The sequence below is a fragment of the Nicotiana tomentosiformis genome, chromosome 3 (assembly GCF_000390325.3).
Source record: "Nicotiana tomentosiformis chromosome 3, ASM39032v3, whole genome shotgun sequence".
In the NCBI taxonomy this organism is placed as follows: Eukaryota; Viridiplantae; Streptophyta; class Magnoliopsida; order Solanales; family Solanaceae; genus Nicotiana; species Nicotiana tomentosiformis.
The window spans coordinates 40,237,152-40,309,240 of NC_090814.1; the positions used below are offsets into that span (position 1 = coordinate 40,237,152).

At 37.4% G+C, this 72,089-nt stretch overlaps 2 protein-coding genes across 2 annotated transcripts; one reads left to right on the forward strand and one right to left on the reverse strand.

The window, feature by feature from the left end:
• The first annotated feature begins 24,333 nt into the window (after positions 1-24,333).
• Positions 24,334-37,036, forward strand: LOC104095392 (dynamin-related protein 3A-like). The gene is made up of 20 exons (XM_009601519.4): positions 24,334-24,851; positions 25,585-25,867; positions 25,951-25,979; positions 26,071-26,172; positions 28,474-28,542; positions 28,628-28,687; positions 29,355-29,468; positions 29,649-29,697; positions 29,863-29,972; positions 30,549-30,641; positions 30,775-30,867; positions 30,954-31,091; positions 31,521-31,634; positions 31,732-31,827; positions 31,977-32,016; positions 32,284-32,426; positions 32,512-32,658; positions 33,604-33,656; positions 33,921-34,020; positions 36,281-37,036. The coding sequence occupies exons 1-20, from the start codon at positions 24,483-24,485 to the stop codon at positions 36,557-36,559; spliced, it is 2,481 nt and encodes an 826-aa protein (XP_009599814.1). The 5' UTR covers positions 24,334-24,482; the 3' UTR covers positions 36,560-37,036.
• Positions 37,037-52,194: 15,158 nt separating this feature from the next.
• LOC138907671 (uncharacterized) lies at positions 52,195-53,238 on the reverse strand. The gene has a single exon (XM_070198276.1). It carries the CDS (start codon positions 53,236-53,238, stop codon positions 52,195-52,197), a length of 1,044 nt encoding a protein of 347 aa, XP_070054377.1.
• Positions 53,239-72,089: the final 18,851 nt, after the last annotated feature.

Below are 72,089 nucleotides of genomic sequence, written 5' to 3' on the forward strand. Positions count from 1 at the left end.
CTATTCTTTAGAGCAGCTGGCTCAGATCTATTTCCGTGAGATTGTTTATCTTCATGGTAAGCCAGTGTCCATTATCTCCGATCGAGGCACATAGTTCATATGGTATTTTTGGAGAGATGTGCAGTGTGAGTTAAGCACACGGGTTGAGTTGAGTACAATATTTCACCCCCAAACGGGCTGGCAGTCCGAGTGCACTATTCAGATCTTGGAGTATATGTTACGTGCATGTGTTATGGGGGGGGTTATGTGATCAGTTTCTACCGCTTGCAGAGTTTGCTTGCAATAACAGCTACCAATCGAGTATTCAGATGGCCCCTTATGAGGCCTTATATGAGAGGCAGTGTCATTCTCCAGTTGGTTGGTTTGAGCCGGGAGAGGCTAAGTTGTTAGGAACTGATTTGGTTTGGGATTCCTTAGAGAAAGTCAAATTGATTCAGGATCGGCTTCGTATGGCATAGTTCAGACATAAGAGTTATGCTGATCGAAGGGCTCGTGATGTGGCATGTATGGTGGGAGAGAAAGTTTTGCTGGTGGGAGAGAGAGTTTTGCTTATAGTTTCACCCATGAAGGGTGTGATGAGATTCGGGAAGAAGGGAAAGTTGAGCCCTAGGTATATTGGTCCTTTTAAGATCCTTGAGAGAGTTGTCGAGGTGGCCTATAGGCTTGCATTGCCACCCAGCTTATCCGCAGTTCACTTGGTGTTCCATGTTTTCAGGCTACGAAAGTATTATGATGATCCATCACATGTATTAGATTTCAGCCCAGTCCAATTGGACAAGGATTTGACTTATGATGAGGAGCCGGTGGCTATCTTGGACAGGCAGGTCCGAAAGTTGAGGTCAAAGAATATTGCTTCAGTGAAGGTTCAATGGAGGGGTCATCCGGTCGAGGATGTGACCTGGGAGACCGAGCATGATATGCAGAGTCATTATCCTCACCTTTTTGGCACTTCAGGTATGTCTTTATACCCATTCGAGGACGAACGTTTGTTTAAGGGGGAGAATGTAGCGACCCTAGCGGCCGTTTTGTGTATTTGAGCCCCGTTTCCCCTTTTGATGCATCACATATGTGTATTTGTAGTTTTATGACTTGCGGGGTTGGTTAGTTTCGTTCTGGGAAGTTTTGGGTTGATTTGGACCCTTTAGTTCTTAGTTTAGAAGCTTAAGTTAGAAATATTGACTGAAGTTTGACTTTTGTGAAAATGACCCCAGAACGGTGTTTGATGGCTCTGATAGATTCGTATCGTGATTTTGGACTTGGACGTATGTCCGAAATTAGATTCGGAGGTTCCTAGGTTGATTTGACATGTTTCGTTGAAAGTTAGCAATTTGAGGTTTAAAAGTTACTCTAAGTTTGACCATAGGTTGACTTTGTGGCTATCAGGTTCAGAATTTGGTTTTGGGACTTGGAATAGGTCCATTTTGCTATTTGGAACTTGTCTGCAAAATTTGGTGTCATTTGGAGTTAGTTGGATAGGATTCAGACACTTGGTTGCAATTCTAGAGGTTCTTGAGTTTTCTTTTGAAATTCATGTGTTTTGATGTCCGATTCGTGGTTCTAGATGATATTTGGGTATTTTTATCATGCGAGTGAGTTCGTATGATATTTTTAGACTTGTGTGGATATTTGGTTTAGAGCCCCGAGAGCTCGGATGAGTTTCGGACGTGTTTTAGAATGGTTTAGACTCATTTTTAGGTTGCTGGTGTGCTCGAGTCTCAGGTGTCGCAATTGCGAACACCAGCATCGCAATTGTGATCATGGAAGAGGGGCCTCAAGTGTCGCATTTATGATGCTTTGAATGCATTTGCGAAGAGTAGGCTAGACTGGGTAGGTTTGCATTTGCGCCATTTTTGTCACATTTGCGAAGGGAGCAGGCTTCGCAATTGGGAAGCCAGTGTCGCATTTGCGACTCCCCTTAGGTTGTCAGGCGCCGCAATTGCGAACCCAGTGTCGCAATTGCGACATCTGCAACTGAACAAAAGGGCTGGAAAGACGAGATTTCATCTCACTTCTCTCATTTTAGAACCCTAGACTCGGTAGGGGACGATTTGGAGAGGGGATTTTCACCTGCAATCATTGGGTAAGTGATTTTGATAAATTTACAACTATATTACATGATTATATATGAGATTTAACATCAAATTTATGAGAATCAAAGAGAAATTTTGGGGATTTTTGTCTATATTTTGAAAAATGAAAAATTGGGATTTGAGAGTCTAATTGGACTCGGATTTGAAAATAAAATACATATATATATACTCGTGGGGTTATGGGTAGTCGGGATCTACCCTTAGACCCAGGTTTGACTTTTGTTGACTTTTGGGGAAAAGTATAAAGATCTTAGCTTTATTAATCGAAATTGATTTCTTTTGCATTGTTTAATGATATTAAATCATTTTTGGTTAGATTTGAGTTGTGCAGAGGCGAATTATAAGGGAAAAGCTATTTTTGAGTGTTGATTTGGCCTAGTTGAGGTAAGTATCTTGTCTAACTTTGTGTGGGAGAAAGTACCCCTTAGGAATTGGGTTGATTGTGCTAATTGAGTTATGTGGAAGACGTGTACATGAGGTGACAAGTGTATACACGGGCTTATATGTGGATTTGACCGCTTTAGACTCTTAGGTTACTTTTAAGCACTTAATTGAAGTTATTATTGTTTGTTCTATCTTTTGTTGTCAAATTTATTCGTACATGCCTTATTTGAAGTTATTATTACACGTGCTAGTTTCCATTGTCGAGGTTTCCCTTATGTGCCTTTATTTGTAGTTGTTGCATGCTATTTTTTCCATTGTTGAGTTATTCTCTTTCATTTAGACTTAGTTGCTATTTCATGCTATCTCTTTCATTGTTAAGCTTATGTTATGCACTTGAATTGGGAGTTGCCATTTCATGGGAATATCTTCATTGTGAGTCATTGAAGTTGTAGTTGTGGAAGCTAATAATACATTGAGGTTTGGTTATTGAAATATCTATCCTTGTTGAGTTGTTTCTCATTCAGTTTGTTATTATTGAGATTCTTGTATACATTGTGGTTGAGCCGTGGGCTATGTGTTGTGGTAACATTGTTATTGATGATTTGGTAATGTTGTGGCATATGGGCACATGTGGTGCGAGTTAATTATTGTGTTGTGATATTGACACGTATGCGGTGGTATAAGGGTGGGTATTGAAATGCATGCAATGAGATAAGGTGAGATTTATACGCGTGTTTCTAGTAACGAAATTACTTAAGCCACGTGGTGAGATAAGGGGGCTAAAGCACGTGTAGTTATTTTGGGAAAAATAATTTTAAAAGAAATGCAAGGCTCACGTGGTGATATAAGGAGATTGTAATTATGACTTGTGAAATGTGAATGAGAATTAGGTTTGGTACCTCAGTCGTGATTGGTGTTGTACATTCTATGTTAAAAGAGCTTATTGATGGAACGATTATTGTTATTCTTCATTTGACTCACTTGTATTTGACTGTATTTGAATATTTGTTGTTCTTATCACATGCTCATTCTTGTTGTCCTTTATTATTTTTATATCCGTTGTTTGCCTTACATCATTATACTGATTTGTTTCCATTTAATTCTTTGTTTTTCGTTATTAGACTATATTATATCCTGTTCAGGTTCTTTTTATCTAGTAGGTATCTTGACCTGACCTCGTCACTACTCTACCGAGGTTAGGCTTGTTACTTATTAGGTATCATTGTGGTGTACTTATGCTACGCTTCTGTATATTTTTTTGTGCAGATCCAGGTACTTCTGTTCGTGTCAGATGCCATTGATTGACCAGTTATTCCGGATACTTCAAGGGATACCCGCTCGACGCTCGCAGGCATCGGATTCACCTTCTTCTATTGCTTTACTACTGTTTATCTTCACTTCAAACAGAGTTGTATTTAGAGATTATTAGTGCATTCTCTGTAGAGCTTATGACTCAGTTCCACCGATTTTGGGAGATATTTGACAGATGTACCGTTTGGATTTATTTATGATAGTTTAACAGTTTAATTTGATATCTTAGTTGTTATTTCTGCTAATTGTCAATGTATATTCGGCTTACCTAGTCTTAGAGACTAAGTACCATCATGACGTCCTAAGGTGAGAATTTGGGATCGTGACAAGAAAATAGAAAGTTCGGGACTCTCTTCAATTGATGTGCAACTTCGGATTGAAAGATTAAGAACTATAACCCTTGAAAGAGACAACGAAGAAATTAAAGTGCAGCTAGATGACTTAAATAAATCAATTTTGAATTGACCGAATTGGTTGAAAGTTTGGTGATTCAAAATCAGCCACCAAATCCACCACAATGCCTACAACCTCTACTAACACCAAGACACAACATACCAGTGCTACCGCGGCATCTTCCACTTTGAGATCTACCAATTCAACTGCGTAGAGCAGAACATATTGAGCAAGCAGAAGAAGCTATAGTTAACCAAGGAATAAGAGTACCGAGGCGCCATTCTCACCATGATAAAGACTCATATTTGGAATAGTCAGATAATCAAGGTAGTGAAGAGTATGATTCTAATGAAGTTCAATATCAATATGATAGGAGGAGATTTCAAAGAAGACCACATATTAATAATCGAGAGAGATATCAACGTGATGATATTGAACTTGAAATTAGAGTATGATGGCAAATCTCAAGGTGATGAGTTCATTGACTGATAATTATTGAGCGTATTTTTTATTATAAAGAATATTCTAATCAGAAGAAGGTCAAGCTTGTTACTATAAAGCTTAGAGGTTACACATCTCTATGGTGGAAAAACCTCAAAAGGGAGCGAGAGCTTGAGGAAAAACATAAATTCGCACTTGGGAGAGAATGAAACGAGAATTGCACAAATAGTTCTTGCAAGAGACATATGAAGAAGATTCTTACTTGAAGTTTCATTCTCTTAAAAAAGGAACTTTATCCATGGATGAGTACATAAGAGAATTTGAATATTTTAGGCTCAAGAGTGACATTAAAGAAAACCCAGCCTGCCTAATTGCTCGATACTTGCCTGGATTAAATAAGAAAATTGCGATTGCGATATGATTGCAGCCCCATTGGACCTTTGGGGATGTTTTCAAACTATCCAAGGTTGTAGAGACATAACATATAGAAGCAAAAGCCACATTTTTATCAACTACAATAAAATGTCCGAATACGTTCAACCATGAGAGTGCTAGTTTGAGCTCTACAAAGACACAACCATCTACAACAAAACCAAGTGTCTAAAAAGTTGAAGGGAATCCCATGACTTCAGAAGCTATTTTTAAAAAAGAGATGCCATAAATGTGGAGGACTTGGGCTTTTACAACCTGATTGTCCTAACAAAAAGGCATTCACCATCCTTGAAGGAGTAACTGATGAAGAAGATTATCATGAAGAGCAGCGTGATGACAACTTGGAAGAAGTAGCTGAATATGGAGATGACAAAGAATACCTTATGATCCAACGAGTTCTTCATTCAGATTCTAGCAAAGTAGAACCATGGTTGCGACACAATATTTTTCATACACGTTGTACATCTAAGGGAAAAGTTTGTACGCTCATCATTGACTCGGGAAGTTGTACAAATATAGTTTCTGAAGAAATGGTTACCAAAATTAGGGTTTGAGACGAAGCCATTGCAGAAGCCATACCGCATGAGGTGGCTAGAGGAAGGAAGGAATGTACATGTTAATAAACGATTTCTTATACCTTTCTCTATTGGTAAGAATTCTCAAGATAAGTTTGGTATGATGTAATGACTATGGATGCTTGCCACTTACTGCTTGGGAGACCATGGGATTATGATAGAAAGGCAATTCATGATGGCTTCAAGAACACTTACTCTTTCGTTAAGGCTGGAAAAAAGATCAAATTGCTCTCAATGAATCCTGAAGATTTAAAGAAGTCAAAATCTAAAGTGAATGAGACATACATCACAAGAGCTAAGGTAGAAGAAAACTTAAAGGAGGGAGAGAAAGTGCTCGCTGTAGAACCTAAGGAAGTGGAATCTATCACCAAGAGAGAGTCAGTAGAAGTCATTGACCCACGACTTCAAGCAATATTGGATGAGTTTCATGATATTGTATCTGGTACTACATCTTCTTTCTTACCACATATGAGGTCAATTCAACATCAAATTGATCTAATTCCAGGCGCACCACCTCCTAATAAAGCAATATATCGAATGAATCCAATAGGGCAAAATGAACTTCAAGGAAAATTCGAGGAACTATTGGACCGTGGACTAATTACAGAAAGTTTAAGTCCTTGTGATGTACCTGTCTTGCTCGTTCCTAAGAAGGATGGATCTTGGCGTATATGTGTTGATAGTTGTGCTATTAACAAGATGACCATCAAGTATAGATTTTCTATTCCTAGGCTTGATGATCTTTTTGATCAATTACATGGGGCCAAGATGTTTTCTAAAATTGAATTGAAGAGTGGCTATCACCAAATTCGAATGAAGGAGGGTGATGAATGTAAGACTGCATACAAGACTGGAAAGGGATTATATGAATGTCTCGTTATGCCATTTGGGCTATCTAATGCTCCTAGCACATTTATGAGACTCATGACCCAAATCTTTCAACCATATATGGGAAAATTTATCGTTTCTTATTTTGACGATATACTTATTTATATCAAGGATGATAAACAATATTTATAGCACTTAGGAAGAATATTTTATTTTTAAGAGAGAAAACCCTCCACGCCAACTTGAAGAACTGCAATTTCGTTTTTGAGCAAGCCTTTATTCTCGGTTATATTGTCTCTATTGAGGGAATTCATGCTGACTCGTGAAAGATTGAAGCTATTTCTAGCTGGCTTATTCCAAAAAGCTTAACAAAGATTCGCAATTTTCATGGTATGGTTTCTTTGGATTGGCATTTTATAAAAAAAATTATCTCTCTTTTTGAAAGATGTGAAACTTGTATATAGGCAAAAATGCACAAAATCAATTTGGATTTTTGCACTCCTCTGCCAATTCCTACTCAACCTTGGGAAGCATTAGCATGAATTTTGTGTTGGGACTTCCAAGGACTCAAAGGGGGTAAGGATTCCATCTTCGTGATTGTTGATCAATTTTTGAGGATGGCTCACTTTATTCCTTGCGATAAGACTTCGGATTCAACAAATATTGTTGATCTCTTCTTTGATCATATTGTGAAATTGCATGGAGTACCCATAACTATTGTTTCAAATATGGATTCGACATTCGAGGTTCCTAAGTCATTTTTGGAGGACTTTATGGGCTAAACTTGGCAATAAGTTAACACATAGCACTCGCGTGGGTGTGAGGAACGAGTGGGTAAGATTGTTTTCATCTTACATTCTTTTTACGACATTAAATAAATAAAGAAGAGTCAACCAAAGGAGAATTTAAGTTTTTGAAGCGAGAGCTTAGAAAAACTAATCACCAATATTTATTTTCAGCATATTGAGCCCTTTAAATAGGCCTTACAATGAGTAAAATTGATAAGGTTAAGGAAAACTAATCCTAATTAAACTAGCATAAGAAAAAGGTTAAGAAAAACCTATCCTAACTAAAATAGAAAAACGAATTCTAGTAGGAATGAAATACCAACTAACAATCCTAGTTTGACTAGAAGTATAAATATAATCCTACTAAAATAAGAATTAAAAAATCCTATTCTTTAAGGAAAAAAATCATAATCTAGAATGGATTCTTGGACTTCTTTAATTTCTTGAGATTCTTGGGCCTCAATTGGACTAAGTCTAATTAGTGTAAGCATTTTAAATTTGTGGCCCAATTTTCTAAATTTATTGGCACATTCGTGAGCCCAATAAGCCTCCATTATTATAGAAAATATGGCCTCCACTTGTGCTTCTCTAGCGTCAGGATTTGAGCTTGTATTTCCATCATTTGGCCCTTTCATCTCTGGAAGCTCAATGAGATTTAGCTTGAGGAGTTCTTCAAAAATTACAAGCACATTAGAATCTAGAAACAAGTTCTCTTTTTCTTGCATTTCCTTTAGAGTCAACTTTCCATGTGGCTTGTCTTGAAAAGAAGTTGTTTTCATACTTTGTTTCTTGCTCATCTTCGTTGTGAACTTCACAGGCGACGTATTGACATTCATAGCTTCTTTGCTTTCAGACTTGGGTACGAACTTGCTCCATTTTTTGACATCTTGCTTGTCATTTCCTTTGCAAGGCTCGCAGACATGCAATCTTTCATTTCCAGTGGAGACCATGCTCAATTACATGTCATAGGTACGAGTTGCAAGTTCTTCAAATGTGCTAGAATTGATACCTTGCAAGATGTAGAGAAGTCCCTAATGCATGCCTTGGATGCATATCTCTATGCCAGAAGCTTTATTAAGCCCATCTTTGCAGTTGATGTTTGCATTCCTCCAACGATTGATAAAGTCAATAACCTATTTATCCTTCTGTTGACGAGTATTTGTAAGTTATACCATGCTCACAACATGTCTCGTGCTATAAAAGAGTTTGAGAAACTCTTGCTTTAGTTAATTCCAGCTATCAATAGATCCAGGCTCGAGGTTTGTATACCAATCAAAAGTATTTCCTTTTAGGAACGAACAAACTACTTGACGAGTTCATCTCCATAAGTCCCAGTATTGTTACATGTCTCAACGAAGTGCACCACATGTTGCTTTGGATGGCCTTTGCCATTAAACTGTTGAAATTTTGGAGGTTGATAGCCAGCAAACATCTTCAACATATCGATCCTTGCAATGTACGACTTTGCATATGTAAGGGAGGACTTGGAATAAATTTAACCCCCTCCCCCAACTTTGTTTTAATCCCAAACTTTTTATAATTACACTTTTTCCCTATTTTCAACTATATATACCCCATCATTCTTTTATTTTTTCTTACAAAATCATCAATCTATCACAATCTCTCTCTAATTTTCTTCTATAATTGCTACTATTGCTTACTTTATTATTACAATTTGTGAAACAATTGTGAAGTTGGTGAATTGAAGTCTTCAACGATAATCAATTTTCAACAAGTTGTTCGTCAATTCGGTAAACTCGTTCCAACTCTTAAGTTTTAATATTATAATTTTGTTTGTGTTTATTTATTTTCTATTACTTTATTAATTAAGATGGCTTCCTTAAAAAAAAATTTTAGTAAAAATAAGGGAAAATCCAAGAGTGACGAATGTAGTGCTCAATCTATTCCTCCCCCACTGCCCCGGGCTCCCCGAACCAAACTCCATATACGTCCTATACCTGCTATTCTTGATAGCGATAATAGTTTATTACAATTTACTGAAAGTCAATTTTGCCATAATATTATATCTGGTGAACAATTAGACCATGAATTAATGAATGCTCTTTATTCTAATCCAACTATTGATGAAAATGATGACGAGGAAATAGATTTTGATGAAACTCAACCGGATGATGATACACCAACTAGTCCTGCTCCTGATGTTAACCCAACTAGTGGTAACCTTGCTAATCCAAATGATGCCTCATTTGATACTTCTGTTACTACCCCTACTTTTTTTAGACAACCTAGCTAACGGACGGAAACATCTCCCGTTCGGCCATTTTTTACTCAACTAATTCCAGAAAATAAGGCTAAATGTAAAACTTGTAGCACGGAGTTAGTTTTTAAATATTTTGAATCGCGGGGGTGGGGACGGGAACTTTGGCTAGACACATAATGAAATACCCTCAAGATAAAGTGAGATATCTTCGTCTGAAAGCTTTGCCCGAGGGGAAAAGTCTACCTACTCCTAGTCAGGTTGACCCTAGTACCGGTTCAAATCAATTTCAACCGGGAATTAATACTGTTACCGGTGGTATTTTATATTATGATCCAAAAAAAAGATCGGGAAGAATTGGCAAAAATGGTAACTGTTATGTGTTTACCCTATAGTTTTCCTTCTGATCCTAACTTTGTGCATTATATTAGAAATTTTTTTAATCCTACTTATAAAGGTTTTCCTTGCACAACCGTAAAGAGCGATATTTATAAATATAAACAATATTTACGCTATTTATTTACTCATATAAATTGTCGTGTTGCTATTATAACTGATATTGGTAGAAGTGGTAACGACTGTGATTACCTTACTGTTACCAGTCATTGGATTGATGAGGATTGGATAATGCAAAAGCGTATTATTTCTTATAGAATAATTAATTCACGTCACACATGGCAGTTTATTGCTAACACAGTTACAGATATTTGTAGATATTTTTGTATTATGGATAAAATAATATCAATTTCAATGGATAATGCTACTAGTAACACAAATGCTATAGCCTTGCTTACCACTACGCTAAATCCTACATTTAGTGATATTTTTCATGTTAGATGTATTTGTCATATTTACCATTTAATTGTGGGTGATGGTATGAGAATTTTAAATATTGAAATTGAAAAGGTTAAAATGGCTCTTAACTGGCTTTTTTATTCAAACCGTAGAAGTAGACTTAGAGAATATTTTAAAAGATGCGATGAATTTGGCCTAAGAGAAAGAAAGGTTCCTAAACCTTGTCCAACTAGATGGAATTACATGTATGAAAGTTTGGTTGTTGCATATGAATATAGAAACCCCATAAACTCAACATTTAATGCACATGTAAGTGATGATGATGAGCACCTTACAAATGGGGATTGGGCTAATGTTAAAATACTTGTAGAATTTTTAAAAAAAATTCATATTGCTACAAATGAATTTTCTGGGCAATATTATCCTACTATTTCTAACTGTTTAGTTTATATTGCAGAACTTGCAAATTTGTTTGCTCATTTTTCAAAGGGTGGGGAAATTTATAAACTTGCTATTGATTCTATGAGAAAAAAGTTTAAAAAATATTTTTTCCCTATTCCCTCTATTTATGGTGTTTCTGCTTTGTTAAATCCTTGTATGAAATTAGGAGGTCCTCATTTTTGGTATGAAACTGTTTATAATGATTTAGCACTTAAAGATGAGGAATTGTCTCAACTTCCGAAAACAATAGCCTCGATTAGAATAAATGCTCAAACTATTTTTAATACTTATCAAGTTGCATTAAATCATGCTAGACCAAATATTCCAACTCATTCTTCTTCTGATTCTCAATCATCTAAAAAAACTGCGGGAGTAAGAGCACTTAATGCTTGGGCGGGGTTCTCAAGGTTCTAGTAGTAGTGATTTTTCACAATTAAATGAGGTTGGAGTTTATTTATCGCAGGGAATTGAGGAAGTGAATCCCGACGGTTCCTTTAATCTTTTGGAATGGTGGAAGGACAAAGAAAAATACTTTCCGGTTCTTTCAAGGATGGCCCGAGACATTTTAACTATTCAAGCTTCAACAGTGGCATTAGAGAGCACTTTCAGTCAAGCAAGACTTTAATTCAGTGATTATAGAGCGTCTATGAGGGAGAGTTTGGAAAAATCAGTACTTTTCAGAGATTGGATCCGGTCGGAAAGAAGAAATTTTGGACTTGCTGAATCACAACCAGATGAAGCGAAGCTTACAAAAAAATGCTAGCTGAACTTGCGGAGGATGTCGCTTCGCTCGGAAGTGGCGATGACCAAGAAACTTTTCCGCCACCACCAACGGAAATTCCTCCGGACCTTGATAGATTTATAAAGTTTGTAAGAGATACCATGTAACTTATATGAACAAAAATTAGTATGTATTATGTAACTTATATTTTGGCACATCTTGATTAGTTTCTTTTTCTTCTCAATGGTGGTATTAGCACCTTGTTGTGCTCATTCCATAGGGGGATGAAGACTAAGAAAGATATTGCCATATTTTTTAATGCTATAATAAAATTACAAGGCATATCTCTTTACAATATTTTTTTGTCTCGAATATAGCTTTTATATATATATATATATATATATATATATATATATATATATATATATATATATATATATATATATATATATATATATATATATACATCTTATATCGATATACTATATATACATCTTATATACTATACTATATATATATATTATATATACATCTTATATATATACTATACCACAAGGTACATATTTTCTGTCTTTCTTAGTTAGCTTTTCTTCTAGTCTCTCCTCTCTGGCCGCCACTTGATCCTATTAAAATGGTATTAGAGCCTAGGTACTTTCATGGTATATATAAGATAGATATAAAATATTCGACATAGATATGTTTCTGAAATATGGATTTAGGAGAAACTAGTATGAAAAATACTAGGTTGGAAGAGGTAGATATACCTCAAAACCTTGATTTGTTAAACAAATGGACTATTCCTAAAGTCCCTATTAGAACAATCTATGATTATGGATGGTTTGATAAACTCTCTTCTAAATAACTTGTTAAAACAACTGAGCAATCTTTAGCTTTGAATTCGTCTGAACAGACTATTCGTTTGTTAAACAAGCATGATGTAGATGTTTATAAACACTAGTATAATTATTTGCATATTGGTATGGTATAAATTGCTTTTAAGCCATTAACCCTTAAAGGGTTACCAGAGACGTTTTTAGCCGCTCTTAGAGATGCTAGAAATCTGAATTTCAGACAGTCTCTAATGGGTTCTATTGAATCTACTGTTGCCTACGGCCCAGTATATTTTAATACTCAATCCAATCTGCAATTATCTTTATCTGATGTTAATATACTTGATGCATTAACATTAAATGTGAAAACGCATGGTTATAATTATGCGCCTGGTTCTGAACTTATATGTTTATCGTATAGGATTTATTTGAAATTGCTATCTACGTTAAACCCCAGATGTAAATTATATGATATATCTGATCAGACTATTTTAGTGGAAACGAATTTTGTAAAGTCTAAGGTCACCACGAGGAGACCTATTAAGTGGGAAGAAATTAATTTTTCAACCACATGGACTTTGGATTCGGTTATATCCCCCAGTCAGATAACTGATACTGTCAGTAATACTGAGTATTCTCATATTACTCAAAATCCGGATGGTAGGATTTGCATTCAGTTTGACAATAATAGTTCCATTTATAGTAGACAGTCATTTTCTAATAATAGACTGTTGCCTACTATTAGTTCTAATTATAATAGACATTCATTTACTAGTCGTAGACTGTTGCCTGATATTCAACACATTTCTCTTGTTGAACCAGTCTATGGACCAGCTAGAAATCGTGCTGCATCTTTACACATAATTTCTACTAAAGTAGGTGATAAGCCAGTTGAAAGGGTTAAGATTAACCCCAAGACAAATATTGTTCAGGATAATGATAATATTTCTGATAAGGATATTCCTTCTGCGTCTGGGATGGATTTTGACCCCAATGATACTTAATGATTCCACACCAAATTGATTTTAGTTCAGGGTCACAAGCTAGAGGTTATATTCAAAAAGAATTTTTCACTGATAAATGGAACCAGTTTAAAATTTGGTTTTTTGATACTTATAGTAAGGAGGATTTAAACAATATTTCTCAAGAGTTTTATGAAACTTGTGCTTTACATAATCAAATTATGTATTTTGTTCCTTGGTTTATAACCACCTATTTACCACTTTTTATAAAAGTTTTGGAAAGATCTTATAAAGACGGAAATTGCAATATTACTAAAGTCATTTACCCTCCTCAAGTGCCTTTTGTTTTACCTAATAATACAGGTATTACTTTTACTGCATTTCAAAAATTTATTGATGAAGATGTTGCTGCAGTCAGCATCACAGAAATTAATAAACAAATTTCTCAAAATAATTATTTGAGTTTATATGTTAAAGTTTTGGGTGAAAACATTAGTTTTTTTAATAAAAAACTTGATGATTTAACAGTCTTGATTAAGGATATGAGTACTAGAAAGACTTTGACTGATATTGCCTCTTCTTCAGGAAGCAAATCAGAACCTCAAATTGTTCTCACTCATATTCAAAGACCCCCTGATATTCAGGATTTTAAATTTAAATCTTTTGGTGACTTAGAAGAACTTCTTGATAAAAAATTATCCGGTTTGAATATCAAACCCATTGATTTATCAAATGATTTTGCTGATAAATTAGATTCTACTTTTGACTATAAAAAGGATGTTTTGTCAGAGTTTAATAAACTCAGAAGTTACCCCAAAAAGAATAGTAAGTTTGCAGATAGCAGATATGCTGATAAACCTAGAATGCAGACTTATTATTACAATCGTCCTACTCCTCAAGATGTTTTAATAGAGGAACGTGATTGGAATCAGACTAATACGTCTTACAGTGGTTCCGAAATTTACGAATGGAATCTTGATGGTTTGACTGATAGGCAGTTAACTATTCTAGTACATAGAATGCTTATGTATGCAACTATCTGTAAAAGTGTAAAAAATACAGATAGGAATATTTGCAGAATGATTGTTGCAGGTTTTACTGGCCAACTTCGTGGCTGGTGGGACAATTATTTGTCTGTCGACGAAAGGGCAATGGTTATTAACGCTAAAGCCGTTGACGAAGGACTTGATAACTTAGGCATGGCTCTAGTAGCAAATAGAGAAAATATTGTTTACACTCTTATTCTTACTATATTAGAACACTTCAATGGTAGATTTACCAACCAGAATGAGACTGTTCGTACTCTCCTTAATAGCCTTAGATGTAAAACTTTAAGTGAGTTTAGGTGGTATAAAGACACCTTTATGAGTAGAGTGATGGAACTACCTGAAAATAAGCTTGAACATTGGAAAGCTAAGTTCATAGATGGCCTTCCCTCTTTATTTGCCGAAAGAGTTAGAAAGGTTTTAAGAGGTAGTTATGGGGAAATTCCATACACAGACTATACCTATGGTAAGTTAATAGGAATTTGTACACAGGAAGGATTAAACCTGTGCAATGAATTAAGATTGTCCAGACAGCTTAAGATGGATAAGCTTAAGGAAAGAAACCAATTAGGAGACTTTTGCACCCAGTTCGGTTTATCCGAGACTTCTACTCATAAAAAGAAGAAACATAATTATCATAGATACCCAAACCAAGACAGTCCTTATAGGAGAAAGAGATCTAAATATAGATCCAAAGAAGAACGAGAAGCTAAGAAAGCCCATCGCAAGGCTATTAGATTTACCAAAAATAGGTCTAAGAGAGATCTAGCTGACATTAAGTGTTATAAGTGTGGTAAATTTGGCCATATAGCTCCGAATTGTAAACTTCAAAAGCTGAAAACCTTAGGACTAGACGATGAGTTACGTGATAAGGTTTATGGTTTGTTATACACTTCTGGATCAGAATCGGATTATTATTCTGAGCCAGAATCAGAAGCTGAAATAGATTTACTTGATTTATCTGATAGTGATAAAAATATTGATAATACTTGTACAACTTGTAAAGGTGATACATGTGCTTGTGATGATGAATTTTATAAATTACAATCACAATTTAAAAATTTGAACATGAAAACTATTACATCTGATAATGTAATAGAACTTTTAAAAGAAGTTACTGATGAAAAACTTCGTGAAAAAATTATTAATTTGGCTGCTAGTTCAAGTTCTAATTCAAGTTCTAGTTTTTCAAAACCTTTTGAAAAAGAATTTGAATATTCTCCGCCTTATTCTTTACTAGAGGTTAATAATCGTCTTTTAAACAAAAATGCAACTGCAGCAAGAGATTCTTCTTTCGATGATTTAAAAATTGAAATTGATAACCTGAAACGAGAGATCAAATCTCTTAAAAAAATCAAATGATTTGTGATCATAGGATTACTCAGATTGAGAAAATCAATTTTCCAGCTGAGAAATCTAATGATAAAAATAAAGGTATTTTTGAAAATGATATTGAAGAAAAACCTATTAGTTTTAATCCTAAACATGATATGTTTCTAGGAATGATGCAAATTATTACTGCTCATAAATGGTATATCAAATGTACTATTCTCATTGATAATAGTTTTTCAATTATAAACATTGCCATGATTGATAGTGGAGCAGATGTTAGCTGCATTCAAGAAGGTTTAGTACCTACGAAATATTTTCAAAAGACTACTCATATGGTTAGATCTGCATCCGGACATGCTTTAGATATAAAGTATAAACTTCCTAATACGGGTATTTGTCAAAATAAAGTCTGTATTCCTCACTTCTTTTTCTTGGTAAAAAACCAGTTATACCCTCCTATTATACTTGGAACACCGTTTATCAACGCTGTTTATCCTTTTACTAGCATAGACTCGAAAGGTTTTACTGCTACCTATAAGTATAAAGAGATAAGTTATACTTTTGTTACAGATCCAGTAACCAGAGATATTAATACTTTAATTGATATGAAGCAAAAACATGTTGATTCTTTACAATTAGAATTGTTTAGTATGAATATATTTGACACTTTAAATTCTACTAAAGTACAAGAAAAAATCAAATTGATTTCTGAGCAAATTGCTATTGATATTTGTGCTGAGCATCCTAGTGCTTTTTGGAATCGAAAAAAGCATATTGTCACTCTTCCATATGAAGACAATTTCTCTGAGGATGATATTCCTACTAAATCTCGACCTTGTCAGATGAACGCAGAATTAGTAGAATTTTTCAAAAAAGAGATTGATAGTTTGCTATCAAAGGGTTTGATAAAACCCTCAAAATCTCCTTGGTCATGTACAGCCTTTTATGTTAATAACGCAGCTGAAAAGGAACGTGGTGTTCCTAGACTAGTCATAAATTATAAGCCCTTGAATAAATATTTGAAGTGGGTTAGGTATCCTATTCCTAATAAAAGAGATTTATTGTCTAGATTATATGACGCCAATATATTTTCAAAATTTGATTTAAAATCTGGATATTGGCAGATTCAAATATTTAAAGAGCATACTTATAGAACTGCTTTTAATGTTCCATTTGGGCAATATGAATGGAATGTTATGCCTTTTGGTTTGAAAAATGCACCTTCAGAATTCCAAAAAATTATGAATGATATTTTCAACCCCTATCTAGACTTCGTCATTGTTTATATCGATGACATTTTGGTATTTTCCAAAACACTTGAAATGCATATTAAGCATTTAGATATTTTCAAAAGAATTGTTATACAAAATGGTTTGGTAATCTCAAAACAAAAAATGAGTTTATTCCAAACTAACATTCGATTCTTAGGACATTATATTTGTCAAGGAAAGATTACTCCTATTCAAAGATCGATTGATTTTGCCTCAAAATTTCCCGATGTTATTACTGATAGAACTCAGTTACAAAGATTTTTGGGAAGTTTAAATTATATTTCGCATTTTTATAAAGATCTGTCACGTGATTTAGCCCCCTTATATGATAGGCTAAAAAAGAATTATAAAAATCCTTGGACTGATAGTCACACTATTTTGGTCAAAAATATTAAGCAACGTGTTAAATCTTTACCTTGCTTAACCCTTGCTAATCCTGCATGGCAAAAGATTATAGAGACTGCTACGTCTAATATTGGTTACGGAGGGATTTTGAAACAGATAAATCCCAATGATAAACATGAATATCTGATTAGATTCTACTCTGGTAAATGGTCTGAAGCCCAGAGAAAATACGCTACTGTGGCACATAAAATGTTAACCATAGTAAAATGTGTTTTAAAATTTCAAGACGACTTATACAATCAAAAGTTTTGGATAAAAATTGACGCACAATCTGTTAAATATATGTTTAACAAAGATTTTAAACATGATGCTTCGAAAATGATATTTGCAAGATGACAGACTCAATTAGCCCCTTTTGATTTTGAAATACAATATAAAAAGGGAATTGATAATTCTCTGCCAGATTTCTTATCTCGTGAATATTTACAGGATGGAACCCCCTGGGGTAGGGGAAGAGGTAGAGGTTGGGGAAGATCATCCCCACAACCCAGAGGAAGGTCATCACCTTCAGGATCGTCATACGGATCCTCATCAAACTCCCCAGTTATACAAATGGGAAGAAGAAGTTTAGTTAATGAGAGGATATCTCTCCGAGAAGAAGCATCGATCGGACCATCCGTCCATCTGGAAGATATTCCAGAAGACAATCCGTTATACGCACATTTGCAGGCATATTTAACTGCTCAAAAACAGAAAGATACTTCTGTTAAGCAAAGTGATACTTTTGCTTCCATTACTAAAGATGACAATGATGATATCAAGTCATACGAGAAAGTGTCAAAAAGAGAAATGATATTTCTCTTAGAAAACTCTGACATTCAGAGAAAAGAAGAACCGTGGAAGATATTCCAAATGTATTTAATAAATGGGTTATATTATCCCGGTGAGTCATACAAAACCCGTTCCTACTATGAAACAATACTAACCAGTACTGGTAGTGCAGAATTTCAGCACTTTTCTGGGTATAGCACAGACGAGAACGTTTATAACTTCTCGAAGATTATAATTAAACAGATTATATCTGTTGAAGACTGGGGTATATCCACAATGAAGGAAAGGCAGATAAGCCTTAACAAAAATAAAATAAATTTTACTTATTGGGATTATATCCAAGCATTTGATAAAGTATTATACTACAACAATGACAGACACAAACATACTTGGTTTATTAAAGTATGTGCAAAGATATTTGCAGAGCCAATTCCTAATTGGTTTCTAAATTGGTGGTCATACCACGGTCCAACAATAAAATTTTTACCTAATCCATTTCTCATGTTATACAAAGAATGGATAAAAATTTCTCCTTTTATAAATAATTTATATCACGCAGATCATATCTGCTACCCTGATAAAATCAACCAGATTTATTTCTTTCTGGAATTCTCTATTCCCTGGATACACAAATGGAATCCAGAAGTCGGATTCACCGAAGAACAAGTCTCATGCTTATACAGGACTTTTTACAACAACTTTTGGGACAAGTTAATGAAGAAGGATCCCAAAACAAAGACATTATATGGTCAAGAACTCTTGGATTCAATAGAAATAAAAATCCAGGAATATTCCAACAAACCTCAGAAAGAGGTAATTGATGACAGTTCAGTTAGACATATTGCCAGAAGAATCTCCTTTCAAGAAGGAGATAAAGCAGAGATGATTAACGCTTACTTGGAAGAGGTCAAAAGAAATTTACTTCATTCCATTAATCAATACGAAAAATCAGATACGTCAATGCAGAGTGAAACAAGCAACGATGATATCGCTGAAGATTCTCAGCCCATTGAAGCAAAAAAAATATTATCTGAAGAAGACTTAAATGATGCAGAAGAATTCATCCGCAAAATGAAAGAAGCGGAAAAAAGACCAGCACAGTGAAACAGCTGGACCCCACAGCAACAGTGAAGCCGCCGGACCCCACTCGAACAGTAGATATACTGTTTCAACAGTAGATATACTGTTTCAACAGTAGATACACTGTTTCAATAGTAGAAACACTGTAACAGGGACCCACGGGACCCACTTTTACTGTTCATAGATTCCTTTTCTTTTTCTATTTATAGAATTCATTCGTTCATTCTTCAGAGGCAGAAATCGAGACTCTCTCTCTCTAGAATTCTCTCTCTCTCTCTCTAAGTTGTAAGTAAGAGTTAGTTTGTAGTTTGCTCATTGTAACAGAAGAATAAGTAAATAAAAGTTTTCAGTTCTTCATCTTCAGGGCCTTGCTTCTTGGCCACAAGGTACATATTTCTGTCTTTCTTAGTTAGCTTTTCTTCTAGTCTCTCCTCTCTGGCCGTGACGATGTCCGGCTAAGAGACTTCATATCTATGTTGAGTATCTAACTTCTCTCCTATATACACCATGAAAGCGACGGCATCTATTAAAATATAAATGAGTTTTATATATAGAGTTTTGACTTGGTGTCAAGATGATTGGTACAGTCTGATATAACACTGCTCTTATTGGCTTTGTCTTAGTAGCTTCGTCTAGCCAGCCGTGAACCTCAGCCCGATAAAGGAGTTAAAAGGGCATCTTCTTTCACGGTTAGAACTGCTAGACACATGGGCTCAATAAAAGTATGTATTATATTATGACAGACCCCTTGCTTGAGTAAAGGTTTTTTACCTTCCATACAGTCATTAAACTATATATAAAATTCAAGTATATTTCAATTCTTATCCTTAATGATTGTGCGAATTACCGCCAGTCTTTAAATATAAGGGTACTGGATTAGCTAGATTAAGAATTCTCAAATAAATTAAGATAGAAATCTTTAACTGGTGGAAACCTTCCAGGCATATAAAAGCCAGATGAGAGGTGTGAAACAAGTCCAGTTCCCGGTCAAACGGGTGATTTCTGTTTTAGTTTAATTGAGAAGGCATGGCGGATTACCGCCCGCCACTTGATCCTGTTAAAATAGTATTAGAGCCTAGGTACTTTCATGGTATATATAAGATAGATATAAAATATTCGACATAGATATGTTTCTGAAATATGGATTTAGGAGAAACTAGTATGAAAAATTATACATCTTAAGATATACTATATATACATGTATATCTACTCTATATATATATCAAGTATATCTAGTATACTATGTATATATAGTATATCTTAAGATGTATATATAGTATAGTATATTATATATAGTATATCTTAAGATATATATATATCTTAAGATGTATATATAGTATAGTATATATAGTATATCTTAAGATGTATATCTTAAGATGTATATATAATATAGTATATATAGTATATCTTAAGATGTATATATAGTATATCGAATATAGTTTATATATCTTAAGTTGTATATATAGTATATATATACTATACTATAGTATATAAGCCGTATTCGATAGTATATATATAGGCTTATATATATATGTATATCGAATATAGCTTATATATCTTATGAGATGTATATATAGTATAGACTATAGTATAGTATAAATATAAGCTTATATATATTATATACTATAGTATAGTATAAATATAAGCTTATATATATATATATACTATACTATATTATACTACATGTATAGCTTAAGATATATAAAAAGACAAAAATATTGTAAAGAGATATTCAAATCAATGTGTTATATTTTTATTATAGCATTAAAAATCATGGCAATATCTTTATTAGTCTTCCTCCCCCTATGGAATGAGCACAACAAGGTGCTAATACCACCATTGAGAAGAAAAAGAAACTAATCAAGATGTGCCAAAATACAAGTTACATATTAATTTACATGGTATCTCTTACAAATTTCATAAATCCTTCAAGGTCCGGAGGAATTTCCGTTGGTGGTGGCGGAAATGAAGCTTGCTCATCACCGCTTCCAGGCGAAGCATCATCCTCCGCAAGTTCAGCTAGCATTTCTTCGTAAGCTTCGTCTACCTCTGGTTGTGATTCAGCAAGTCCAAAATTTCTTCTTTCCGAACGGATCCAATCTCTGAAAAGTACTGATTTTTCCAAGCTCTCCCTCATAGACGCTCTATAATCACCGAGTTGAAGTCTTGCTTGACTGAAAGCGCTCTCTGATGCCACTGTTGAAGCTTGAATAGTTAAAATATCTAGGGCCATCCTTGAAAGAATCGGAAAGTGTTTTTCTTTGTCCTTCCACCATTCCAAAATATTAAAGGAGCCGTCGGGATTCACTTCCTCAATTCCCTGTGACAAATAAACTTCAAGCTCATTTAGTTGTGAAAAATCACTAGTACTAGAACCTTGAGAACCCCTGAACCCTGCCCAAGCACTAAGTGCTCTTACTCCCGCAGTTCTTTTAGATGATTGAGAACTAGAAGAAGAAGGAGTTGGAATATTTGGTCTAGCATGATCTAATGCAACTTGATAAGCATTATAAATAGTTTGAACATTTATTTTAATTAAGGCTATTGCGTTCGGAAGTTTAGACAACTCCTCATCTTCAAGTGCTAAACCATTATAAACAGTTTCATACCAAAATTGAGGACCTCCTAATTTCATAGTAGGATTTAACAATGCAGCAATATCATAAATAGGAGGAATAGGGAAAAAATATTTTTTAAACTTTTTTCTCATGGAATCAATAGCAAGTTGATAAATTTTTCCACCCTCTGAAAAATGATAAAACAAATTTGCAAGTTCTGCAATATAAACTAAACAGTTAGAAATAGTAGGATAATATTGCCCAAAAAATTCATTTGTAGCAATATGGAATTTTTCTAAAAAATCTACAAGCATTTTAACATTAGCCCAATCCGCATTTGTAAGGTGCTCATCATCATCACTTACATGAGCATTAAACGTTGAGTTTATGGGATTTCTATATTCATATGCAACAACTAAACTTTCATACATGTAATTCCATCTAGTTGGACAAGGTTTAGGAACCTTTCTTTCTCTTAGGCCAAATTCATCGCATCTTTTAAAATATTCTCTAAGTCTACTTCTACGGTTTGAATAAAAAAGCCAATTAAGAGCCATTTTAACCTTTTCAATTTCAATATTTAAAATTCGCATACCATCACCCACAATTAAATGGTAAATATGACAAATACATCTAACGTGAAAAATGTTACTAAATACAGGACTTAGTATAGTGGTAAGCAAGGCTACAGCATTTGTGTTACTAGTAGCATTATCCATTGAAACTGACATTATTTTATCACTAATGTAAAAATATCTACAAATATCCACAATCGTGCTAGAAATAAACTGCCCTGTGTGACGTGAATTAATTATTCTATAAGCAATAATGCGCTTTTGCATTATCCAATGCTCATCAATCCAATGACTGGTAACAGTAAGGTAATCACAGTCATTACCACTTCTACCAATATCAGTTGTAATAGCAAGACGATAATTTATATGAGTAAATAAATAGCGCAAATATTGTTCATATTCATGTTTATATTTATAAATATCACTCTTTACGGTTGTGCGAGAAAAACCTTTATAAGTATGATTATAAATTTTTCTAATATAATGCACAAAGTGGGGGTTAGAAGGAAAATAATAGGGTAAGCACATAACAGTGACCATTTTTGCCAATTCTTCCCGATCTTTTTTTGGATCATAATATAAAATACCACCGGTAATAGTGTTAATTCCCGGTTGAAATTGATTTGACCCGGTACTAAAGTCAGCCTGACTAGGTGCACTTGTCCCCTCAACCAAAGCTTTCATACGAAAATATCTAGCTTTATCTTGAGGGTGTAGCAATATGTGTCTAGTCAAACTTTCCGTCCCCCGACTTCCAACATATTGAAAAACTAACTCTTTGCCACAAGTTTTACACTTAGCCCTATTTTTTTCTCTTAGTTGAGTAAAAAATTGCTAAACAAGAGATGTTTCTGCCCGTTTAGGAGGTTGTCTAGAAAAAGTAGGGGCACTAATAGGAGGGTCAGATGGGGGATCATCTAGATTATTATTAGTTGGATTAACTTCAGGAGCAGGACTAGTGGGTATATCATCATCCGGTTGCGTTTCATCAAAATCTATTTCTTCATCATCATTTTCATCAATAGTTGGATTACCATAAAGAGCATTCATATATTCATGGTTTAATTGTTCACCGGGTGCAATATTATGGCAAAATTGACTCTCGGTAAATTGTAATAAACTATTATCGCTATCAAGAATATGAGGTGTAGGACGGGTAACATGTTTGGGTCGGGGAGCCGAGGGAAGTGGAGGAGGAATATATTGGCCACTAGATTCACCACTCTTCGATTTTCCCTTATTTTTACTAAACATATTTTTTAAGGAATAAGCCATCTTAATTAATCAAGCAAAGTAAATAAAACAAACAAAATTATAATATTAAAACTTAAGAGTTGGAACGAGTTTACCGAATTGACGAACAACTTGTTGGAAATTGATTATCGTAGAAGACTTCAATTCACCAACTTCACAATTGTTTCACAAATTGTAACAATTAAGTAAGCAATAGTAGCAATTATAGAAGTAAATTAGAGAGAGATTGTGATAGATTGATGATTTTGTAAGAAAAAATGAAATAATGATGGGGTATTTATAGTTGAAAATAGGGAAAAAGTGTAATTAAAAAAAGTTTGGGATTAAAACAAAGTTGAGGGGTTAAATGGCTATTTGACAGCCCAACGACATTTTTAAAAAAAAAAAAAAAATAGCCGTCGGGCCCGCTAGGCCCGCTAAGGGACCGGACCGATCCCGATCCGGTTCCGAGCCCTGGCGGGCCAAACGGTCCCGGGCCTGACGGGCCCAAATCATAGGACCGGCTCACAAGACCGGACCAGGCCCACTAAAACTGAATCAAACGGTCCTGACCCGTTTAATCGTTTGGCCCGTTTGGCCCGTTTGGCCCGCGGTCCTGGACCGGCCCACTTGACAGAGTTACTCTAATCTAACATAAACCATAAGGAAAAATCAGAAGAAAGAGATGCCATTCATTTTCAAATTCAAAAAACAAAACCCAAATTAATTATTCTCTCCCTTTTCTTGGGCGGTACGAGCGTATGCACCCCAACCCGACCACTCCCTATCTCTCTCCTAAAGCTTTTCAAACTCGTTTATCTCTCCACAGTTCTCAAACCCTTCAAAGCTCCCCCTCTCTCTCTCTCTCTCTCTCTCTCTCTCTCTAGGGTTTCCCTCTCACCGATCACCCTATAACTCCATTCCATTCCCCGAAGCTCCCACTAAACCACACACTAACATCATCACAATCTTACTCAACTCGATCCGCGTTGACTCACTTCCATGGCGGAAGATTCAGTTGCAGTTCCAGATCCCTCGTCAACCAATACGGCGCCGTTAGGTCACTCAGTGATTCCTATAGTGAACAAGCTCCAAGACATCTTCGCACAGCTCGGTAGTCAGTCCTCCATCGAGCTGCCTCAGGTGGCTGTCGTCGGTAGTCAGAGTAGCGGCAAATCGAGTGTTCTGGAAGCCCTTGTCGGTCGCGATTTCTTGCCTAGGGGTTCTGACATCTGTACTAGGCGCCCGCTCGTTCTGCAGCTTATACAGACCAAACGGAAGCCGGATGGAACTGAAGAGGAATGGGGAGAGTTTTTGCACCTTCCTGGCAAGCGATTCTTTGATTTCAATGAAATTCGTAGGGAGATTCAGGTAATCTGCTGTTATTATCCAGTGTTTCGATTTGTAGAAACTTCCAACGAGGTTATATTGAATGTTCGTATATTGAGCTTGTTTCGATGAAATTCATTGGGAGATTCAGATATAGTGATGAACTGTAGTCTACACCTTGTATAAACTTCCAATGAGGCTTAAAGCAAAATGTTTAAAGTATTACTACTATCTATCATTGTGTTTGAGAAGTCGATGCTGCAACTGCCATGCGAAATCTTATACATTATGACTTAAAATACTAGTTTGTGATTTCTTTATATACTACGCCGATTATTTTAGTGATTTGTATACCTTTATTTTTGCGTGGACTTGAGTAATTTTTTCACATTCCCAATTAATGTTTTTAAAAGCAAAGCAAAAAAGTGACAAGATCCTTTGAGTCTTGACGGGAAAAGTGAGAAGTGAAGTGCTAAAAAATTCAAACATATATGGATTTAGTACTAAATAATCAAATCGCAATTAAAATAACTAGTTTCAACACTCAGTATGCAATGTCGATATTAATCCAACTCTTCAAAGTTGAACTTCAAAGAAATGGCCACTTTTTGTTTGGATAACTTTGTGTGCTATAGTTTGAAGCGCACATTTCTATGAAGCTTCATGGCTTCACCTATGAAGCAATAACTCTTCGCTTTGCGTCGTTTCATCGCTTTAAGCAATGGCATTTAATAACATTGTTCCCAACTGCTAATTCTTTATGATTTGGTTTTAGGTGGAGACAGACCGGGAAGCAGGCATGAATAGAGGTGTTTCAGATAAACAGATACGTTTGAAAATTTTCTCACCGAATGTTCTTGATATTACACTTGTGGATTTGCCGGGCATAACAAAGGTGCCTGTTGGTGATCAGCCTTCTGATATTGAAGCCCGGATCAGAACAATGATAATGTCGTATATTAAACTTCCGAGCTGCTTAATATTGGCTGTAACACCTGCTAATGCTGACTTAGCTAACTCAGATGCTCTTCAGATAGCTGGAAATGCTGATCCTGATGGTATGTTCCTACTATATAGTTTTCTACTAGGTGAGTTTAGATGCTTCTGAGACTCTTTTATATACAAAGGTTTCTTCTTGCAGGGTATCGGACCATTGGTGTAATCACTAAGGTCAGATTGATCGAAAATAGAACTCTTTCCTTTTGTTTGTTATGTTTCTGTATTCTTAATTGGTTTTTCATCAATTGAATTTTCTTTCTAGTTGGACATCATGGATCGGGGCACTGATGCTCGTAACTTTTTACTTGGAAAAGTGATTCCCCTTCGCCTTGGATATGTTGGCGTTGTGAATCGTAGTCAGGAGGTAACATTTCAACTTGAGATTGATAGAAAAATAGTTAAACCTGTCAGCATGTTTTTATTTGCAAATGGGCCATTTAAACTTTTTTCGTAATTTATGATATCATTTCATTCTAATGAACTTCTTCATTTGAGCTCCTCTGGAAATTTCTTTATTATGTTTTGGAGTTTCACTTCATTTGTACCTTTTACTTTCATGACTACTATTTTTATAGGCATGTGATAGGTGTAGAAACCAAAAAAGGATGCTGTCTATTTTCGTCTTTGTAGTGGCATTTCCTATCCGTGCTCTCTAACTAGCACATTTGTGTTCCATTCATTAGCAATTTTCCTTTAGGGCTGTGGTTTCTTTCTTGATAGTGCATGTATTCATCACTCTTGTTTGACTGATATCTTTTGAACCACTTGATGCCTTGACCCATTTTCTAGGTCTCCTCTGCCTTGCCGTAGTTTCAACTTTAGGACAAGAAGTGCTAGCTTTAATTGCTTCACGTGTGATTCCTTTTCTCCTCGGTCCAGAGACAATATGTAGGACTTGTGCCAACAATTCATCAGACTTAGTGAGTCTGGATCACTTACTAATACTAATCTTCAGCATGATACTGCCCTAATTCCAAGAGGCACTATAAGCAGAAAAGCTAAATAAAAGGAAGAATATTATAAAACCTATGCAGTTAATTTCTGTATATCGGTTGATAATATATTGTTATGTATCAAATGCCTTTTAATTGCATACTTACATTCACAGTCTGAAGACGTGCCGCAATTAAGGCCTTATTCTTATGTAGTAACCTGGTCTTTGGCTTCTAACATTTTATTTGCTTGTGTATGATTTTCCTATCTACAGCACATACTATTACTGTTTTTTTATTATTTATTTCATTGCGTAATAAATTATTTTGAGAAATATGATGAAAACACATTAAGTGCTACAACAAAACAGCAAACAGAACAAAAGCTAATGAAGTGTAGAAGGATGTACAAAACGCACAACATTAAGGCTCTTTTGTGGGTAAAAATGGCAATAACATTTTGTTATGATGGTGGTATCCGGGCCAGCTTGTGCTCGCCTCGACTACTCAATCATGTACCTGTTACCTCCCACCAGGTACATGTACCGGGTAAATCTGCCCTTCCAAGACTTACGCCTATGAGAAGAAATCATCTAGCACTTTTTTGTCTCCGTAAGGATTTGAACCCTAGTCTTCTAGGTTTTTATCCATTTCATTGACCACTAGGCCAAACCCTTGGGTGCTTAAAACTGGAGTAGCCATGCAAGCTCTTGGACCCCTTTTGCACGCCCTTCATTGTACCAAAAAGGAAGAAATCTAAGGCATTTTAATTTCAGCTTATGTGTATGCATACCAAGGTCTCCCAAAGCATTTCTCCATCTCTTTACCATGAGGCGATCCAGGTGCCAAAGTCGGTGATGAACAACTTTGTTTCCCCATTGTTTTTGATGAAGTAAGGGAATTTTATAGATGGCATTCAAAAGATACAACAAGTACAGAAGTGAGTACATAGAAGACAGTCAGCTATGAACAAAAAAAGAGCTAAGCAAGACCTAAAGAGCTTAACATGACAATCATTAGGAGCTAAATTGTGCCAACTATACAACCATAGAAGACATCTAGCCTTAAGAATCATAGAAGGAGTTGATAGCCCATCAAAACACCTGCAATTCATTTCTGACCAGACACACCAAAAGATGCAGGCAGGAACCATTTGCCAGATTTTCCTGATGGACTTGTCAACTTTCCAAAGAGACCAGCATTCATAGGCTTCTTTGATGCTCTGTGGCATAACCCAACTGATGCCAAAATAGCAAGGAACATGCACCAGATATCTGCAACAACTGAGCAGTGAAGTAGGAGATGGCTGTTAGTTTCTAAATGCTGAAGAGACATGAAGCAAGTAACAACAGAGATTGGATAGAGAAAGGTGCAGCTAACAGAACGTCAAAGTCAGAGCAGAAGTTCTAAATGAGGCTTCACAGTTATGGAAAACCTGATGTGGAGGAGCTTTTCCAAATGCCTATAAAACCAGTCTGTGGCTCTGGGCTAGGTTAAGTAAAATAGTGTCGAGGAAACAATATATCAAATTTGGGCAACTCTACTTGATAGGCTCTATAGTAGATGTTCATATTTATGTACATATTAGCAGTTCGTCATGTCCATGCATGTTCATATGTATATTTATGTGCTCGAATGGGGGTGGGTACATGACATAAGCACACACTTCAAATACGCACACCCACATTAGCTTATAATCTTCTGAACTGTTTGGCTCAATCAATTTGAAATAGGATATTAGGACGAACCGGAGTATTAAGGATGCACTTGTGGCTGAGGAAAAGTTCTTCCGAAGTCGTCCGGTATGTTAGTACCATCTTTTGTTGTTAGTTCATTTCAGGTCTCTATAATTTAAATGTCTCATGTTCAATCTCTTCTCTGGTGAAGGTATATAGTGATCTTGCTGATCGTTGTGGTGTTCCTCAATTGGCAAAAAAGTTGAACCAGGTAATTAGTGCAGGAATATCAGTAGGTTCTTCATGCAATAAACTATTGGCTTTGTCATATATCTAAAAAGTCTTTGTAGAATTGAATTTCTTTGACATGATGGACACAAAAGCAAGGTTGCGGCAGATACATATGTTTTGGTTAACATTTATACCATGTCTCTCTTAAAATAAAAAGCTTATAGATTTTGATCTGTCGCTTCTTTTCATTTTTAAATTGGAATGGATATTTGAACTGAAAAGGAAAAACGCTGTGTATCTGAAACATCTTTAACTTAAAGCACTTGAAAGTTGAGACACGCTCGCCCTATGATTATAGCAGTACAAAATTCTTGGACATAGGAGTGGTGTGTCTGTTCTGGAGACTGACATGAGAGACGACCATTCTAAAATATCTGCAGTGAGTAGCCCTTATAAACAAAATTCTGTGCTCAGTAGCCTGAGTTGTGCCCTTCCCAGCAAAAATAATTGCATGTAAACCTTGTCCACCGCTTTGCCAAAACAAATCTTAAATCAAAGTGCCTGCTCTTGTTGTTTGTCTTTCAATTTGTGAGTGGGGACATCTTATTTTATTGAAATTTGGATGGTCTTTTAGATAGCTTCTTGTGAGGGGAACGAGGATATTTTCTAATGCAGCTTCATGTATGCGACTTTCCTGTTTCATGCAGATCCTAGTGCAACACATCAAGACAGTTCTTCCAGGATTGAAATCTCGCATTAGTGCTGCACTGGTATCTGTTGCAAAGGAGCATGCCAGCTATGGGGAGATCACAGAGTCAAAGGTATCTTCGGTCATCTTGCTTAACTTTATATGCATATACCTGAGCTATGGCGGGCTTGTTGTGACATTACAACAGAAAGTTTTGATATCAGGTTTTTTCCTGGTAGATTTTCTGTTTCTCATTCAGCGTAGTTTTCTCTTATCCTATGTTAACATTATTATGTATTCCTCCTGAATCTAGGCTGGTATGGGAGCACTCCTGCTGAACATTCTTTCCAAGTATAGTGATGGTAATGTGGCCTCAACTTTGTGAGACTGCTGGTTTGAATAGTATTTATATTTATTATACCTCTAGTCTTTCTTTTTATGAATGTTATTTCTATCATATCAATTGAGCTTTGTCGAATCTCATTGATAGTACAGATTCTTATTTCTCTTATTTTGGGGGGGAACAGCGTTCTCTTCAATGATTGAAGGAAAAAATGAAGAAATGTCAACTTCTGAGCTGTCTGGTGGAGCAAGAATTCATTACATTTTCCAGAGCATATTTGTGAAGAGTTTGGAGGTGCATAATTTTTATATCAACTTGAGAATGCCAAATGATATTCTTTTCTAGTTTGGAGAATTGTTTTGGTAGACCTGATAGTATACATTGAAATGATGTTAATATTATTTGTCTCATGTTGTATGTATGTTTGTTGGGATAAGCCAATTCTGCTTTAGCATATTGTGCTGTTCCAGAGAGGTATCATCACCATCATTATTATTATTATTATTCATCATCATCATCATTAACAACAAATGTCTTCATAAATGGTAAGCGAGTAGTATCCAATTACTATCATAGTTTTCACTCACTGACAAAATGTGGCCTATATCCATAAAAGTAGCAGCTGGAAAAAATTGCCTCCGATTTTGAATTACTTGCTTTAACTCTCTTTTTTATCTTAACCCCAAAACTTATGTACTGTGTCTCTACAGCTGAACTAGAAGTCTCAAATTCTGGGATATTTTCCAACATGTGATTGAGAAAACTGAAAGAAACTTAAGCTTCTTTGCATGAGTATACTGTGTTAGTGAATGTCATTTAAATGGTAGATCAAAATTCATCACTTCTCATCGAACTTCCCCATCTTTTCAGGAGGTAGATCCCTGTGAAGATTTGACTGATGATGACATCCGAACTGCCATTCAAAATGCAACTGGTCCTAAATCTGCTTTATTTGTGCCAGAAGTAAGTTCTAACCGTGAACCATGAGGAGTTCCTTTTATTTTGTGTCAATGGTTGAGTGCTTTCTCCAGTAGTTCCATATAAAATCTGTTCCATTTGGTTGGTCTTGCCCTTCAATTGATGTTTAAATATGTAGGTTCCATTTGAAGTTCTCGTCCGAAGACAAATAGCTCGTCTATTAGATCCAAGTCTTCAGTGTGCAAGATTTATTTATGATGAGCTCATAAAAGTATGCCCTTTTGTTGAGAAATGTCTTTGATTTTTTGGATGTTATGTGTTTGTATCTACCGTTTAACTTTAATTATTTGTTCATAGATGAGCCATCGGTGCATGGTCAATGAATTGCAACGATTTCCTATTTTGAGAAAACGGATGGATGAGGTTATAGGGAACTTTTTGCGGGAAGGCTTGGAACCTTCAGAGACAATGATTGGGCACATTATTGAGATGGAGGTATATGTCGAACCTTTGGCTGACCTATTGTATACTTCCTTGTGCATAAATAGGATTATGTATAAATCATATGTGTGTGTGTGTATACACATGTTGTCATCTTTATTTGTATGTGTTATCAAATGAATTTGCTTGATTTATAGTCCTAACCTACTTTTGGGATTCTTGAGCTATTCTTGGAACCGCCTTTTCTTACTGATCATAATCTATTTCATGATTGCTATACAGTCAGCATCTTAGAAGACACCAGATTTTTTTGGTATCAAAGATCGTATGGTTATCTTAAATAAAAAGTAGCTAATTTAGTTGAAATCAAAAGCATCAATAGCTGTTAACATTTTTAAGTGCATCGGTGGATTATTTTATCATCACTGCATCCATTGTTATAGAATTTGAAAATTTCTTCAACTTAATAATATTTTGCTGTAGATGGATTACATAAACACTTCGCATCCGAATTTTGTTGGGGGGAGTAAAGCGGTGGAGACGGCAATGCAGCATGTCAAGTCCAATAGGATTACTGCACCTGTTCCGAGGCAGAAAGTAAATATTTAATATGCTGTTTCACATACTTCAGCGGATGTTTCTTTCATTTCTCATCTAACTAGTCACGAATTAATGTGTTTATGTCACCACTCAGGATGGAGTAGATTTAGAGAAAGCGCCTGCATCTGAAAGAAGTCTGAAGTCGCGTGCCATTCTTGCTAGACATGCTAATGGAATTGTTCCTGATCAGGTATGACTTTTCTGCACCAGCACCTACAAGCTTGCTTCTCTTCCTAATCTTCCTGCTGGGGAATTAGTTTGGTGTTATTATTTTCTTGAAGACGAATTGAAAGCATTGAGATTGGCCTGATTATTCTGCTACTTGGACTGGAAAAACAGGTTACCCGGCCTGCTGTAGAAGAGAAAACAACAACGTCAGGTATATTTCCATCTGATAACACATGATGTTATGCCTTTTATTTTCTACATGCATTGCAAAACCAGACCCCACTTTGTGGGATTTCACTGGGTTTGTTGTATGCATTGCAAAATGCAAGTTTGTTCGTTACACTTCAGTTCGAATGCCACACTATCTGTTATTTTGCTTCTTTTGTAAATATTCAATTCCTTATCCTGGACTCCCCATTTTGGATCCAATGTTGCATGTTTCTATTGGCGATGTCTTACTTGTGTTCTTCACAATCAGGATCGAATGTTGGTTCAAGCTGGGGGATATCATCAATATTTGGTGGATCAGACAGTCGTACATCTGTCAAAGACAATTCCATTAGTAAGCCATTCAGTGAACCTGTCCAGAGTATGAATCATGCTTTCATCCACTTGAGAGAGGTATATATTTGAAGGCCTCTGTAGTCTATGATTATTAGGTAGTTCAATTTTGATAACCTTACACGTGAAATGCACCATTTTGAAGCCCCCAAGTGTACTAAGGCCGTCAGAAACTCATTCGGATCAGGAGACTATTGAAATTGCTGTCACAAAACTGTTATTAAGGTCATATTATGACATTGTCAGAAAGAACATCGAGGACTCAGTACCTAAAGCAATCATGCACTTTCTGGTAATAATGATATCATGGTTTTCTGTCTTAAATTCCTTTTGCATTGATATTTTGACATCACTTGCTTCCAATAGACTTATGCTAATAATATGAAGGATTTTCTTGTTCCATTTATTGCAGTTTTTTGTAATTTTAGATTGATTATTGCAGATCTTTTGTAATTTTCTATGTTGCTCGGACTCTCCGAAAATGTTATCGGGTGCGTGCCGGATCCTCCAAAAATAGTGTATTTTTGGAGGATCGACACGGGTGCGGCATCATTTTGGAGAGTCCGTGCAACATAGGTAATTTTAGATTGAGTGCTCTATGCCAGGATGTGTTACTTTTTCCGATTTGATTGTGTAACTCTTCCCATAATCTGGTGTATCCTCTTCTATCTTTCTCCTTTGGCAAGGGATTTTTTCTTTTTCAAGTGAAATTCTGAGCACCGTGAGACTTTGCTGTAGCCTATAGGCTATGTTGTGTATATGTATTTTATTTCAGACAAACTGGGGAACAAATAGGAATAGTAAATAGAAGAATTAACCCAAATAGCCGCCCACCCCATCACTTAAACTAAAAATAGCTAGTGAATGTATAATATATGGATAATTTATGTATTACATGTGCATAATTGTGTATAATCAATGTATAATTTATGTATATGGCTAGAAAAAGAAAACAATTAATATGGCCGGCTATTTGTGTAAAGATCCCTAGTAAATAGAAGAATTATTTAGGTTTGAAGGTTGGAAATACTCTTACTTTTTCTGCCAAAAGTAAGAGGCTAACATCAGTGCAACGAACTGTTCGCTTGTTTTATTTGGATATGATGTAGTTGCATCAATGACAAAATAATATATAACACGTGTGTGTGTGTGTGTGTGTCTGTAATGTTTGTTTGTATGTATGCATATTTAGTTCCCCCGTTTTGTTTGATAAGAATGTCGTTTATTTGTTGTTCAGGTCAACCACACAAAAAGAGAACTCCACAATGTGTTTATCAAGAAACTTTACAGGTATTTGAAGAGTGCGAGGAACTCAAGTCTATTTGAAGGCCAAACTTATTACAGACATCTGCTTATTGATCTTTGCAAGGCTTCTTTGCTGAATGAAATACTCACAGAAACAATAACTAATTCTTGATGCTGTTACACACTCTATGCTAATAGTAGAATATTTTTCTCTGCTCAACTGCTTAGATTACTCAAAAATATTATAATGTGTTTTCTGCTTATGGTTTTGTCATGATTCTTATCAGTCTGCTTTACAACATGTCACAGAGACAATCTCCTTGAAGAGATGTTGCAGGAACCGGATGAGATAGCCTTAAAGAGAAAGCGCACTCGTGAGACACTTCGTGTTCTTCAGCAAGCTTTCAAGGTCAGATCTTGGTTCTTTTTTATTCAGAAGATAAATTTTCTGCTGAGCTTTTTCCAAAGAAGTGTTAATTAGTAATAAACCATTGATTTAGCAGGTCTATGTGGCTAATTGTAGTATGGTAGTTAATGTTTGAAGTGTAGATCTTTTTGTGTTCCTTGAAAGTTTTGAAGAAAATTTTCCTATATCAGACTTTCCAGGTTAGCATGGGTGGATGGTCGTTTCTATGATTTACTTATGCTTTTAATTCAATCCAAGTAATCGAGATAAGAAACTAGAGCCAAATTAAACAAAAACATGGACACAACACATGAAGACCCAAAAGTTTTTTAAGAATCAGGGAAGCATTACATAGATGGGGATAACAGTTTCCAGCTTCATCACTGATAAATTCAGATAATTCAACATCATAAAAAATCTCGAAACCTTATACTAAGTGGCATTGGGCCTTTTTAAAGGTTTTACCAAACTCAGTTGCCCCCCACTAGCAGAGTAGTGACAGCTCTTTGCCAGCTTTCATTCCAGTCGCCCTTTTCTTCTTCAAAAGAGATTTTCTTCCCCCGCCCCTCCTCCCCCTTCAACAGTTAGGTTTAGTAGCCAATGAAGATGAATAGTTAGCTATGTTATCTTTTAATTTTGCTCATATGGAAGTTCCTGAAAGTGAAAATATTGTAAAAGTAAAACCAAAACCAATTCCCATAATGAAATTCAGACATTTACATTTGTTGTCCAGAACATAAACTAAAACCAAGTGAAAAAAACTAGACTGTTTTTGATTGAGACACCACCTTAGAAATCAAATCAAAACACTTTCAGAAAATCCAAAATATTTGATAAGCTAAACCACTTTTAATGCAAAGGTTACTTTAGGAATGAGAGTGAGTGGAACACTTTCAAAAGGACCAAAAACAATCGAAATACTTTTTGTTTTCAATAGAACAAAAGGCAACCAAATATATAACAATATCCCGAAAGCTGTTACGTATTACTCCCTCCGTTTCAATTTAGATGAAGTAGTTTGACTTGGCACGGAGTTTAAGAAAAAAAAGAAGACTTTTGAAACTTGTGGTCTTTAAAGCTTAAGGGGTAAAAGCTTTGTGGGGCCATGACATTTGTGTAGTTATAAAAGCTTCTCATTAAGGGTAAAATGGGTAAAATGAAGAGTTTAAAGTTGAATTATTTTCAAATTTAAAATGTGTCATTTATTTTGGAACAGACTAAAAAGGAAAGTACCTCATCTAATTTGAAACGGAGGGATTATCTTTTTTTTCCTTTTTTTTCCATAAGTTATTTTTATCCAGTTGTGCTTAATTTTATTGATGATCAGTTCTACCTATGTTTAATTATCTTCAACACTCCTATATTTTTATGTTTTTTTGTTTAAAATTAAAATGGTCGTTCAAACACATTGTTTTTCAAGACTAAATTAGAAAATCTTTTATGAAAAGCATTTCCAGAAATTGTTGAACCACGTAGTTGCGTTTGGAGGCTTGTAGAGTTTTGAAGGAAAAAAAAGGTTTGTGGAAGTTGAAAATTTGAAAATTTTCACTTCAGATACACATTTAAATAACAACTTCAATCACTTTAACTGGGAAATGACTACTATTTTTATTTTTTTGGCTAATTTTGCTTGAAAGAAAAACTCAAAACAAACACCAATCTCAAAAAACTGCTTGCAAGTGAAGCTGAAAATTTCCATAAACGCCTTCTAATGTTAAAGAAAAAGTGGGTTGGTTTTTACATGGTTCATACACAATCAACTGACGCCTTCTAATGTTAAAGAAAAAGTGGGTTGGTTTTTACATGGTTCATACACAATCAACTGACGCCTTCCCGACATATATTGCAACGTCTCCAATAGCACGCTCTTACTTTGTCTTTTTCCCTTCATAAGTCATCAAATTTGGTGCCTTTACAAGTCTCGTTCATTGTAAAAGGACCTCCATTTTTCCAAAGTCCATTCCTTGAGCCTTCGTTTTTTTCCCCGGAAAGAGTTGTGTCCTTCCAGTATCCAATAAGGTGGCACATGAGTTTTCAAATCCTGAAAAACTAAAAAGATAAAACAAATTGGTGTCAGAACATGTTTGACTGATGGTCAACTGGAGCCCTCAGTTTGGTGCCCCGGTTTCATAGCTAATCTATCTTCTTTACTCTGATGAAAGTAGTGTTTTAGGGAAGCTACTTGTCGATGTAAATTTTGCTAACTGATGAATTTTCTTTGGCGAAAATGTGTCTTCTGGAACAAGTGTCTTTTGGTTTGCAGACATTGGATGAGTTGCCACTTGAAGCTGAGACAGTTGAAAGGGGCTACAGCATGGGTACTGATCCAACGGGCCTACCAAAGATTCATGGTCTTCCGACATCTTCAATGTATACTATAAGCAGTGGTTCAATTGAATCATACACTGCTCCTCCTAAAAACCCAAGATCACGCAAATCATCCCATTCTGGCGAGCTACAGTCACCAATGTATGCTGGTGCAGATTCAAATGGCGGTGGGCGCAATTCTCTCCTTGGTCTTTATCCAACAGTTGATGTATAGGAGATATATCAAATGTGTTGGGTTGCTAGGCATCTGGAACGATCTGGTGCAATGAGGAGACACTATTTTTTTCCTGCTCCAAAGAAGATGATGTTGAGCTGACCATCATTTGGCTCTCCCCAATTCTTTATTTCTATTGTTTATATAGAATGATTGATATTAGAAGCTATACAAAGAATAATAGGAAGTAATCTTCCAAATGATGCGGCTAATATTTTTGTTTCGTTTCGATAAATAGCAAGTTTAGCTCTGGCTGCTCGAATTTTTGCACTTGCCGTACATGTGTTATGAGGAGAGGGAAATGACTGGATTTGTAACTTTGACACGGAGCTTGTAGTACCGTGTAGACTGCAGTTATTTTGGGGAATACTGACTTTTACTAGTCGTTCTAGTGATTTATTTTTCCTAACAGTGGAAAATACCTTAAAATGTTGTAAGAAATTACCTTAATAAAATGCGGCTTTAAATTGCTTTGAAGTCTTGTGGATATGTTTCAATGCTGTTAAATTTTTATTCCTGGCCTAATTCATCGCCTTCAAATGCATTTTCTCAAAGTTTCGAGGGTTGGAATTGTCATTCGTTGGTCTCTTCTTTGTGAGCAGAGCGACAAGCTCCCTTCTTGCTGTAAGATTACTAGTGAAGTGAACCATTTACTGGCTAAGAAGGTTTTGGTTTTGGGGTGCTAGGAAATATGAGGCTGAGCTGATACTTTTTTATTTTTTTTATGTCCATTCCTATTTTTTTTGTAGAGGGTTTAATTATGTGGGCGGTTGGACATAAGAATTGTAAAATACGAAAAAAAGTAAATATTTTTATAAAGTGAATGATATTTGAAAATTAGAGTTGTGTTTGGGCACGAATACAATTTGGACCTGTTTTTGAATTTTTGTGAGTGATTTGAAGTGAAAATTTTGCAAAATAGCTTTTTGGAGTTTTTTAAATTTTTGAAAAATTTCGAAATTCTATTTCAAGTGAAATTTAAAATTTTTATGGACAAACCCCGACTCCCAAAAAGTGATTTTTTTTAAAAAAAGTAAAATTTCTTATGGCCTTAACGGGCCATAAGTATTCGATACCAAGTTTTGGCAGTAGTAAATTCATTAGAGTGGCTGTCGAACTTGTAGATTATTTAAACGTACTTGCCCTTAAAATTCTAAATCCGATAAATCAATTTACTTACCCTGCCTTTTTTTCCCCACCATCACACGCACCTCTGGAAGATAATATATGGTTAATTACAGCAACCTTTCTTGAGGTTTTTCTACCATATTCACTTCTTCTAAATTTTGCACATTGCAAAAATATACTCCTTCCGTCCCAAAAAGAATGATACGTTTTGGATTTCGAGAGTCAATCGAGTTGTTCTTCGACCACGGCCTTTTCATATACCTTTTAAATATTTTGCATTCTAAATTATTGTGACTTATAGTACTTTTATGTAGTTTTTAATGTATAAATTTTATAAAAAATGCCTTAAAAATTCTATGTTCGAAATCATGATCAAAATCAATAAGTTTTACTCTCGAAATTCAAAAAGTATAATCCCTTTTGCGGTGGAGAGAGTATTAATTTTGAGTTGCAAATTAATATTTTTCCTATTTGAATTCGTCAACTTGCTCTTTGGAGTAATACTTATATATTTGAATAAGAACGTTAAAAATGAACGAAGTTTTAAAGGTAGTTTTATTAAGAGAACTTTATACTCTTGGCATGCTGGCTACTACCGTTTGTCCATATCATTTTTTGGTCAAGAAATTACCCACTCATTGAAACCCCCACCTTTCAACCATGACTAACTACACTGTCCTCTTCACCTCGCCACAGAAAAAGGCAGCTCGGTGCATTAAGCTCCCGCTATGCGCGGGGTTCAGGAAAGGATCGGACCATAAGGGTCTATTGTACGCAGTCTTACCCTTCATTTCTGCAAGAGGCTGTTTTTACGATTCGAACCCGTGACCTCCTGGTCACATTGCAGCAACTTTAGGCTAGCCACGGAATGAGACACCCAAATCAGTCTAGTTTTTCTAAGAGAAACATAGTCAAGAACAAAAGTCTTGTCTATCCACATCGCTCACCATCATCTCCACATTTCTTTGTCTAAAATCATCTTTCTACTACATTATTAAACGCCACAAACTCACCAAGAAACCCTACGGCTAACCTCACCAAACCCCATCGACCAGCCACCATTGCTCTGCTTTCTTCTTATAAATTCCACCAACAACCGTCGTGTAAAGACTCATCCCGGTCCTTATCTTAATTATAATATGTGGATAAGTGTATAATCAGTGTGTATGCACTAATGATACACATATTATATATGTATACGGTCGAAATAGATTTTGGCCTTAGCACGTCCGATCGAGTTCGAACGATGATCTATCGAAGTAAGATCCCGAAGGTGGAACAAACTAACCTCGAACCTGGGGAGGCCGATCCGTGTCGAGTTCGATATCATTATCAAGCTCGAATCGAAATCGAAATCGAACCATGATGCAGAGTAGATCTATCATGCTGATAATCCAGAGACCAACCAACATTGACCTCGAATCAATTCGAGGGCTCGAGCCAGGATCGGGCTCGAACCAAGATAAACAGAAGTATTAGCAGGAGAATAAGAAGAGAGAAATAAAGTATTATGAGTAAGATGTGATAAATGGGTGATAACAGTAAATCAAAATATGATATGATGACAGAGTCTATAGTCAAGTGAAAAAAAAAACGAAAAAAAAAAAAACAAGAGGTGACAGGTCTTGAGACAATAAAAGAGTATAGGCCAAAAGTCAGATCTCGAGTCGAAATCAAGCTCAAACCAAAATCGAGGGTTCTAAGCAAGATCGAGCTCGCAGACAAAAGCCGTTGCAATCCCACTAGAGAGAATCTTGGCAGAAATTATGGAAAAACTGACTTATCATGGGTCTCCCACTGAATGTTTATTTTATTTTGCTTAGAGCCAAATTCCTCCACTATAAAAGGGCTTGGTTACCATTTCTGTAAAATAAGTTTTTCTCAGGCTTACATTGTAATAAAAGCGCTATATTCTTCTACAGTAAAGAATCGTTCTTTCAGATTTCTTAGATTGATTCTATTTGTTGAATCCTAAGATTCATTGTTCCTGACAACCTTATCTATTTCGCATTCTCTGCAATCTATATTTACATTTCTATTTATCCTTACATTTTGTGTTAAGTTACGCCACATATCCTCGGAACTACGTATAAATTCAACTATATCCATTTTTCGGGTAAACAGTTTGGCGCCCACCGTGGGGCCGAGGATAACAGTGATTATTTGATACAAATCTGAAAAAATACGCCATTGTGCTTTGCGCTTATTTCCGAAAACATCTTGAATTTCGGATCAGCTACGAATAACCACCAATCAAATGGCTTCACCGATCGATAACGAAGCCGGCCTTTAATATGAAACCAACAACTTGGCACCCGGGGCCGGAAGGCCAATTAACGATGGCACCGAGGCTCGAATCGAAGTACCCGAAATTCGAGCCGAAATACCATTGGATGTCAATTCACAAATAGCTTTGGAGGCGAATCAGCGTTCTGAACCGGAAAGAAGCATTCAGGGCGGTACTTGATCCATAGCCCGAGATACCCAAAATGTGGGGGAAATCGGGGCCAGCTTACGTATGATCTTCGAGATGCTACAAGCCCAACAAGTAGCGATAGCTCAGCTACAGAGCCAAACTCGCGCACAAAGCAGGCCGGATTCCAATCCACTTCGAGAAATCACCCCAGAACAGAGCCCGCCATAGTGAATTCTAACGAGCAAGAATCGGGGACTACTCCCGGAATTACTAAATTGCTCGAGGAACTCACAAAATGAGTCGAAGCCAACGACAAGAGGGTGGAAACGTACCATGCCAGGGTCGATCAAATCACCGGGGCTCCACCAATGATAAAAGGGCTTGATTCGAAAAAATTCATACAAAAGCCTTTTCCGTCGAGTGCGGCGCCGAAGCCAATCCCCAAAAAATTCCGTATGCCCGAAATTCCCAAATATAACGGTACTACCGATCCTAACGAACATGTCACCTCTTACACATGTGCCATAAAAGACAACGATTTGGAGGACGATGAGATCGAATCCGTATTGTTGAAAAAGTTCGGGGAGACCCTCTCGAAGGGAGCGATGATCTGGTACCACAATTTACTGCCGAATTCCATCGATTCTTTTGACATGTTAGCAGATTCGTTCATAAAGGCACATGCTGGTGCCATAAAGGTTGCAACAAGGAAATCAGACCTCTTCAAAGTAAAGCAAATGGAGAATGAAATGCTGAGGGAATTCGTATCCCGATTTCAAATGGAACGCATGGAATTACCTCCGGTCACAGACGATTGGGCCGTACAAGCTTTCACCCAAGGGTTGAACGAGCTAAGTTCGACAGCATCACATCGGCTGAAACAAAATTTGATCGAGTATCCAACGATAACTTGGGCAGATGTACACAACTGATACCAATCAAAAATTGGGGTCGAGGATGATCAGTTGGGATCTCCGTACGGACCCGTTCATTAGAACAGGACAGTTACTAAAAACCAAAAGGAGATCGACAGAGAACAAAGGTCGAACAGAGACCGATATCGACCGTACGTCGCAGATCGGGTGAACAACAGTTCAACACACAATGCAGTTCGGAACAATCGAAGGATTGATCGAGGGAAAAATTCTTGGGGGCCTATGAGTAAAGCGGCTTCGATAAAAATGCCGATCCTATAGAAGCACCTCGATTATCAGAATATAACTTCAGTGTTGGTGCATCCGCTATCAGACGCATCAAAGACACTAAATGGCCTCGACCCATGCAGACCGATCCTGCCCGAAGAAATCCCAATCAAACGTGCGAATATCATGGTACCCATGGCCACAGAACGGAAGATTGCAAGCAACTAAGAGAGGAAATAGCTTGCTTATTTAACAAAGGGCACCTTCGGGAATTTTTGAGTGATAGGGCGAAGAACCATTTTAAAAACAGGGATTTCAGCAAGCAAAACGAGCAAGAAGAACCGCAGCACGTCATCCACATGATCATCGGCGACATCGATACCCCTCAGGGACCAGTGCTTAAACGTACTAAAACATCGATGGTGAGGGAAAAGCGATCTCGGACTCAAGATTATGCACCCATGGGGACTTTGTCCTTTGACGATGAAGATGCAGAAGGGGTCATCCAACCTCATAACGACACACTGATAATATCCGTACTCATGAATAAAACTAAAATTAAGCATGTGTTAATCGATCCAGGTAGCTCGGCCAACATCATCCGATTGAAGGTAGTAGAGCAGCTCGGCCTACAGGATCAGATCGTACCCGCAACTCTGGTTCTAAACGGGTTCAATATGGCACGTGAAACCACCAAAGGTGAGATAACCCTACCAATAAACATGGTCGGAACCATCCAGGAAACAAAGTTTCATGTGATCGAAGGCGATATGAGATATAACGCCCTTTTCGGAAGGCCATGGATCCACAACATGAGAGCTGTACCTTCGACCCTACACCAGGCCCTCAAATTCCCGACATCGAGATGTGTCAAAACGGTGTACGGAGAACAATCAGCCGCAAAGGAAATGTTCGCCGTTGATGAAGCTAAACCAATGTCCTCACTTTCGCTGATAAAAGGATCAGGCCCGGAAGGAGAACGGGACACCAAATAGCATTCACAGACACCGGCTTCAACCCAGCCAGACAACCAGAAAATCGAAGAGGATGATGATCAAAAGGTCCCTCGATCTTTTGTGATTCCCGATGACTCTGACGCCACCAAATCAACAATCGAGGAGCTAGAGCAAGTCACATTAATCGAGCACTGGCCCGAGCGAAAGGTATACTTGGGAACGGGGTTGAGTCCCGAACTCAGGAAGAAACTCGTTCAATTTCTTATCGATAACATCGATTGTTTTGCCTGGTCCCATTTAGATATAACAGGGATCCCGTCAGACATAACGACGCATCGGCTAAGTTTGGACCCCAGGTTCAGACCGGTGAAGCAAAAGAGAAGACCCCAGTCCGAGAGAAAGCACGCATTCATAAAGGACGAGGTAACCAAACTTCTCAAAGTAGGGTCCATTCGGGAGGTGAAATATCCCGAATGGCTAGCCAACGTAGTTGTAGTCCCTAAAAAAGGGAACAAACTTAGAATGTGTGTGGACTATAAGGATTTGAACAAAGCATGCCCCAAAGATTCCTTTCCGCTGCCCAACATCGATCGCATGATCGATGGCATGGCCGGCCACGAGATCCTCACTTTTCTCGATGCCTATTCCGGGTATAATCAAATCCAAATGAACCCGGAGGACCAGGAAAAGACTTCATTTGTCACTAAATATGGAACGTATTGTTATAATGTGATGCCCTTCGGGCTAAAAAATGCAGGGGCTACTTACCAACGCCTAGTAAATAAAATGTTCGAAGAACAAATAGGAAAATCAATGGAAGTTTATATTGATGACATGCTAGTTAAATCCCGGCGCGCAGAGGACCATTTGACCCATTTGCAGGAAACGTTCGAAATTTTGAGGAAATACAACATGAAGCTCAATCCCGAAAAATGTGCTTTTGGGGTCGGTTCGGGCAAGTTCCTCGACTTCATGGTGTCACATCGAGGAATAGAGATTAACCCCTATAAAATCAAGGCCATCGAAGACATCATCGTTGTGGACAGCGTGAAGGCCGTACAAAGGCTAACAGGCCGGATTGCAGCCTTAGGCCGGTTCATTTCAAGATCATCTGACCGAAGTCACACATTTTTCTCTCTACTCAAAAAGAAGAACGATTTTGCTTGGACCCCGGAGTGCCAACAAGCATTAGAGGAACTAAAGCGATATTTATCAAGCCCACCACTACTTCACAATCCAAAAACAGACGAAAAACTTTGTTTGTACTTGGCAGTATCGGAAGTCACCGTAAGCGGTGTCCTAGTTCGAGAAGAGCAAGGTACGCAATTCCCCGTTTATTATATGAGTCGAACCTTAGGAGAAGCGGAAACTAGATATCCGCTCCTAGAAAAATTGGCACTTGCACTGATAAGCGCCTCAAGAAAGTTAAGGCCGTACTTTCAATGTCATCCCATATGTGTGTTAACCACTTACCCGCTTCGTAATATTTTGCACAAACCCGAGTTATCAGGCCGACTGGCCAAATGGGCCGTCGAACTCAGTGGGTACAATATCGAATATCAACCCTGTACGACCATCAAGTCTCAAATTTTAGCAGACTTTGTGACCGATTTCACGCCAACCTTCGTACCCGAAGTCGAAAAAGAACTCCTGTTGAAATTAGGTACATCATCGGGGGTATAGATCCTTTTTACGGACGGGGCTTCGAACGTGAAAGGGTCCGAGCTGGGCATAGTTTTGAAACCACCCACGGGTGACACTATTAGGCAATCTATTAAAACTATCAGGTTGACTAATAACGAGGCCGAGTATGAAGCCATGGTTGCAGGTCTCGAGCTAGCTAAAAACTTGGGAGCAGAAGTCATTGAAGCCAATTGCGACTCCGAGTCAAGTAAACAAAACCTTTGAAGTTCGAGAAGGTAGAATGCAAAGGTATTTAGATAAACTGCTTGTCACTTTGCACCATTTCAAACAATGGACTTTACGGCATGTACCACGGGAACAGAATAATGAGGCCGATGCACTTGCGAATTTGGGGTCGTCGGTCGAGGTAGATGACTCAGGCTCGGGGAATGTTGTTCAACTTTCGAGATCGGTAATCGAAGAAGGTCACGCCGAAATAAATTCTACAAGCTTAACCTGGGATTGGAGAAACAAGTATATTGAATACTTGAAGAGCGGAAAGCTCCCATCGGACCCTAAAGATTCCAGAACCCTACGGACTAAAGCTGCTCGATTCACGTTGGCTTCGGACGGAACGCTGTACCGAAGAACATTCGATGGACCGTTGGCAGTATGCTTGGGTCCGGGAGATACCGATTACATCCTACGGGAAGTGCACGAGGGTACTTGCGGGAATCACTCTGGAGCCGATGCATTAGTTCGAAAAATAATCAGAGCAGGGTATTATTGGATCGATATGGGCAAAGATGCGAAGGAATTTGTTTGTAAATGTGACAAATGTCAAAGGTTTGCACCGATGATCCACCAACCCGGAGAGAAACTCCACTCAGTCCTATCCCCATGGCCGTTCATGAAGTGGGGAATGGATATCGTCGGCCCTCTGCCATCGACCCCAGGTAAAGCCAAATTCATTTTATTTATGACTGACTATTTTTCTAAATGGGTTGAAGCACAGGCGTTCGAGAAAATAAGAGAGAAAGAAGTTATAGACTTTATTTGGGATCATATCATATGCCGATTCGGGATACCCGCCGAAATAGTGTGTGACAATGGAAAACAATTTGTTGGCAGCAAAGTAACAAGATTCCTTGAAGACCACAAGATAAGAAGGATACTATCGACGCCATACCACCCCAGTGGGAATGGACAGGCCGAATCAACGAACAAAGCTGTCATTCAAAACTTAAAGAAGAGGTTGAACGACGCTAAAGGGAAATGGAGAGAAATTCTGCCCGAAGTCCTTTGGGCATATCGGACGACGTCAAAATCCAGTACGGGGGCGACCTCATTCTCCTTAGTATATGGGTCCGAAGCATTGATACCAGTCGAAGTTGGTGAACCCAGAGCCAGATTTTGATTCGCGATGGAAGAATCAAATAACGAGGCTATGAATACCAGCCTCGAACTATCGGACGAAAGACGAGAAGCTGCTCTCGTCCAATTGGCCGGCCAAAAGCAGCGAATCGAAAGATATTATAATCGAAGAACCAAGCTCCACCATTTCAAGCCTGGGGACTTAGTGTTAATAAATATTACCACCAATACCCGAAATCCGAACGAAGGAAAACTAGGACCAAATTGGGAAGGACCATATCAGGTGCTCGAGAACATCGGAAAGGGATCGTACAGACTCGGCATTATAAACGACAAACAACTATCAAGCCGCTGGAATGTATCACATCTAAAATGGTACTACTGCTAAGGTACGACCTTTCCATATTCGTTTATATTTCAAAACTGACCCTTGCAGAAGTCCGAATAAGGGCTAAGATGGATCTCTCGCTTGAAAGCACGCGTTGCACTCTTTTTCCCTTAGACCGATTTTATCCCAAATGGGTTTTTTAGCAAAGTTTTTAATGAGGCAACCATTGACCGTGAAATATTTACAACAATATCCGAGGCCTCACAAGAGAGTTATTTCACAACAACAGGGTTCCAATAGGAAATATTGTAAGATCCAAATGGTCGAAGCGAACCATGCTAATATAGATTGGCCCGAATCCAGGCATGTAATAACATGCGAAGAAAGTTCTCTTATTTATCGGCATCTTATATCCAAGGAAAATTCCTCTATTTTGAGATTTATTATGCAATCAAAATTAAGATAAACTCGACCACTAATCCTACGGGCTACTTTTATTTCGAGTTCGAGCAAACACTCACTCGACTATTACGCCTACGGACTACATTACTTCGAGTTTGAATCATTCACTCGACTAAGCCTACGGGCTACTTTTATTTTGAGTTCGAGCAAACACTCACTCGACCATTATGCCTACGAGCTACATTACTTCGAGTTCGAATCATTCACTCGACTAAGCCTACGGGCTACTTTTATTTCGAGTTCGAGCAAACACTCACTCGACCATTATGCCTACGGGCTACATTACTTCGAGTTCGAATCATTCACTCGACTAAGCCTACGAGCTACTTTTATTTCGAGTTCGAGCAAATACTCACTCGACCATTACGCCTACGAGCTACTTTTATTTCGAGTTTGAGCAAATACTCACTCGACCATTACGCCTACGGGCTACATTACTTCGAGTTCAAATCATTCACTCGACTAAGCCTACGAGCTACTTTTATTTCGAGTTCGAGCAAACACTCACTCGACCATTACGCCTACGGGCTACATTACTTCGAGTTTGAATCATTCACTCGACTAAGCCTACGGGCTACTTTTATTTCGAGTTCTAGCAAATGCTCACTCGACCATTACGCCTACGGGCTACATTGCTTCGAGTTCGAATCATTCACTCGACTAAGTCTATTTACTACTTTTATTTCTAGTTCGAGCAAACGCTCACTCGATCATTATGCCTACGGGCTACATTGCTTCGAGTTCGAATCATTTACTCAACTAATAAGCCTAAGGGCTACATCGCTCCAAGTTTGAGTAAGCGCTCGCTCAGTTACAGAGGCTACAGAGTCCAAATTTGATTAAGTTGTTTAAATCATTGTGAAAACATTCATAAGTCGTGAATAAAGTCCTCACAAGACAGGAAACAAAAACAGAAGCAAGTCGGCAAAAAGGGATATATCTATATACAAATCTATCGGCATGGGTGATTACAACGTAAAAACTAAGAACTAAACTTCTCGGTCAGGAGCAGTCTCTTCTTTATCAGGCTCCCCCCTGTTCTCGGATCCGCTCTTGCTCCCATCATCATCATCATCATCGTCATCATCATCGCCAACAGAAACCAGAGCTTTAACATCGGCTTCCATTTCTTTGGCCCTTTTTATCTCTTCAGCGAGATCGAAACCACGAGCATGGATCTCCTCGAGAGTTTCCCTTCGGGATCGGCACTTAGCAAGTTTGGTGACCCAATGTGCTCGAGTATCGGCGGACTCGGCTGCCTCTCTTGCCTGGACTTGGGCAGCTTCAGCATCAGCCCGATAGACGGCCACGAGTGCATCCACATTGGCCTTTTCCTTTTCAGCATCAAATTCGGCCTTGGCAAGTACAAAGGCCAACCGAGCCTCAAGCTCCTCAATTTTTCTTGCTTGAACTAGGCCTTTTTCCTTCATTTTCTGAAGTTAGGTTTCGGACGATGATAACTGGGCTCGAGCAGTCTCTTTTTCTGCAGCAAAGCGATCCATACCTTCTTTCCACCGCAAAGACTCTGTTCTTATCACGTCGACCTCCTCACAAAGCTTCCCGATCATCTCGATTTTTTGCTGCAGTTGTGAGACCGAAATGTTAGCTATCGTTCCGGTATCAAGCCCATAGGCTTTCAAAAGCATCATTACCTGCTCAGACAAATTGTTCTGATCTCGATAAGCCTTGGCCAGCTCAGCTCGGAGGTCTTTTACTTCCTCTTCTCTCTGCCCTAAGGAAAGTCTAAGGGAGTTCCTCTCGTCAGTAGCCCGTTGTAGGTCGGCCTCGTATCGATGCAGCTCATTTTGGGATCGAGAACAACTGCCACTGCCTACAAAGAAACAAGAAGCGAAGTTAACAAAAAATGAACATAAAGATAGTACCGACAAAATAATTTTAAAAGCTCACATGATTCAAAGCCTGCCGCAATCCGTGAAAAAGATCCGATTCATCACCAGCACCGACAACGTCCTCAATGCCGGTAAATAGGTCACGAAAGGGATCTTCTTCATCGTGAGGCCTGTCTAGATCAAGGGCTCCCAGAGCTTGAGCTTCCCGAATCACCCCTGCGGAAAAAGCGGGAAAGGTAGGCGAATCCTCGATTGCTGCTGCCCCAAATGAATCGCCTGGAGCATTCTCCTCGGTTCGAAGGGGTTCGAGGGCCCCTTCGATCATATCCCCTACCCGTTGACTCCGATGAGATGCGTCTTCGATATCCGATAGTTCGGGGACTCTACCCAAATCTTTCTCCGATATATCCTCAGTTTGAGGCGGAGCCTCATGGAGCATCATCGATCCAGCCGCCGATGAGGCATCAGTGGTTATCTTCATTCGGACCGCCAACGCGGACTCATCATTTTCTTCTTCTTCATCTTCATCCCTTAGACGCAGAACGGATTCCACGGTCAAATGAATGACATTCTTGTTCGGATTATGAGCCATCCTCTTTTTCGGTTTTGGATCTTCGGGAACGAAGGCTCTTTTCCTTTTATTTTCCTTCACTGGCTTTAGGACAGAGGCCGAAATTTTCTCCTCATTGGACAAGGGCCTCAAAACTGCATCTTTACCCAAACCTGCATATGGAAAACCTTAATAAAATATTTTGAAAACCACCTCATTCGGATCATCAAAGAGTACGAGAAATGAGCTTACCGTGATTTTTGGCCTCCCACCGACCCTTTGACAAATCACGCCATGAGCGCTCGGCATATGTGGAGGTCGAAACAAGGGCTCGTACCCAGTTCTTGAGATCGGGAACTGCTTCGGGCATCCAGGGAATAGCTATATCACAAAAGAGGAGTGTCGATGAGAGAATAAATGAAAGAACAAAGCAGAAGTAACAGCAAGATCACACTTACGTTTCATATTTCACTCCTCGGGACAGGGCATCTTTTCAGTCGGAATCAGGTCAGAAGTCCTAACTCGAACGAACCTGCCCATCCAACCCCGGTCTCTGTCCTCATCAATACTCGAGAACAGAGCCTTGGTAGCCCGACGCTAAAGTTTTATTAACCCTCCTCAAAAAAGTCGAGGACGGTATAATCGGATAAGATGGTCGAGGGTGAACGGTATCCCCTCGATTTTGCTTACAAAATATTGGATCAGGATAACGATCCGCCAAAAAGAAGGGTGGCCCTGGCCTAGGGTTATTTGGTATTGACGACAGAAATCAATGATAAAGGAATCGAGGGGACCCAACATGAAAGGATAAGAATACAAATTCAAAAACCCTCTCACGTGTGAAGTGATATCTTCGTCAGAAGAAGGGATCATTATTTCTTTTTTATCCCAATTGCAATCTTTCTTTAGCTGTTGGAGGTGCTTCTCGGTTATCGAACATATATACCTTGATACCGGTTCACATTGACCAGGCACCGATGATCCTTTATCGACCTTGAAATCAGAAGTAAGGACGCACGCCCCAGGAACACACTCCTCAGGCCGTGGTTCTGCCGGCGTATCATCGGCGGCACACTGTGAAGATGAAGTTTTCTCTTTCTGAGGGATGGTTTGTGACATTTTTGCCATTTTCGAGTTCAAAAGCAAGGAATAGAGAAAAATGACAAAGATTTGGTAAAATTGAGGAGGGGCTTTTGCAGAAAGAAATCACAGATTTACTGGTAAGTTGGAGAGTACGAAGAAGAACTTGGGAAATTTGGAAGATAGAAGATGTAAAAGTGGTAAAAGATAAAAGAAAGGGTTATTTATAGATTCAAGCGATGGCGGTTCAGTATCAGCGGTGATCGACCACCGACTGACATGCATTAAATGCCTTGAAAGACTAAACCGATGGGACAGCTACCAGATGCGTCATGGTCGAACCCGATGGAAACGTCAGGTTATAATCCGATCGAGCCGTTAAAAAATTATATCGTTTCTCGCCACATTTGTTCTGAGAAATGAGGGGACTATCTGTATACGGTCGAAATAGATTTCGGCCTTAGCACGTCTGATTGAGTTCGAACGATGATCTATCAAAGTAAGATCCCGAAGGTGGAACAAACTAACCTCGAATCCGGGGAGGCCGATCCGTGTCGAGTTCGATATCATTATCAAGCTCGAATCAAAATCGAACCATGATGCAGAGTAGATCTATCATGCTGATAATCCAGAGACCAACCAACATTGACTTTGAATCAATTCGAGGGATCAAGCCAGGATCGGGCTCGATCCAAGATCAAGAGCTCGAGTCGAAATCAAGCTCAAACCAAAATCGAGGGTTCTAAGCAAGATCGAGCTCGCAGACAAAAGCCGTTGCAATCCCACTAGAGAGAATCTTGGCAGAAATTATGGAAAAGCTGACTTATCATGGGTCTCCCATTGAATGTTTATTTTATTATGCTTAGAGCCTAATCCATCCACTATAAAAGGGCCTGGTTACCATTTCTGTAAAACAAATTTTTCTCAGACTTACATTGTAATAAAAACGCTATATTCTTCTATAGTAAAGAATCGTTCTTTCAGATTTCTTAGATTGATTCTATTTGTTGAATCCTAAGATTCATTGTTCCTGACAACCTTATCTATTTCGCATTCTCTGCAATTTATATTTACATTTCTATTTATCCTTATATTTTGTGTTAAGTTACGCCACATATCCTCGGAACTACGTATAAATTCAACTCTATCCATTTTTCGGGTAAATAATATATTGACTATAGACTACATACACAACGTATGAATGTGTATACGCATTTTAATAGAAGAACCCAAAAGAAAAGGACAAAAAAGAAGATGGTGTCCGGCATTTTTTCCCTATCCATCCCTAATCTAATGGCGATAATCTCCGGCCAAAATCTGGTCAAATATAACGGTGAAGCCTTGATATTCTTCAATTGATTTATGATATCTCTAAGGTATTGGCTTTCATCAGATTTGACAGAGCAGTAGCTCACTGTGTTATTATGGTGGTTGTGCTAGGTCCTTACCCGTTCATGTAGTACACATTTTTGATTGAGTGTGGGAGAGACTTCCCAATCCTTCCAACTCCTAGAATGTATCCTTTCTTGCCATTTCCAAAGGATACACTCCCTCCTTGTAGGGCCTTAAGTGAAAGGAAATCATTTGTACTTCCAGTCATATGCTTTGAATAGCCGCTATCCATGTACCATTGTAGGCTACTTCCTTTCACTGTTCCCTGCACAAGAAAATCAGGAGTTAGACTTAGGAACCCAAACGAGTTTGGGTCCCTTGTAATAAGGAAAGGGGTGAATGAGGGATCTTCTGGTCCAAGAAGACATCATGCATTTTTTATATGAGGGACCAAGTTCTCTACCAGTAGTTACTTTTTCAGCGAAAACTTTGTTTTTCTGTTGTGACTGAAATTTGGCCTTACAGTTTTCTTTAAAGTGCCAGTGTTGCCACAGTGAGTGCAAAGCCAATTATCAGGTACAGTTTCGTACTTGCTATGGGGATTGTAAAGGATCTTTTCCCTTTGGAACCCAATCCACTTCCTGTTTCCCCCATTGTTGCTGTACATGGCAGTGATAGCATAAGAGGACCAGGTCCACTTGAGGGATTTTTCAAGGTCACTCTTCACTCTTCCTAGTTCTTCATGAAGTTATTTGTTTTTCTCAAGATCAGCACACAAACTGGACTTCACTGAATTTAACTCACTTTCAAGCTTAATGTGTGCCACACTTGCAACTTTCTTTCCCTTTTGAGAATTTTCAGGCCTACTCTCCATTTTAAGTTCCCCAATTGTTTCCTTCAAGTTCACTAGTACCACTAATAGGTCATCTCTTTCATGCTAAATGTTAGCAACCCTCTCAGTTAAGAATTCTTTTTCTTTCTTTCACACTCAATGGTATCTTTTAGGTCTACCACAACGACCATTAGATAATCTCTTTCATGTTCTATATTTGCAATGTTTTCATCTAAGGCATCCTTCTCTTTCTTTATGTTCTCAATTGTTTCCTTTAAATCAACTACAACGACTACTAGGTCATCTCTGGTCTGTTCTACTTCTCCTAAATCAACAGTTAAAGCATCTTTATCATTTATAAGACTGTGATAAGCATCAATTAACACATTTTCCAAAGACGTATTTTTTAGGAGAATAAGATTTCAGATTTCTCTAAACTTCCAGAAAAGTTACCTCATCATCGTCGTCATCTTCATCATCATCAGACTGAGCCATCAAGGCAAAGATTGAGTCATACTCATTTGCTTTACTTTCTACTGCCATTATTGAACTATCACCATGATCAAATTTTTTCTCCAGATTCACTGGAGGAACCTCCCCATGCAGCAAGAGCTTGTTTCACAATATTGTCAGTGACATTCTTTCTCTTGAAGCATTTATCAGGAATTGAGTTCCTCTTGGCTACTTTATCTGTGTTGTGCTTGAATTGATCCTGCTTTAGGAGGGGACAATCCTTGATGAAGTGTATTGGCTTACCACACTTATGACAGAGGTCATAGTTTTTTGGCTTGCTAGAACTCCCCTTTTTTGGAATGCCTCCATTTCTGCGAACCATCTTCTGAAATCTTCTTGTCAAGTAAGCCATATCACCATCCTCACCACTTGAATCATTGCTGTCTGTCTTGAGGACCGGGTTCTTCTCTCTTTTGGGTTCTCTTCTTTCATTGTCCTTATTTTTCTTCATTTCATATGTTCTCAGATTGTCAACGAGTTCATCGATGGTCAGCTTCTGCAAGTCCTTCGCCTCTGTAATGGCGTTCACTTTGCTTTCCCAAGAACTGGGCAGCACGCTAAGGATTTTCCTAACAAGCTTGTTTCTTGGAATAATGTCACCAAGAGAGTGGAGCTCATTAATGATAGAGGTGAAGGGAGTATGCATATCTTGGATGGATTCATCATCTTTTATCCTGAAGAGCTCGTATTCAGTTGTGAGCATGCCGATCTTGGATTGCTTGACCTGTGTTGTTCCTTCGTGAGATGTCTGGAGAGCTTCCCATATTTCCTTGGATGACTGACATGCCGATATCCTATTGTATTCATCAGGACCAATACCACATACAAGGATTTTCTTTGCACGAAAATTCTTCTCTATGGCTTTCCGGTCGGCATCATTAAATGCTTTTCTTGTTTTGGGAATAGTTACAGCAGGGTCACCACTGTTTTTTGTGGAAACGAAGGGTCCATCACAGATGACGTTCCAGAGCTCAGAATCTTCAGCCATGATAAAATCGTGCATCCTTGTCTTCCACCATCCATAATACTGGCCATTGAACCTTGGTGGCCTGTAGGTGGACTGACCTTCTTCAAAGTTTGGGGGAGCAGCCATGAGGATCCTTTCTAGGTGTTAGCCTGATAGAAAGAACCTGCTCTGATACCAATTGATAGAATTTAAGGGTCCACCAAACTATATAGAGAACCGGGTTCTCTATAAGTTCCCACAGATATAAGTTCCCACAGAAACCACACATACTGTAGTGAGTAAATGACAGGAGAAATTTTACGTGGAAAATTCCCAGCTCAACAGGATTAAAAACCATGACCTACCCTTGTAGGATTTTAACTTCTCTACGAGCAACTTTCAGATAACAACCTATGTAACCTAGGAATTAATCTCTTAATACCTCACTAACTTATAACACTCTATTACAAGACACTTTGTAATAATTCTATTACAAAGACTTTACAACTCGACTAACTCTAGCCAAGACACAAACACAAGGGTTTATGATTTACAATGGGTTTCCTACGCAATACTTTTAAACAAGCTAAGTAGGAATTACAATTGAAGAACTATTACAAAGTTACAGCTCAACTAAGGACATACAATAACTTGATATGGGGAACTGGTCCGTAGTAGTGTTGTTCTTTATTCTTGATGCACTTTAGAATCATTTTCTTGATGATCAATCACAGCGAGTGTGCTTGAGTAAATTCTCTAAGTGTTCAAGTCATTTGTTTTACCTTCCTTGATGTTAATAATGCATTTGTGACATCACTAGGATGATGTAAGCAAGGTAGGTAAAAGACACTCCCCATAAAGTTGACTGCTGCACTGTTTCTGCACTGTAGCGTAAGCATGCAGTAACTTTACAATTGGGGCAGTTGATTTGTGCAGTTTCCTCGGGAAACAGTATCGATCTATTCCATCTGTTGTTCCTTTGACTCTGAAGAGTTGAACCATATCCCAAGTTGGAACCTTTTGATCTTAAGGTCTTGATAATGTGTAACATGTTCCTTATCTGGTTCTTGACAGTAAGTTTGTTAGATCATCAAAACATAACATGGATATACATATAGCCTATCAAAATTAAAGAGTCACTGGGGTGATCAGATGCTTTTCTATAGATTTGGCTCAATAAGGCAATAACTGGTATGATATAAACTAAATAGACTGATATTATTGCAGGAAAGAAAATTGTACCTCTCAGACTTCTCTTTCCTTAATCATATTGCCTTACCTCTCAGTACTAATTAGGCTGCCTGTCAATTAATTACTCACTCTTTCCTAATTCAAGGGACAAATTATATTGACTAGATCTTTCTTGAGTACTTAGACAATTAATTCACAATCAATATAAGTTAATTAAGCGATAAAATATCAATATTCATCAATAGAAAGCAACTCCAACATTGAATAAACTAGTTATTCATAATTGAAAAATTTATTGAACTATAAGAATAAATAAATAAGAACATAAAAGAAGATTAAGAAACAAAAAAACTTTGTTAAAGCTTGAATCTTCACTCTAAAAGGAACTACGGTTGCCTCTTTTAAACTGTTGTAGAAAAGAAAGAATAAAGGAAATCCTAATATTGACCTCATTATTGCACCTTGTTCCTTGATTTGAGACCGCCCATAAGTTCATTTGGTGTTTTATTACTTGTGGACTCTGTTTTGGTCTCAAAAGATTCAGGAAGGATTTGTAATACTATCTCGAGATTCTGTAGCATTTCTCTTCATGCGTCAAGCCTTTGGATAAGTCCATAGGGTATTTGGACTAGCCAAGATGGTTTGAAGGGGCCCAGTGGGTGAGTTTTGGGGATCCGGGAGTCATTCTTTCATGAAAACCAACAAAGAACTTACTGCAGAAGTGCAGAGTTGAGGGGCTTGGAATGCGAGCATAGTTGACATCCACCAGCAGAAGTCCTACAATTTTAACACTTTGTACAAATAGCCCCATTTGTTACCTTGAGTTCGTTTCATAATTTTGGGATATATGGAGCTCAAATTAAGGTAATGTTGAAGGAATTTTCAACTATGATGATGGGGTAAGTGATTCTCACTCAAATATATGATTATAACATGAATCAATCGTCAATCTTGCCTTAGAATCAACGATTCAAAAGAGGAAAATAGGGTTCTTGACTTGAAACAAAACAAAGTATGTTTGAAAATTTGAACATCGATTTGGATTCAGACTGAAAATCTAATTAAATATTTGGACTCATGAGGTTACGAGTCAAAGGCATTTGATTCTTGTTTTGGAATATGACTATGTGAGCCCGAGGTTGACTTGTATTGACTTTGACCAAGATCGAATCTTTTGCGTAGATAATTGAGTCCTATGACTTTGTTTCACACGATGGAGCATTCTTTGGCTAGATCGGGCTTGTTTGATGGATTTGGAGCAAGAAAAGGTAGATAATAGCTAGCCCGGGATATAGGTAAGTGATGACTTGTTAATCAAGATTGAAATATCCATGTCGAATTGATATCTCCTGATATGATATTTGATGATATTGCATCTTTTGTTATATTCTTATTGCAAAATATTATAAACTGTACAGGTGTCACGACCCCAATTTTCCTCCGTAGGATATCGTGATGGTACCTAGTCTCTACGACTAGGTAAAACTAACATTTATTAACAATTTAACAGAATATCATTGGCAAGGTACCAAAAACAAAACTGAATAACTTATAAAACCTTCCAAAAATAGAATCTCATCAATACACACCCCAAAACCGGTGGAGCTGAGTCATAAGCTCTATAGAATAACTCTAGAATATTTACTACATCACTGTCTGAAAGAGATACAATAGGAAGTAAAACAGGGAAGGTGACTCCGAGGCCTGCGGACGTGGAGCAGGTATACCTTGAAGTCTCCCAAGCAGCAACTACAAACAACCTCTAATGACCGTCACGAGCAGACGTACCTGGATCTGCACAAAAATAAATGTGCAGAAGCATAGTATGAGTACACCACAACGGTACCCAGTAAGTATCAAGCCGAACCTCAGTAGAGTAGTGACGAGGCTAGGTCAGGACAACTACTACGATAAATAAATAGTATAAAAATGTAATACAGATATGTAATGGAAAGTGAAGAAACAACTGATACAAAACAAGATGATAGCATAAACTAGTACCAGAAATCAACAATGGAAATAACATAAAAAACCAACTAAAGGGGCTATAATGATCATGTACAGACAACAACCGCTAGAACAATAAAGAATGAAACAACATGAAATAATTCCCACCAAACACTTTGCAACCTAAAATAAACAACAAGAATCACAATGAGGAACCACCTCGTGTATAATGAAATCAAAACCGAGGTACCGCCTCGTATAATCAAGAATCACAACCGAGGTACTACCTCGTATTCACATTTATCAATTTCAATCACAATATTTCCTTATAACGCCACGTGAGCCTTACATTTGTAAATAGGTTTTGAAAACAGTTTTCCCGAAATAGCTACACGAACATTAGCCCACCTTATGATGCCGCATGGCTTCACGTAGTTCCTCTACAAGCAACATGCACATAAGTCCCACCTTATACCTTAGCATGCACATTAACCCCAAGCCTTATATTGTCGCATACGCGTCAATATCATATCAGAATAATAATTTGCACCACAAGTGCCTATATATTACAACTTGCCAACAACAACAACAATTCTAATATTTCCACAACAATAGCCCATGGCTCCACCACAACGTATACAAGAATATCAACAGCAACAATGAATGTAAAATGCTCAATAAGATAGATGTCTCAACAATAACTAACTTCGCCTCAACGTGTTAACGACTTTTACAACTTCAACACCAATTAACTCAATAATGAGAGAAATAATGTATAACCACGATATTTGTTAAGACTAACTTACAATAGAAGAGATAACATTTAGCAATGAGTTTCAAATAATGGAAATCAACAAGGAAAGGGATAACGTGAAAAATTACTTCAAGTAAATGAAAATCAATTAGGAAAGAGATAACACGGTCAACAACTTCAAATAATGATAGTTAACAATGAAGAGATAGCATGTAACAATAAAAGAGGCAACACGTTCAACTAAAGCATGAGAGCAAATGATAAATTAGGAGGTAGAACAAGTATTAACAAAATCATTTAAGGCATATAAGGATAGACTAACACAAGTACGAATAGATTGGCTAAGAGAATTAGAACATGATATGGTACTCAATTAAAGCATGGAAATAGTATAAGTAGCCTAAACCAGTCAAATACTACATACAACCTATGTACCCACTCGTCACCTTACGTACACGAATTTCACTTAGCACAATTGAGTCAAACAATACCAATCCTAAGAGTAGTTCCCCCACACGAAGTTAGGCAAGACACTTACCTCAACTAGGCTAATTCAACACTAGAAAATAGCTTTTCTCTTAAAATCCGCCTCCACACGGCTCAAATCTAACCAAAATCGACTCAATATCATCAAACAATACTAGGGAGTTCAAGTGCAATAGATAAAGTTAAGATCTTTACACTTTTTCTAAAAAGTCAACAAAACTTAACCCGGGGCTCGCCCAGTCAAAACCCGAGTCCAATGGTAGATTTTGAGTCAAAACCTGGTGTTCGCAATCTGGTGTCTGGTGCTCTGGTGTCGCAATTGCATACACTAGGCTTGCAAATATGAAGGTGACAGTAGGGGATTGATGTCACAAATGCGACCTCCCCTTCGCATTTGCAAAGGAAGCAGAATCTGGGCAGAGTTCGTAATTGCGACCATTTGTTCGCATTTGCGATATTTCCAGCTTCGCAATTGCGAAGCCTTTCTCGCAAATGCGATGAAGTATAAGGCTGCCAGGGTTCGCAAATGCGAGCCCTGGTCCGCAATTGTGAGAATTCGCAAATGCGAATCCTGTGTCACAAATGCGACATCTATAGCTGGTTAAAGGGCCGGGAGATGGGATTTTTGAACTCATTCTCATATTTTTGAACCCTAGACTCGGTAGGAGGCGATTTTCACCTACAAACCATGGGTGATTTTTACCTACAAACCTTGGGTAAGTGATTCTAATCTCTTTCTAATCAAATTCCATCAAGTTATCTTAGATTTTAACATCAAAATCATGTGAATCAAAGTTAAAATTTGTGAAAACTTTGTCAAGTTTTTGAAAAATAAGAATTTGAGGTTGAGAGTCAATTTGGACTCGAATTTTGAAACTAATCATATATATGAACTCTTGGGGTAATGGATAAACAAAATCTACCATTGAACTCGGGTTTTGACTGGGCGAGCCCCGAGTTGACCTTTGTTGACTTTTTGGAAAAGGTGTAAAGATCTTAACTTTATATATTCTAATTGAACTCCCTAGCATTGTTTGATGATATTGAGTCAATTTTGGTTAGATTTGATCCGTGTGGAGGCGGAGTTTAAGGGAAAAGCTATTTCCGAGTGTTGAATTGGCGTAGTTGAGGTAAGTGTCTTGCCTAACTTCGTGTGGGGGAACTACCCTTAGGATTGGCATTGTTTGACTCAATTGTGCTAATTGAAATTCGTGCACGCAAGGTGACAAGTGGGTACATGGGTTGTACATGGTATTTGACTGGTTTAGGCTACTTACACTATTTCCATGCTTTAATTGAATGCCATATAATGTTCTAATTCTCTTTGCCAATCTATTCGTACTTGTATTAGTCTATCCTTACATGCCTTGAATGATTTCGTTAATACTTGTTCTACCTCCTAATTGATCATTTGCTCTCATGCTTTAGTTGAACTTGTTGCCTCTTTTATTGTTACATGCTATCTCTTCATTGTTAATTATCATTATTTGAAGTTGTTGACCGTGTTATCTCTTTCCTTATTGATTTTCATTTACTTGAAGTAATTGTTCACGTTATCCCTTTCCTTGTTGATTTCCATTATTTGAATCTCATTGCTAAATGTTATCTCTTTTATTGTGAATTAATCTTAACTAATATCGTGGTTATACATTATTTCTCTCATTGTTGAGTTAAATGGTGTTAAAGTTGTGAAAGTCGTTAACACGCTGAGGCAAAGTTAGTTATTATTGAGACATCTATCTTATTTCTATATTTTTTGTACATCAATTACCTTACACTTTGGTGTTTTAATGATAAATTGTGTGACATTCGAGCTTAATGGAGTTGCTTTTATGTGTAGGACCATTTAAACACGAAGAGGAATGAAAGTTGCACAAATTGATATTGAAAATACAAGAAAAGAGCACGAAAGAAAAAATCGGTACAAGGCAAGGAGGGAGCTCGCCCCAGAACTTGCCGCACTTGGCCCAAGGCAAGGTGGAGCTCTCACCCAGCCATGCCTCGCGAGGTCCAGAACCTCGCCCCACACCTAGCCTCACGAGGAAAGAAGCTCGCTCCATGCCTTATCCACGTGCCCCTATCCGAGAGAAAATTATTTTCTTGTTGATTTTGGACTTGGATACTTCGACTCTACACCTATAAATAGTCCTTGAACTCATTTTTGAGAGGGGATTTCAATTTTGGAGAGCAAGGAGCGGCCGTGGAGGCCGGAGTTCATCAAATTTCATCTTCCTTTTGCCAAACTTAGTATATTTATGTTTCTTTGGACAATTTATTGTTTGGTTACTATGTTTATGTGGAGCTAAACTTCTCGTTCTAGGGCTGTGGTTCTTTTATGAATATTGTTATTTGGATATTGATTTTGGTTTCTTGATTTATAGTATCGGTTTATTTATTCAATGCCACGCTTAATTATTTGATTACTTAATTATTTATTTGCTAATTGACTTGCTTGGTTATTATACGGGAATTATAAATGCAGTCTTGTTGATTCTAACTCTATAGACATATATATGTTAGGTTAGCTTGGATTGGAAAGTAAGAGCTCGACAAATTCTTATGAGCAATATTAACCTGGTCAAATAAACCATATAATTTATTAGTCAGTTTAAGTAAAGAATACAATAGAATTGTTATATAGTCCATAACCCTAGATCGTTTTCATTATATTGATAAGATAAAACCATGCTCTTCCTCTGTTTAAAGTTCATTAATTGTTTTATTTTTGTTTTTGTTAGTTTAGATTCAAATACTTTTGGGTTTAATCCTTGTATAGATAATTAGGATAATCTAATTTAGTTAGTAGTTGATGACAAGTCATCATGCGAACGATACTCTACTTATCAATTTATTACTTGTCGACCGCGTATACTTGGGTGTGCATTTGGCCGCAATAAATTTTTGGCGCCATTGCCGGGGACTTAGAATTAGATATTTTCTAGATTAAATTTTTACTTTTTTGTTTATTCAAGTTATTTTTTATTGTTTATTATTTATTTTAGTATTTTGTTACTTACTTATTAGGGCATCTTGGAATGAAAATTAGTTGAATGGTAGTTATTCTTATTAGATCTTTGTCCATATTATGGAGGACCCCACTAGTAATCTCAATCCTATGAGTGAAATATTTGTAATATGTGTGGTGGTCAAGGTGGCCATTGTGATGATTGTACTAATTCTTTTTATCCTTCTCCGAGCCCTTATTATAATTTTTCTAAAAATGTTTGTTAGTTTTATAGAAGCAATGAAGTGGAGGATGTGGACGTGATGCCTGTATTAGGGATATTTTAAGGCAAGTAGCAGAGCAACAAGATGAACTCAAAAAAGCATACAAAGAACTAGTGCAGCAATCACAAGAATGAAGGTCAATAAGGAAGAATTTTCAGAAGAGAGCAAGTTTTTGCAAGAGAAGTGTTTTGAAGAAGTGGAGAGTTTGAGCCAAACTTGTCTAATGGAACAAGCTCAATAATTGAAAATTTATGAGGCTCAACGTGAGGAAATTACATATGGGATGAGACATTTAATAGAAGGAAGATCTGAATTGGGACAAGAGATCAAAAAGTTTGGCATTGCTATTCACGATTTGGAGGTTAATTTGAATGCAAATTTTGATGTGTCTAACACCCAACACAATAATAATGAGTTGTGAAGCTGAAAAAGAACTTATAACTCATATGCGGAGTAGATAATATTGCACTTGAAGATTCTAATATATGTACACATAAGGATATAAATAGTAATGTAATTCTAGATTTGGGACGCATTGATCCTCATTCTTTACATTTTTCAACATTGTGTTTGGATGACGACATAGAAATCGAGTCATCTGAGACTTTGGAAGAGCCAACGAATGAGAAACAATGTGCTTACATTCTTGAATTTGTCGTACTAGAAAGATAGAATTACATACCTCATCTGAAGGCCAAGAAATGTAAAATATTACATTGGTTACTTGGTCCAACTAGAGTTATCCCACCACCCCAGGAGCATATCTGAAAACCTGAAACCAAATTAGGGATATAATTCATAAGTTCAAGATGGAGGCAAAAAGATATTCAAATCGTGCCACGACTATAAATTAGGCGCTTGTTGGGAGGCAACCCAGCTTTACTGTTTTGTTTTGTTTTTGTTTTTTTAAATGTGTTATTATTGTAGTATTTATTTTTGTATTCTAGGATTATACAACAATAATAGACCCAGTATATTTCCAACATGTGGGGTCTGGGAGGGTAGTCTTTACGCAGACCTTACCCCTACCTAACGAAAGTAAAGATGCTGTTTCCAATAGACCCTCGACTCGGTAAGAGTGCAAAGAATAAGAAGAAGGAGGAGGAGGAGGAGGAGAAGGAGAAGGAGGGGAAAAGCAAGAAAAGGAAGAGAGAAGAATAAGAGGGAGATAAAGGATAAGTAGTGCCAAATAATAGTAACAGGGACTACAATACCTGGGGTGAATGAGCATGGGAATCAAAGCCATAGAAAGTATGTAAAAGCGATCTAGATGATTAGAACAAAGTGTGGGATACCCGCATAAAAGACCATGCTTGGGAGAAGTCTGAGTATCCCCATGAGCTGCTAATACTTCGGCCTTTGGCCTTTCAGGGAGTTCCTCTTTCCACCCACTATGTTTGGCTTTAAATGCGCATTGGGGACACTGCACACTTTTAAGTGTGGGGTGGGAGAATTCCTTTGGATAATTACTAGTATTATATTAGTAAGTTATCTTCTTATTTTTTTGTATTTTTAGCTGCTTATTTCTATTTTAAGTTGCTTACATGGGGTAGTAAAACTATTAGTGTCGTATTTAATTGTGTAGTATTTTAGTAGCTTAATTTGAAAAAAAGTCAAAACTATGGAAAATAAAAATAATAGGATTATTGGACTTTTTTCGACGATGGAACTCCTAGACAGTTTTTTTGAGGGATTAAAGTCTAAACAAAAATATAAAAAAAAAAGAAAAATAGAAAATATGTTTTTTTAGCTTTCTATAGGTAGCAATAATCCCCCGTGATCTTTCTTTGTGCCTCGATTATTTTTCATAGGATGTATCTTGAACTGGCTGAATTTTTTAATTTTTAGAATAGATTAGGATTTAGGGAATAAAAATATGAAGAATGTTGAGATTCCTAGATGCCTTTGACTTGTTTGATAGTAGCATACTGTCACAACCCAAAATTTTATCAAAGCCGTGATGACGCCTAACACCGCTTGCTAAGCAAGCCAACAACACATATGCAAAAATAAACATCAACAATAGTAAGAAATAGTCTCAAATAACGTAATAACTAAATAACTGAAGTCAAATGATGATACAACTGAAGACCACCCAAATTCTGGTATCACCGAGTGCATGAGCTCTATAAAGTGCTAAATACATTGTCTGAACAATACAATACTGCCTGAAAGTCTAAACAATAATAACGTAAGATAAAGGAGGGGACTTCAAGGGCTGCGAATGGAACAACAGTGCTATCTCGAAATCTCCAAGAAAATTTGAATACTTCTCATCGGCAACCATCGCTATCGACAACACGGGAATCTATACATGAAGTGCAGAGTGTAGTATGAGGGTGATCAAACAAATTGTCAATGCGAGACAATAGATATTTGTTCTTGATAGTAACCTTGTTCATCTGCCTATAATCAATATATATTCTCATAGAACCATCCTTTTTTTCTTCACAAATAACACTGGCGCACCCTAAGGAGAAACACCCGGCCTGATGAACTCCTTATCCAACAACTCCTGCAACTGCTCCTCAAACTCCTTCAACTCAGTTGGAGCCACGTGATACGGTGGGATATATATGGGCTGGGTGTTCGGCACCAAGTCAATAAAAATCAACGTTCCTATCGGGTGGCATGCCTGGTAGGTCTGCAGGAAACACATCTGAAAACTCCCTCATTACTGGAACTGAATCTACAGTAGAAGTATCACCACTAACAACTCTAGCAAAGTCTAGATATGCCAAACACCGCTTCTCAACCGTCTGTTGAGTCTTCAGAAATGAAATCACCCTACTAGGAGTGTAACCAAGAGAACCCCTCTATTCCAACCTTGGCAACCCCGACATAGCTAATGTCACGGTCTTAGCGTGATAATCAAGAATAGCATAGTACAACAATAACCAATCCATACTTAAAATCACCTCAAAGTCGACCATATTAAGCAAAAAAAGATCAAGCATGGTCTCATAATCCCCAAGAGTAACCACACAAGACCAATACACACGATTCAACAAATAGAATCACCAACATGTTTAGACACATGAACATAAATATCAAGAGAACCACGATGCATATCAAAATAAGGAGCAAAATACGATGACATATAAGAATAAGTAGACCCCGGATCAAACAACACAGAAACGTTTCTATGACAGACCGAAACTATACATGTGATCACCACATCTGAGGCCACTGTTGACACTTAATTTTGGCCTTCCTAAAATTTAACTTCTGCAGGCTTCCTAATAAAAATAATGATAAAATATAGTTTTTGCACATTATTTGGCTTTAATGCAATTTATTGATAATTATTCCTATTTTGTATTTTACAAAATATAGGAATTTCTATCATTTTATTGCAATTAATTAAATACTACAAGTTTTGTTCATTTTCATGAATTTCAAAAATAATTTATTGATAATTGTCCTATTTTTCAAATATTAAGATATTCTATCAATTTATTTTCTTTGTTAAATAATAAAAAATAATAACTACTACGACACAATTGTAGTAGTTACAGTTTTAAATAAATATTATAATATATTTTAATTAAATAATTATTTTTTAATTTATAGCGCAGTCTAGTAATTACAAGAAAGCCGGTAGAATTTATTTTAAAATATGGATCAAATTCAGTCAAACTTAATGTCCCGTCAACCCCTGATGTGACAAGTACTTGATGTGACTTGATATGACTCGATGTGACCTCACCTTCTTTTATTTTTGACCATATCTTTATTCTTTTAGATTATCTTTTATTTTTAGTTAAATGTAGTCCACATGCTTTAAAAATCATTAAATATCTACTACTACACTACACCACCCTCTTCTCTCTCATCAGATTTTTAAATGTGAGATGACAAACCCTAATTCTCATTATCTCCTATTCTCTCAAATGAGAGACTAGCTGCACACCCAAAATAATCTGATGCTCTCTCCCAATTTTGAGACTCTAGCCGCTTCTCCCATGTCTCTCATCCCTCTCGATGTCATCTTCCCCTCTCACGCCTATGCTGCCGCAGCCGGCTGGCCGGCGTCCCACTGCTACCACCCCTTTTCTCTCACCGCTGGCCTTCCTCTTCTCTCTCCCGCTGACCTTTCTGTCTCGCCGAAATTGACCACCGGCGACTGGTCGGATATATATAGTGTCACGATATTTCACTTGCTAGGCAAGCCAACATTAGCTAAATTATTTAACCAGTTTTAACAATTTAGATCAAGACATAAAGAATACTAAATTATAATTATTTGAAATAGAATAACAAACGCCAAATGACGAATTTTAAACATATCCAGAATCTGGAATCACGAATACATGAGCATCTAGAATGCTACTAATTCTATCTCAAAAGAAGTAAAATTGTTTAATACTAAGTAAACAATGAAACTGGATAAAGGAGGGGACTCCAGGGCTGCGAACACTATGCAACAATACCTCAAGTCTCCAGAGCAGCTGAATCCAAGCAGTCTCGCTATGAGCCGCCGGGATCAATATTGGTATCTGAAAAAGAAGTACAGAAGTATAGTATGAGTACAACCGAACCCATGCACTCTGTAAGTGCCGAGCCTAACCTCGACGAAATAGTGACGAGGCTAAGGCAAGTCACTTAAAAATAACCTGCATGAAATAATAATAATAACATAAAATCAAGAATATAAATAAAGCAATAAAATCATATAAACGAACCCGAAGGTCAACTACCAGAGAGCCTCATAATAATAAAATCTCAAGCCTCATATCACAGTACCAAGGATAACTCAACAATCTCAAATAATTACAACATATCAAATCCGTTGCGGCGTGCAACCCAATCCCACCATATCATCATCTGTTCATATCATAATCCGTCCTTATTCCTTCATATCATTTCAATACTGTTCAATACTGTTGTGGCGTACAACCTGATCTCCAAACAATTTCAAATTATTAACATAATTAACTCAACAACAGTGTTTGCAAAATATCAACACAAAGGAGGTGAAATGTACAAATAATAAAGAACCACAGAATAAACGGAGAATATCCAACATCTCGGAATCTCAAAACCAATAAAAACAGATAAAATATGTGACAATCAAAATATACAATTAAAGCAAGTAGAAACATGAAGCAAATAAGCAGAAATCGTATGAGAAATGAATAAATTAAGGCAAGTAACAATTAAGTAACAAGTCAAGTATAGCATGGATGTCAAGTAAAAACATGCAACAGTTAAAGAATAAAATATGAAATAACATGGAATAAATGAAGACATAGAAATAACTATCCCAATCGCGTATGCTAAATCCCATGACGACACATATACACTCGTCACTTTGCATATACGCCATTTCCTCACATAATTTCACATAACAAGTAGTTCAACAAGTCCTAGTTCTCTCAAGTCAAGGTTAGACACAACACTTACCTCACTCCACAAAAACAAGCAATCAATTAACCATGGCCTTGCCCTTTGAGCAAGCCTCCAAACCAACCAAAATTTAACCAATTATCGATCAAATAATTCAAAATAGCTTTAGAAAATACCCATGTGTGAAAAGATTCAATCTTTGATAAAATTGGAAAAATTCAATAAAAGTCAACCTCGGACTCGCTTGGTAAAAATCCGAGATTCTGATCAAAATCCGATTATCCATTCACCGCCGAGCCCGGTTATGTGATTTGTTTCAAAATCCGACCTCAATTTGATGTCTAAATCTCAATTTTGCAAAATCCCTAATTTCTACCATGGAAATTCTAGATTTGATATTAAATTCTCATGAAAGGTAATGGGGAATTGGAAGAAATTGGATTAGAGTTACTTACCAATGATTTTGGGAAGAAAACATCTCTTGAAAAATTGCCTCTAGAGTATTTAGGGTTGAGAAATGGTGTGAAATGAACTAAGTCCTGATTTTTTCCTGTTTTACCCAACTACAGATGTCGCAATTGCGAACTCTTATTCGCAGTTGCGGGCATCGCAAATACGATAAATAGGTCGCAATTGCGAACTGTGTCCCTAGCCAGCTTTGGTCGTAATTATGACAAATATATCACAAATGCAATCTCCCTTCCACCGCAAATGCGATCAAAGGTTCGCATTTGCGAACCTATCTAAGCCTAGGGCTCAGTTGCAAATGTGACCAAGCCATCACAAATGCTAGTTCTGAGGTGTCCGCAATTGCGAACATTTCTTCACGAATGCGAAGACTACCCTGCCCAGTCCCCCATCGCGATTGCGAGCTCAACTTCACAAAAGTGGAGTTCGCATTTGCAAACAGGTCTTCGCAATTGCGAGATCTGCAACCCAACACCAGAACTGAAGCACCAACAGTCCTTAAACTATCCAAACTCATTTGAAACGCGTAAGGAATTCACTCGAGCCCCTCGGTGTAACGACCTGATCTGTTATTTTGTATAATTGTGCCCTGTTACCCCCTTCAGACATGTGTATTTATGACTCTGACTTGCGGGGTTGGTTAGTTTTGTTCCGGGAAGCTTTTGGGTTGATTTGGACCCTTTGATTCTTGACTTAGAAGTTTAAATTAGAAATAAAACTTTTCCTTTTGTAAAAATGATCCCGAAACTATAGTTTGATAGCTCCGATAGCTTCGCATCGTGATTTCAGACTTAGGGGTATGCTCAGAATTGATTTCGGAAGTTCGTAGGTCGATTTATGTTGATTTACTGAAATTTGGCAATTTGAAGTTGAAAAGTTTGACCATAGGTTGACTTTTAGCTATCGAGATCAAAATTTGAATTTAGGACTTGAAATACGCCCGTTATGCTATTTAGAACTTGTGTGAAAAATTTGATAGCATTTGGAGTTGGTTTGATAGGATTCGGACGTTTAGTTGTAATTTTAGAAGTTCTTGAAAATTTACTTTGAAATTCATGCGTTTTAGAGTTCAATTCATAGATTTATATATTATTTTTGTGTTTTGATCGCGCGAGTGAGTTCGTATGATATTTTTAGACTTGTGTGGATGTTTGTTTTGGAGCCCCGAAGGCTCGCATGAGTTTCAGACATGTTTCGGAAAGTTTTGAATTGAAACATGCAGGATCTGGTGTCTGGTGCCTCTGGTGTCGCAATTGCGAATACTAGAGCCGCATTTGCGACCTTAGCAGGGAACCCACAGGTATCGCACCTGCGATGCCTGGGTCATATTTGCGAAGAAGTCTTGGGCTGGGCTAGGTTCGCATTTGCGATGGTTTTCGTCGCTTTTATGAGGGTAGCCAGGTTCGCAATTGCGAACTCATCTTCGTATTTGCGAAGAGCTTCCCAGGCCTGTCAGTGCCACAATTGCGAGATTTTATTCGCAATTGCTAGAGTTCATAATTGCGAACCCATGTCGCAATTGCAAACCCATGTCGCAATTGCGATAACTGCAATAGAACATAAGGATTGGAAGTCGGGATTTTATCTCCCATTCTCTCATTTTAGAACACTAGAGTCGGCAGGAGGCGATTTGGAGAGGGGAGTTTCACCTACAAACTTTGGGTAAGTGCTTGTAATATTTTTTTTTTTTATCATATTCCATCAATATATCTTATATTTTAATATCAAATCATGTGAATCAAAGTGAAAATTTGTGAAACTTTGTCACATTTTTGGAAAATAAGAAATTGAGTTTTCAGAGCCGGTTTGGACTCGGATTTTGAAACTAATCACATATATGAACTCTTGGGGTCATGGGTAGTCGGAATCTACCATTGGACCCGGGTTTTGATTGGGGGGTCCCCGAGTTGACTTTTGTTGACCTTTTGGGAAAAGTGTAAAGATATTAGCTTTATCTATTGTAATTGATTTCCCCGGCATTGTTTGATATTATTAAGTCGATTTTGGTTAGATTTGAGCCGTGTGAAGGCAAATTTTAGGGGAAAAGCTATTTTTGAATGTTGAATTGGCCTAGTTGAGGTAAGTATTTTGCTTAACTTTGTATGGGGGAACTATCCCTTAGGATTGTTTATTCATTTTGCTATGAGAAAGCCGTGTACGCAAGATGAGTGGGTACACGAGTTGTACGTGGTATTTGACAGTTTTAGGCTACTTAGACTATTTCCATGCTTCAATTGAAATTCTATATCATGTTCTAAATTCTCATAGTCAATCTATTCTTGTTTGTGCTTGTCTATCCTTACATGTCTTAATTGACTTGTTTAACACTTGTTCTACATCCTACTTGATAAATTGCTCTCATGCTTTAGTTGAACTTGTTGCTCCTTTATTTGATACATGTCATCTCTTTTATTGTTGATTATCATTACTTGAAGTCATTGTACGTGTTAACTCTTTCATTGTTAATTATCATTATTGAAGTCATTATTACTAGTTATCTCTTTCGTTGCTATTATTCTCATTTGAAGTCATGTTATTCCTTCCATTGTGAGTTGGTTTTATTTGGTTCGTAGTTACACGTTATCTTTCTCATTGTTGAGTTATTGGTGTTGAAGTTGTAGAAGCCGTATCATTTTGAAGCAAAGTTGATAATTGTTGAGATATCTTTCTTGTTGAGAATTTTACATTCATTGTTATTGTTGATATTCTTGTGCATGTTGTGGTGGAGCCGTGGGATATTGTTGTGGAAACATTGATATTGTTGATTGTTGGCAAGTTGTGATATATGGGCACTTGTGGTGCGAGTTGTTATTGTAATGTGATATTGACGCGCATGCGGCGGTATAAGGCTTGGGGTTAATGTGCATGCGGCGGTATAAGGTGGGACTTATGTGCGTGTTGCTTGTAGGGGAACTACGTGAAGCCACGCGGCATCGTAAGGTGGGCTAAAGTGCGTGTAGCTATTTCGGAAAAACTATTTTCAAAACCTATTTCAAATGTAAGGCTCACGCGGAAGTATAAGGAAAGATTGTGAATTATGAATACGAGGTGGTACCTCGGTTGTGATTCTTGATATATATACACAAGACGGTACCTCGGTGGTGATTCTTATTGTAAACGAGACAGTACCTCGTTGTGATTCTTGTTGTTTTGTTCTTCCTTGTTTTTGTCAGTTATTTTCCGTATATGATCTTTGTGGTTCTCTTTAACTAATTTTTTAATGTTATTTCTGTGCTTACAATTCCAGTATTAGTTCATACTGTTAACTGTTTCGCATCAGTTATTTCTCCGCTTTCCATTATTTATCCTTATTATATTTTTATACTGTTTATTTATATCCTAGTAGGTGTTTTGACCTGACCTCGTCACTACTCTACTGAGGTTGGGCTTGATATTAACTGGGTACCATTGTGGTATACTCATACTATGCTTCTACACATCTTTTTGTCCAGATCCAGGTATGTCTACTCGTACCGGTCGTTAGTGATCATCTGTTAGCTTCTTTACAGAGACTTCAAGGTATTCCTGCATGGTGTCCGCAGGCCTCGGAGTCACCTTCCTTTACTTTTACTACTATTGTATTTTTCATTCAGACAATGATATAGTAGACACTCTAGTATGACTCTGTAGAGCTTATGAATCAGTTCCACCGGTCTTGGGGAGTGTAATGTTGTTGATCCTGTTTTCGTAAGTTTATATCAGTTATTCAGCCTTGTTTTAGTATTTTGTTAATTATTTCCGTCAAGTCATTATGAACTGTTAGGCTTACCTAGTCGTAGAAACTAGGTGCCATCATGATATCTTATAGAGGAAAATTGGGGTCGTGAAACTCAGGCTCCAAACCAAACGTGCGCGCAAGTGTAATAACATCAATGGAACTCGCTTGCGTGATCAAAACACCAAAATAACATCTAAAACTAAAAAGTGAACATCAAAATGAATGAAATTTCAAAGGAAACTCAAGAACATCTAGAATCACAACTAAGCATACAAATCCTATCAAACCAACTCCGATTTGCACCAAATTTTGCAGACAAGTTTTAAATAGAAAAACGGACCTATACTAAGTCTCAAAACCAAAATTCCAACTCGATATCCATAAAGTCAACCTATGGTCAAACTTAGGAAATTTTCAAACATTCAATTTGTTAACTTTCGACAAAACAAGTCAAATCATCCTAGGGACCCCCGAATTCAATTCCGGGCATACTCCCAAGTCCAAAATCACAATACGAACCTATCAAATCGTCAACACACCGATCCGGGATCATTTACCAAGAATATTGGCCGTGGTCAACTCTACAAATCGTCAAAATTTCCATTTTTATCAAAATTTCATAAAAAAGCTTTTTGAAAAGTGACACGGACCATGCACGCAAACCAAGAAACATCAAATGAAGCTATAGAGGTCTCAGAACACAAAAATAACGGCTAGAACTCAAAATGACCTATCGGGTCGTCACATTCTCCACCTTTAAAAAAACCGTTTGTCCTCTAAAGGACATAGAAAAGTACCTGAACTGGTGAAAAGGTGTGGGTATCTACTCCGCATATCAGACTCAGACTCCCACGTAGCTACCTCGATCGACTGACCTCTCCATTACACTTTCACAGAAGGAAAATTCTTAGACCTCAACTGTCAAACCTGCCGGGCTAGAATAGCTATCAGCTCCTCCTCATAGTCTAAATTCCGGATGTACTCCTGATAGGCTAGGAGGCAATGCAAGATTGTTGTCCACCTCACCAACCCTCTCAAGGGTCTCAAAAGGACCAATATATCTGGGGCTCAACTTTTCCTTCTTTCCGAACCTCATCACACCCTTCATGGGTGAAAATTTTAGCAAAACCCTCTCTCCCACCATATTAGCTTCATCTCGAACCTTCTGATCAGCATAACTCTTTTGCCTAGACTGTGCTGTACGGAGCCAATCCTGAATTAACTTAACCTTCTCTATAGCATCACGAACCAAATCGGTGCCCAACAAACCTAGCCTCTCCGGGCTGAAACCAACCAATCAACGAACGACATCGCCTCCTATGTAAGGAATCATATGGTGCCATATGAATACTCGACTGGTAACTGTTGTTGTAGGCAAACTATACAAGACGTAAGAATTGGTCCCATGAACCTCCGAAATCCATAACACAAATGCGTAACATGTCCTCCAAGATTTGAATGGTGCGCTCGGACTGTCTGTCCGTCAGAGGATGAAACTGTCACGCCCCAAACCAATGGGCCTCGATGGGCACATAGTGCCTTACCCAACCGAGTACCAACATAACGTATTTTTCTTATCATATCATCATGGGTAAATGGGTCAGAAGGTCCATTATGAGATAACCAAAATAAAACATAAGGGAATACTCGACATAGGATGACCCAACATGATATACAAACTTATACATGTGACATACAGGCCTATAGGACTAAAATGATCATTTGTACACTCAAAACATAGGCCGTCAAGGCCATAAAATCATCCATATATATGACATATGTCTACAAGTGTCTAAGAGTACATAAACGTCATAAAGGCCGGGACAGGGCCCCGACATACCAATCTATATATGTCCA

Bases quoted from the DNA above. Each gene is read 5' to 3' on its own strand.
- LOC104095392 (XM_009601519.4), top strand. From the start codon at position 24,483: ATGGCGGAAGATTCAGTTGCAGTTCCAGATCCCTCGTCAACCAATACG. The intron at 30,868-30,953 runs GTATGCCCTTTT...ATTTGTTCATAG, and splicing joins TTTATGATGAGCTCATAAAA to ATGAGCCATCGGTGCATGGT. The intron at 31,635-31,731 runs GTAAATATTTAA...GTCACCACTCAG, and splicing joins CACCTGTTCCGAGGCAGAAA to GATGGAGTAGATTTAGAGAA.
- LOC138907671 (XM_070198276.1), bottom strand. From the start codon at position 53,238: ATGGCTGCTCCCCCAAACTTTGAAGAAGGTCAGTCCACCTACAGGCCA.